The 72089-nt window shown below is 40.0% G+C and overlaps 3 protein-coding genes across 3 annotated transcripts; 1 reads left to right on the top strand and 2 right to left on the bottom strand.

Annotated features, from left to right (window-relative positions):
* Positions 1-23425: 23425 nt before the first annotated feature.
* Positions 23426-23917, bottom strand: LOC108344560 (ribonuclease 3-like protein 2). The gene has a single exon (XM_052867746.1). It carries the CDS (start codon positions 23915-23917, stop codon positions 23426-23428), a length of 492 nt encoding a protein of 163 aa, XP_052723706.1.
* A 6791-nt stretch (positions 23918-30708) lies between these two features.
* Positions 30709-33203, top strand: LOC108344561 (pentatricopeptide repeat-containing protein At3g62890). Its single transcript, XM_017582995.2, has one exon. It carries the CDS (start codon positions 30769-30771, stop codon positions 32977-32979), a length of 2211 nt encoding a protein of 736 aa, XP_017438484.2. The 5' UTR covers positions 30709-30768; the 3' UTR covers positions 32980-33203.
* Positions 33204-36717: 3514 nt separating this feature from the next.
* On the bottom strand, positions 36718-43802 carry LOC108345265 (uncharacterized). The gene is made up of 7 exons (XM_052867506.1): positions 43359-43802; positions 43191-43268; positions 42924-42981; positions 40403-40455; positions 37756-37948; positions 37165-37595; positions 36718-36945 (listed from the first exon to the last, which is right to left on the bottom strand). Exons 1-7 carry the CDS (start codon positions 43689-43691, stop codon positions 36718-36720), a joined length of 1374 nt encoding a protein of 457 aa, XP_052723466.1. The 5' UTR covers positions 43692-43802.
* Positions 43803-72089: the final 28287 nt, after the last annotated feature.

Here is a 72089-nt window from a genome sequence, read left to right as displayed (position 1 = left end):
AGCAAATAATCAATTGTAGTGGGGGGTCGATTGTTTGATTGTAGTCTAACAGGGTTTGTCATCCTGAGGAGGGAGGTTAGGCTCTCTAGAGGGAGGTTATGCTCCCAAACTCAGTCCTTGTAAAGAGATTCGTTTACGGTGAATAATAGCAAAACTCATTCTTTCATTTCTGTTTCTATCTTTTGAGTGTTTTCTTGTTAGGTTCCAAACCCAGGAACCTAACAATTGGTCCGATCTTCCGGATATCCTTAGGAGAGGGGTCAAGAACGGATCAAGAAGTGGTCAAGAAAGGGGGAAGCATGGAAGGAAGAGACAATTCTTGGGAAAGGAGGATCAGCGAACAAAAAAGGGAGCTAGCAGAATGGAGAAGAAATATGCAAGAAATGCGGCAGGAAACCAGAGAACTCTTGCGAGTTCTTGGAGGAAGGGTGTGGAACCAGGAAAAGGGATTAGAAGGCAGTCCAGGGTTTGTAGATGAAGATCAACATACTATTAACGAGAATCAGAGAAGGAGAAGGGAGTGCTCGGGGGAGGAACGAGAGCGAAGACAAAGGGGGGAAAAATTAAACGCACTAAAAGGAAGAATGGAGGAACGAATGGCGACAATGGCGCCGTCAATGGATGGACGAAAGGCGGAGATGGAGTCGTCAAGGGAGGAAATGAAGGTGAAAACGACGGCAGTTCGACAAGACTCGACAGCCACACGCCAGGATCTTCAAGAAGTGAGGCGATTATCGGGGGGACGGCACCGCATTCAAGGGGAACTGTCTGACGACAGTCAGGCGCCTGTGAACGCCAATAGGAGTACGAGACGCAAGGACGAAATTGTGGGGTGGAGAAGGTGAGCGGTTCAATTGGAGAAAGAGGGTGGAGCTGCCCATGTTCGAAGGATTAGATACATTGAACTGGATCAATTGGGCGGAGCGATTCTTCGAATTTCAAGGAGTAGCGGAAGAGGAGAAGGTACGATTAGCGTATGTGAGCATGGATGGGAGCGCTGGCTACTAGTTCAAAGCTTGGAAGGAGAAAGCCAAGAATCGTTCATGGGATGGTTTGAAGGAAGCCTTGGTGATAAGGTTTGGAACCATTGTTGAGCGGTTGACAACATTGAGACATACGGGGACGGTGGACGAGTATGTACAATACTTCAAGATATTGGCGGGTTGAACGAAGAGGGTACCAGACGAGCAGCTGTTGGGATATTTTCTTGTGGGATTGAAAGAGGACATCCGGAATCAAGTCTGACAGCATGAACTGCAGGAATGGATGGTGGCGATGCGGATCGCAAGGGATGTTGAGGAGTTCCAGAGAGTTGCCGAACGGTCTGCGGACAAGTGCTATAGCCCATACCGATCGGGAGTGGTCGAGCAGTCTAAGGCCATAGAAGACCAATTGTCTGGGGGATGAACGTGCGGTGAGGTGACACGGTTCGAGGCCAATTGTTATAAACCAAGCAGATTGAAAGTTGTCGAGCGGTCTGAGGACAAGTGCTACAGCCCATGCCGATCGGGAGTGGCCGAGCGGTCCGAGGCCATAGAAGACAAGTCGTCTTGGAGACGAACGAACGGTGAGGTGACACGGTCCGAGGCCGATCGCTATAACCCAAGCCGATCGAGAGTTACCGAACGATCGGAGGCCAAGCGCTATACCCCAGGTCGATCGAGAGTGGCCGAGCGGTCGGTCGGATCCGAACAAGAGAAGACTGCTGGACCCAACGGGAGAGGCTTGACGAAGCCGAACGGGTTAGCACTACAAGCTGCGAACCCGAGAGGACTGAAGGAACCGAACGGTCGGGAAACGAACGGGAAAGAACTGTCGAATCCGAACGTGAAAGGACAGGAGGAACCGAACGATTTTACATTTACAGTCAAAGGCCGAACGGTTTTACACTCAAAACGATCTCCTAGTCATTGGCCGAACGGTCTTACAGTTACATTCAAAGGTCGAACGGTCTTACAGTCCAAACAATCTCTCAGTAATTGGCCGAACGGGCTTACAATTAGAATGAAGGCTAAGGAGGGAAAGGTGGATGGAAGAATCAATGGTCGGGAGAGAGGGATGGATTTTGTGAAGAGGTGGACCAGCGAACAAAAGAAGGGCCTTGCCGTTCGTGAGGCACCTGCAGAGGGGAGAGAACTTTTTGAAGCTTTGAAAGACATCGAAGACCATTTCTTTAGGGATTATAATTCTGGAAAAGAGGTGACCAGAATGTTGGAAGCTTATAATTCTGGAAAAGAGGTGACCAGAATGTTGGAAGCTAATAAAATCCAAGAAGAATGGAAGTCATTGGAGGAGGAATTGCCACCACCCAAACCTCCAGACCTGAGTTGGAGGGCAGTTGCCAGAGGGTTCCATTCATATGAGTACACGATGATGAAGAGGAGCCATGAGATCAAGCCTCCCGTTTCCAACCTTGAGGACAAGGTTGTTCGGCAGCGTGGTGTAATGTTAGGGATGGAGAGTTTACGAGTGAAGGAATAAAACATTAAATGCCCAACTGCCTTAGCAGTTAGGAAGAGCGGGGTTATTGGTTGTTTAAATAGCAAATAATCAATTGTAGTGGGGGGTCGATTGTTTGATTGTAGTCTAACAGGGTTTGTCATCCTGAGGAGGAAGGTTAGGCTCTCTAGAGGGAGGTTATGCTCCCAAACTCAGTCCTTGTAAAGAGATTCGTTTACGGTGAATAATAGCAAAACTCATTCTTTCATTTCTGTTTCTATCTTTTGAGTGTTTTCTTGTTAGGTTCCAAACCCAGGAACCTAACATTTGGTATGTCCAGCCAATGGGTTCTTGTGTTCTTCTTTCAATTGGATGTGTGTTGCCAAACCTTATATAGGCAAGCAAGCCTTATGCCTCCTGATTTGCCAAAAAAGTCTGCAGAGGTGGTAGATTACACAGCATATTCTGCTTGTGAGTTGATGGACAGGATTGATGAGATAGACTTCGGCTTTTTTCTTGGATTGTTCAACCCTCAGGTTCCCTCCTTGATGTTATGAAATTTATTTCTCACATATATCTTAAACATGGCCTAGATGATTCTTTCCCTTTGATCTATATCTTTCAATATATGGCTCTTCGAAGGCTTGTTAACGTGAATAAACAGATTATATTGTTCAAGTATATGCAAAAGAAGCATTATTTGCAGAAGCCTTATAGATCCCAAATCAACACACTGAAGGAAGAAGCGGCCGGACTTACTAATTTTATTATGGAAAATTTATCATGTGTGTTTCAATCCCCAATCTTTGTTTCTGAATGTGTAACTTATGAAGATGTAGTTTTTGTGGCTACTCAAAGCAACGAATGTGATCTAGGAGTTTGTTTTGCTGACAGAAAGTCATTGCAAACACTCATTTGGTCTAATCTTTGCAAAAGTGTTGATGTGACATCCCAAAAATACAGTATTAAACCATAAAATCAGAAAATCACATTTAATAATAATTCAAACAGTTTTCCACTAAAAACAAAAATGAAGAAAAATAAAATAAAATTTAGAACGAACGAACGCTCAAGGACGAACGTCCTTGAGTACTGTTCAACAATTAAGGACGAGCGCGCAAGCCGCACGTCCACAAGAGTTACAATCTGAAGTCGAACGTACAAGAAACCTGACCGAACGGTTTACACAAGACAAATACCGAACGGTCGAAAACAACTTAAACGAATACAAGGGATGGTCGAACGACCACTTAATTCAACAACTACACTACTGGCCGAGCGGTCTCACTGCTCGGTCTTCACTTCCACATCTACCAGATTCTCTTCTTCCAGCAACTCTTCCAAACGCTCGTCTCCCTCTACTCACATCCACACGGATGATCATTGCAATGACAAGACAGACGTACAAGAACAAAGGACAACACAAGGAAAACGAAAGGGTAAGCTTACGTAATTTAACTCATGCATCAACATATAAATTCCAGCAAACAGTTCATTTCACACAAACATATCAACGTACGCATTCATCATACATCACATAATTTAACGCACGTACAAAATAAAACTCAACACGACTGACTGTCCGGACTGTATGAAATCTGCATAGTTACAGGCGTTCGCGCACCCGGGTGGTGTGGTAACTGGCATCCTCATCAGCTGCCACCCGAGGTTAGTCCGTTCTTACGTCGCCCATGTTAACTTATGGACTAAGGACCTCCTGCCGTTCCCACGCATGACGTGCGTCCTCTACTTGAGAACGAGCACTCACGGAACATCAGGATCGAACAACCAACATTAACTTCCCACAGTCATACTTAACAATTTCCAATAATTTCCAAGAGTCGTTCCTACCGGGAACGCTCGTTCAATATTCATAACTTTCATTTCATCTCAGATACTGTTCACCATTCACTATTCATCAATCCATAATCATTTTCATCTTAATGGGGAAAACATCCAAAAACCGAACGTTCATTCTCAAAGAAACGAGAACGAACGCTGTGAGCGAGACTAAAAGAACGCTCGTTCGTATTAAAGTACGAACGGCAGAGAAACAGTTACGTTCAGGAAATGGCCAAGTATGGTATTGTTCATTGGACGAACGCTATTTGGTGGGAAAAGAGAACGAGCGCTCAAAATGATACCGAGCACTATTCGGACGAACGCTCAGTGTGATACCGAGCACTATTAGGACGAACGCTCAGTTGGAGACCGAGCACTATTTCGGGCGAACGCTCAGCTCAAAACTGAACACTATTAGGACGAACGCTCAGTTGGAGACCGAGCACTATTTGGACGAACGCTCAGCTCAAAACCGAACACTATTAGGACGAACGCTCAGTTGGAGACCGAGCACTATTTGGCCGAACGCTCAGCTCAAAACCGAACACTATTAGGACGAACGCTCAGCTCAAAACCGAGCACTATTAGGACGAACGCTCAGCTCAAAACCGAGCACTATTTGGACGAACGCTCAGCTCAAAACCGAGCACTATTAGGACGAACGCTCAGCTCAAAACCGAGCACTATTTGGACGAACGCTCAGTTCAAAACCGAGCACTATTTGGACGAACGCTCAGTTCAAAACCGAGCACAATTTGGACGAACGCTCAGTTGGAGACTGAGCACTATTTCGGGCGGACGCCCATTATAAGGCCGAGCCTCGTTTATAACGAACGCTCGCTGTGAAACCGAACGACACTTTGAGCGTACGTTCAGTGAAGACCGGACGCCTTCCAGTACGATCGTCCGGTGTAAGACCGAACCCTATTCTGGGCGAACGTCAGGTGTAAGACCGAACATTCAATAACTTAAAGTAACAGTGCTTGGCCGAACGCTCAAGCAAAGAATTTTAGTGTGAGGACGCTCGTCCTCGACCAGGATTCTACCCAGATGACAGAATCCCATTTCCATGATTTTTGCCAACAAAACCGAACGGTCAATGACCGTTCAGTAGCGAACGCATACTATCAGAGGGGAAATTTTTCTTATTTCATACCATATATCTTCCAGTTCATTTTTCATCCAAATCTCATAATTTCATACGTTCATATTAACATCAACTTCCATATTTCATACAGGCTAAACTCATGCAAATTCATATATCCCACTTCACCCAACAATAACGAACGTTCATGTAATCAAAATCACAACAACGTCATGCATTATATTCATACTGTTAACAACGAACGTTCATGAAATCATTCACATCATTCAGCATATCTCAACATCATGCAGGGAATTAACGGACGTTCACACACACATACATCCAAACAGTTAAATTAAATAAGCTTCCCTTACCTGGAAAATGAACGAACGTTCACAGACGCACACAGACGCTCTCCACAAAGACTCAACTCGCCAACGCTCGTTAATTCACTATACGAACGAACGCCAAAAACTAAAATCAGAACTACCCATTTTGAGGAAAAGACGAACGTACAACTTGCATGCATGAAAACGAACTTCAGAGAGGAAGGAAAGGACTTACCGTTTCAGTTTTCACGAACCGATCGTCCTTCTGGAGTCCTACGTCGAGCGTCCTTCAGCTGCGCCGAAGATACAGATCGGGGGAGGTGCAGTGGAGGTTCCTTAGAGAGGGAAGGTGCAAGAGTGTAGAGAGAAGGAGGAGAGAACTTAGGTTTCTCAGAAATGGAGTAAAGAGAGGGACATGCAGGGGAAGTGGGGAATAAGTTCAAAATTCCCACTTGCCAGCGCACGTTCGCACACCACCAGCGCACCCCATCCCGCCAGCGCACGTCTGCACTCTACCTGCGCACTCCACTACGCCTCTGACAGCCCACGCCGGACGGTCGACCACTGCACTGTTGCCACGCGTCTTCCACCACCGCGGACGCACGTTAAGTCTGGCTGACACACTATTCTCCACTTCGCCGGACGCACGTTCCCACTGTGCTCTGACTCAGTTGGGCGTGCGACAGCTGGCGTTCGTCAGTGGGTGTCGGGCACTGTTTGTCGGCCATGTGCACTGCTGAGGTGGCGTGCTCTCCTGCTGCCACGTGGACGCCACGTGGACGCACGTTTTTCGAGGCCTGACAGTTGATGTTTGGAGCAACCATGCTTTAAAGAAGCAAATGAAAAAGTTTTTCTCACATTTACTCCATACTTACCTTCAAAGTGTAACAAGTAGTTTTCAAGAGTCAGGTGTGCAAGAAATTGAAAAATTTAAGCTGCTCAAGAGGGTCACTTTGTCACAAATATCATCAGAACTTTTAAATGATTCACTTTTTTATAAACAAAAAGTAAGATCCTCCTTTTGTTATACACAGTTCTTGTAAGGACCACGGTACTGCAGCACAGCACACAGAAAACTTCACCATCCAATCCAGAGTTCACGCATCCAGCAACTGTGAAGAGTCCTCCCTCCATCAAGCTAGGGAGCCCACGGTTTCAATGAAGAAGAAGGGAGTCATTGGCTGGAAAGAAGGGCAACTCCCATCCATGCAAGCTTTCTAGGAGCATCACAGTCTCCCCATTGCAGCAGCAACAGCTCTCGGTTCCAGCAAGGTGGAAGTCTCACGGCCTTGTTTCGTCTCAGCTGCTACACATCCAGGTGAAACAGAGAAGCTGCACAGTGATGGCTGCCACGAAGGAGAAGGCGCTCCGTCCATACAGTACTCCGTCCAGCAAATCCAGCAGATCTTCACGGTATGCCAGCCAGCAGTCTAGCACACGTCTAGCACTCCTTCACCGTCTAGCTTCACCTTGAAAAAGAGTTTACAACGTCCAAAAAGTGATAAGGAGCAGTAGCGTCCATCAATGGAGTGGAAGCACACACGCGGGAACAACGGAATATCCAGCAGTTTGAAGAGAAGCAGCAACATTCAAGATATAGTTCAGAGTTGGTGTTTACGTGATCAGCGGAGAGGCGTGTGCAGGGGGAAGGATGAAATGGAGAGTCCCTTGCTTAGTTTTGGTACGTTCAGGAGGTGAAAAAGAAATTGGAGAAAAAGTGCTAAGAGACAAAATATGGGAGGAGCATCACTTTCTTTCTTTTAAAAATATTGAAGCAATGGTGAGAGGAAAAGAAGAGGAACAACATGCCCCACACACAGAGCTCACGTTAAGCTTCGGAGAGAAGCTGTAAGGACCTCATTTTCTTAGTGGTGGGGACACCCACTTCTTGCATGATTAGAGTACAATTATTGGGGAAGGGGGGTAACATTTTTGGTGCAGAGGAGGGAGAGTTCACGGGGAGGAACCCATTCTTCCTCACTCTAAGAACTTCATTTCCAAAATTCTCGCCCTTCTCTCTAAGATTCCAGCACCTTGAACCGTAGGAATTCTATTCTGATGCTACCATGGCCTTCGTGGAGTAGAGGGCTTCATTTCAACCGAACATTTACGTCGTTCCAATCGGGGCAGAGTTCTTGGCTGTAGGATGGTTGTGCTTGGAGAAAAACCAGGTAAGGGGAGCTGGATTACCTTCTTCAGATGTATTATGTGTTAGGTGTATGAATTGAATTATGCATGGTTGGTTGTGTTGAAACTGTGTTATGTTGTTGGGAATTGACTTGGGTGAGTTTGAATTGTTATAATTGATCAATGGGAAGTGATTTATGTATGAAACCTTGTATGCTTTGGGTTGTAGGAAATCTGGAAATTTTGGGGTTGAAAAATGGGATTTTCTGGGTTTCTCTGGAATCTGCACGATTCTGCAGAATTCTGCAGAATGCGCGTACGTCCAATTTTGGTGATTCAAAATTGGACGTTCGTTCCAACAGTGCTCGACTAAATAGTGGTCGGCCTATCGTTCGTCCAATTCTGGCGGAACTGGACGTTCGTCCAATTTGTTGAGCGTTCGGCTTTTGAGTGTTAGTGAGCGTTCGACTTTTGAGTGTTAGCGAGCGTTCGACTTTTGAGTATTGTGAGCGTTCGTCCTTAAGTGTTTCGTCGAGCGTTCGTCCTTAAGTGTTTTGTTGAGCGTTCGTCCTTAGTGTTTCGTTGAGCGTTCGTCCTTAGTGTTTCGTTGAGCGTTCGTCCTTAAGTGTTTCGTTGAGCGTTCGTCCTTAGTGTTTCGTTGAGCGTTCGTCCTTAGTGTTTCTTTAAGCGTTCGTCAGAAATTGGGCGTTCGGTTTTGATGAATTAAATAGGGTTCGTATAATATTCAACCAAATAGCATTCGGCCAGTTAGCGTCCGGTCAAATAGCGTTCGTCGAAATAGTGTTCGTTCAAATAGTGTTCGTTCAAATAGTGTTCGTTCAAATAGTGTTCGTTCAAATAATGTTCGTTCAAATAGTGTTCGTTCAAATAGTGTTCGTTCAAATAGCGTTCGTCCAAATAGTGTTCGTCCAAATAGTGTTCGTCCAAATAGTGTTCGTCCAAATAGTGTTCGTCCAAATAGTGTTCGTCCAAATAGTGTTCGGTAAACAGGGTTCGGTTCCACGGTTATTTTTGCTCTTATTTTAAGTGTGCAATGTGTTTTGTATATATATATATATATATATATATATACTCTGAGGTAAATTCATGCTAAACAAAAATATGTGAATGCATGAGATGTGATAAAATTACTGTGATAAATGTATTTTATTATGTTGATATGAAATTGTGCATTTGATCACGAAATGATTATTACGGGGAGAGTTACATAGAGGTGTAATGTGAGTTGAAGAATATGAGTATGGTGTGAATCTCATGGAGAGATTCTATAAAATTATGGTATTAGTGTGTATGTTGATGTTGAGGGTCCCGTAGGTGGAGGTTATCCTGATACTCTAATAATCATCCAGTCTCATGCAGAGAAGGATGAATTATATGGTGAGAGGAGCAGGAGGTCCTGGTCTATGTTCCGGTTTGGACATAGTGAGGGGACTAACCTTGTGAATGGTATGAAGTATTTTGGAAGTGTAATTGTAAGGAAAAGTAGAAGTCATCACAAGTGCATAACCTCCCGTGACCGCTCATCAACGTATCATCCGGATGAGTGTCTAGTAGGAATTGTGGTATGATGGTATATGAGAATGTCCGACATAAATTTTATATGATGTTTTTATCAAAGCATTTATGCATGTTTTACAATTGTGGTGTTGCATGTTAGCTCACCCTTACTTGTTTGTTTGTGCCGGAAAACTATATTTTTGCGATGATCGTATAACGTATTTGTTATACGGGAGCAGAGGAAGGATTGTCGCATGATCTGGTGTAGATGAAGGAAGATTTGGAAGAACAGATTAGAGGGATTCAATGAGATCTTTGCAGTCAACTATGAGCTTAAAACTTATGTATACATTTAAGTTCGAGGTTACATGGCGTTAATGTAATTGTATTATTACAATATTTTAAATTTTGAATTTTAAAGGGAAAATTTTTGGGATGTTACATTAATGGTATCAGAGCAGTTCATCCTTAGGATGACCTTTGTGTTATGGGTTTGCCATGCCTTCTCTGTGAAGAATTGAGTGTAAATGGTATGATTTACCATTTCCTCCGAGTCTATATAGTAAGATGTGTATCTAACTAGAAGTTTTGAGAACAGAAAATGTCTTGATAAGAGTAATGAGGGTGCACACTCATGACTTTTACCATAGATGATTTTCCTTTCTTAATTCGGAAGGTTAGAGTTAAGAAAGAGTTAGAATATCAGTGTTGTTTCCTGTAGTGATTGTTATCTTGTTCTTGTTGTCAGTGGTAGTGTTATGTGCTCTATAGTAGTAGTAGAGGAATGCATATTCAAGGACAACTTGAGTTGTATACCTTTAGTGGAATTGATTTAAGCCGTTGAGACAAGTTCTTGCAAGATAGGAGTTAGAAGACTAAAAGTTAAGCTTCGGAGGGCGAGTGAAGATATTGGAGTTTAGGAGTAATGTTATGAGTGAAGAAAATTTCAAGAAAACAAAGTCAGAAGATCTTATATCGTACGCAAGGAGTTCAGAGGTTAGATTAACGGAAGCTTTGGATAAGCATGGCTGTAACAAGGTTTGAGAAATGAGTTGGGTTTAGTATATCAGTAACGTCAGCAGTCAGAGGAAAGGGAAGTGTTGGTGAGAAACAGAGTAACGCTGTGAGAGTTTGGTAACATGAATCTGGGTATCAGTGATGGCTGGAATCCGAATAAGAAAATGGTGGATGGCCTAAAGTTTAAGTTAAGAAAGGAATAGGAAATTCTATAGTGGACTACGGGGAATAAGTATCAAGAAAGGAAGTAGAATGAGAAGATTTCGAGGGGCAGTCAGATAAGACAGAACATGAGGTCTTTGAAGAAGAATAAAGTATAGTAAGGATTAAGGACAAATTGTCAGATGAGTCAAGGTCGTCTGGGATGGTATAACAGTCACCTCTATCTGGAAATTTTAGGATGGGATGAGAGAAAATTACCTCGACTTGTTATGGTAAACTTAATTTTCGAGGACGAAAATTTTTGTTGTTGGGGAGAATGTAAGGACCACGGTACTGCAGCACAACACACAGAAAACTTCACCATCCAATCCAGAGTTCACGCATCCAGCAGCTGTGAAGAGTCCTCCCTCCATCAAGCTAGGGAGCCCACGGTTTCAATGAAGAAGAAGGGAGTCATTGGCTGGAAAGAAGGGCAACTCCCATCCATGCAAGCTTTCTAGGAGCATCACAGTCTCCCCATTGCAGCAGCAACAGCTCTCGGTTCCAACAAGGTGGAAGTCTCACGACCTTGTTTCGTCTCAGCTGCTACACATCCAGGTGAAACAGAGAAGCTGCACAGTGATGGCTGCCACGAAGGAGAAGGCGCTCCGTCCATACAGTACTCCGTCCAGCAAATCCAGCAGATCTTCACGGTATGCCAGCCAGCAGTCTAGCACACGTCCAGCACTCCTTCACCGTCTAGCTTCACCTTGAAAAAGAGTTTACAACGTCCAAAAAGTGATAAGGAGCAGTAGCATCCATCAATGGAGTGGAAGCACACACGCGGGAACAACGGAATATCCAGCAGTTTGAAGAGAAGCAGCAACATTCAAGATATAGTTCAGAGTTGGTGTTTACGTGATCAGCGGAGAGGCGTGTGCAGGGGGAAGGATGAAATGGAGAGTCCCTTGCTTAGTTTTGGTACGTTCAGGAGGTGAAAAAGAAATTGGAGAAAAAGTGCTAAGAGACAAAATATGGGAGGAGCATCACTTTCTTTCTTTTAAAAATATTGAAGCAATGGTGAGAGGAAAAGAAGAGGAACAACATGCCCCACACACAGAGCTCACGTTCAGCATAGGAGAGAAGCTGTAAGGACCTCATTTTCTTAGTGGTGGGGACACCCACTTCTTGCATGATTAGAGTACAATTATTGGGGAAGAGGGGTAACATTTTTGGTGCAGAGGAGGGAGAGTTCACGGGGAGGAACCCATTCTTCCTCACTCTAAGAACTTCATTTCCAAAATTCTCGCCCTTCTCTCTAAGATTCCAGCACCTTGAACCGTAGGAATTCTATTCTGATGCTACCATGGCCTTCGTGGAGTAGAGGGCTTCATTTCAACCGAACATTTACGTCGTTCCAATCGGGGCAGAGTTCTTGGCTGTAGGATGGTTGTGCTTGGAGAAAAACCAGGTAAGGGGAGCTGGATTACCTTCTTCAGATGTATTATGTGTTAGGTGTATGAATTGAATTATCCATGGTTGGTTGTGTTGAAACTGTGTTATGCTGTTGGGAATTGACTTGGGTGAGTTTGAATTGTTATAATTGATCAATGGGAAGTGATTTATGTATGAAACCTTGTATGCTTTGGGTTGGAAGGAAATCTGGAAATTTTGGGGTTGAAAAATGGGATTTTCTGGGTTTCTCTGGAATCTGCGCGATTCTGCAGAATTCTGCAGAATGCGCGTACGTCCAATTTTGGTGATTCAAAATTGGACGTTCGTTCCAACAGTGCTCGACCAAATAGTGGTCGGCCTATCATTCGTCCAATTCTGGCGGAACTGGACGTTCGTCCAATTTGTTGAGCGTTCGGCTTTTGAGTGTTAGTGAGCGTTCGGCTTTTGAGTGTTAGCGAGCGTTCGGCTTTTGAGTATTTTGAGCGTTCGTCCTTAAGTGTTTCGTCGAGCGTTCGTCCTTAAGTGTTTTGTTGAGCGTTTGTCCTTAGTGTTTCGTTGAGCGTTCGTCCTTAGTGTTTCGTTGAGCGTTCGTCCTTAAGTGTTTCGTTGAGCGTTCGTCCTTAGTGTTTCGTTGAGCGTTCGTCCTTAGTGTTTCGTTAAGCGTTCGTCAGAAATTGGGCGTTCGGTTTTGATGGATTAAATAGGGTTCGTATAATATTCAACCAAATAGCGTTCGGCAAGTTAGCGTCCGGTCAAATAGCGTTCGTCCAAATAGTGTTCGTCCAAATAGTGTTCGTTCAAATAGTGTTCGTTCAAATAGTGTTCGTTCAAATAGTGTTCGTTCAAATAGTGTTCGTTCAAATAGCGTTCGTTCAAATAGCGTTCGTCCAAATAGTGTTCGTCCAAATAGTGTTCGTCCAAATAGTGTTCGTCCAAATAGTGTTCGTCCAAATAGTGTTCGGTAAACAGGGTTCGGTTCCACGGTTATTTTTGCTCTTATTTTAAGTGTGCAATGTGTTTTGTATATATATATATATATATATATATATACTCTGAGGTAAATTCATGTGAAACAAAAATATGTGAATGCATGAGATGTGATAAAATTACTGTGATAAATGTATTTTATTATGTTGATATGAAATTGTGCATTTGATCACGAAATGATTATTACGGGGAGAGTTACATAGAGGTGTAATGTGAGTTGAAGAATATGAGTATGGTGTGAATCTCATGGAGAGATTCTATAAAATTATGGTATTAGTGTGTATGTTGATGTTGAGGGTCCCGTAGGTGGAGGTTATCCTGATACTCTAATAATCATCCAGTCTCATGCAGAGAAGGATGAATTATATGGTGAGAGGAGCAGGAGGTCCTGGTCTATGTTCCGGTTTGGACATAGTGAGGGGACTAACCTTGTGAATGGTATGAAGTATTTTGGAAGTGTAATTGTAAGGAAAAGTAGAAGTCATCACAAGTGCATAACCTCCCGTGACCGCTCATCAACGTATCATCCGGATGAGTGTCTAGTAGGAATTGTGGTATGATGGTATATGAGAATGTCCGACATAAATTTTATATGATGTTTTTATCAAAGCATTTATGCATGTTTTACAATTGTGGTGTTGCATGTTAGCTCACCCTTACTTGTTTGTTTGTGCCGGAAAACTATATTTTTGCGATGATCGTATAACGTATTTGTTATACGGGAGCAGAGGAAGGATTGTCGCATGATCTGGTGTAGATGAAGGAAGATTTGGAAGAACAGATTAGAGGGATTCAATGAGATCTTTGCAGTCAACTATGAGCTTAAAACTTATGTATACATTTAAGTTTGAGGTTACATGGCGTTAATGTAATTGTATTATTACAATATTTTAAATTTTGAATTTTAAAGGGAAAATTTTTGGGATGTTACAGTTCCTTTTACCCTTCACACACAAACACCCATATTTAATCTTTCCAGTATTTGGTTTAGCTTTATAGCCATCTTTAATTTGTTTCTTGTTTAATGCTCTGGTGTGATATTTTGAGAAAGATAAAGTTACACCTATATGTCTTCATTTCATATTTTTGTTTCAGTTTGTCCAGAGGAATCTGGCCTCAATATTCTGTGATGCTTTAGAGAAATTTGCATTTCCATTATTTAGTAATGTTCCGTTTACTGAGTTTCCCAGTATCAGTTTCTCCTTCTTGTTAGGAATAACAGAGTTTCTCAAAGTATCGCAAAATCTAAACGTTGTTGCAGTTAAGACTCGTTCTCCTCTCCCAAATGCTTGGGAGTCATATTGATTAGGATTTGAGTTTGGAATTCAGGTATAGAATTTTTTTTAATTTTTTTCAAAAGATATTCTTTATTATAATAAATATTTTATAACATGTAACTTATAGAATAATTAGTATTCATAATTCTTTTTTAAAGTATGTAATTATCTATATATGATGAATGTAAGACCTCGGAAATTTAACCCAAACCCCACCTGTTAAATCGCATTTAATGCGCCCTGAACCCTGTTCAGATTCATTTAAAACCCACCCAAAAATCTGACCACTGACGCCAAGTGTCACAGTAGAAGATTCGGAAGTCAGTTAGTGGAGTGCAGGTGTCAACAGGAGAGTGCACGACCGTTTGGGCGTGGGGTAAACAAAATTGATTTTCTGAAAACGCTGCCCACTCTCCTGCACGCTCCTTCTTCTTCCCCGAAACTCAGAGCTTCCATTTTCTCCTCCTTCTCTCTAGAAAACCTTTTCTTCTCTCTACTGTAACTCACTACTCCCTTCTCCGATCCCATTTCAGAAACCATAGAAGAAGTCCCGGCGTCGTGAGCTTCATTCTGAACCGAACGACTTCAAAATCTGAATCTGGTAAGTCGCTCGTCCCTAGTTGTTGTTCGTATGAACATGCAAACCAAGCCTGGTTGCATGCATTCGCTTTGTCTGAATCAAATCTTGGTTCTGTAACTTGTTCTAGTTTGAAAGAGTTGAGTGATCTTGAGGGTAGAAGTTGTAGTTGGGCGAACCAAGAACAATACGTTAGGACGTTTTCACTCAGGAATCCAGGTAAGGGAAGCTTATTCAATTTAATTCCATGTGTGTATGGTGCTGTATGAACGTTCGGTGTGTGGTTTGAAGTATGATCTGTATTATTTGATTTTTTGTATAAGATTATGATTATGAGTTTATGTATGAGAAGTATGAAATGTGCTATAATATGAGTATTTGAAAGTATGAAAGTTTATGCTGAGAAATGAGTTTAATGTAAATGAAACTTTGAATATGAATTTCCTATGATAATGAACGTTCGTCATTGAACGGTCCTTGACCGTTCGGTGTTGTTACCAAACTTCTTTGAAATTGAATTCTTTCATTTGGAAAGAATTCTAGTTGAGGACGAACGCCCTCTTGTATGAGTGCTACGTTTGAGCGTTCGGCCGAACGTGGATGCCCCGAGTGTTATGTGAGGAGTTGAGAAGCTTATAACTATACCTTTGGACAATTAGTCATTTCTAAATTCTATCTTCACCATCTCATATTACCTTTAACTCCATTCCTATTATGAGTACAAATCTGCGATGGGTCTCGACCCAAAGCATTCGTTATGAGTGGCGCTCGGTCTTATACCGAACGCTCGTTCTTGTCGTTTCTTACCAAACGGGTGGAAATAGCGTTCGTCCACAATTCTGTAAATCCGTGTACCGCGTTCGGTCATTGACTGGCAGTCGGCTTCTATAACTAAATTGTTCTCGGTATGGTCATCTACTCGTCTTGAGGTGTCTTCATCTATTTGGATTCGGCTTAGAGCCTTCCTATTTAAATTATACTTTGAGTAATGATTTGATCTTCCTAGAGTCAGTTCATTCAACTGATTCGAGTAGAAAATGACGTTCGGTAAATGTGATGTGTCGGTCTTATTCGGTTCTGAAACGAGGAGTTCTCGACCTCGTTTTCACGTTCGTCCTCGTTATGAAGAGGGCTGAACGCTCGTTATTTTGTGTAAATGTAATGAAAGACAAAAATGAGGTTAAAGTGAAGAATAATAATGAACGAACGGTATATGAGGTGAATTAATGATTGTGGATTTTGAATGAGCGTTCCGGGGAGGTTTGACTCCTGTATTGAATATTGGAAAGTGGTAAAGTATGACTGTGGTTATGCTAATGCTGGCAGTTCATCCTGATGTTCCGTGAGTACTCATCCTCACGTAGAGGGGGTAGGTCATGTATGGGAACGGCAGGAGGTCCTAATCCTTAGGGGTACTTTGGATAGGGCTAACCTCGGGTGGCAGCTGTTGAGTGTATCCCAGTTACTACATCACCCGGGTGCAAGAACGCCTGTAGCTACGCTGTTTCATACAGTCCGGACGGTCCGTCTAGTGATAGATTTCGTATGATTATACCTTTAAACTATATGCTTGTGTGTTGTTTGAAATGTTTAATTTAAATGTTGATGTATGAATTAAATTACATAAGCTCACCCTTCGTTTTTCCTTGTGTTGTTTCTCGTCCTTGTACGTCCGTCCTGTCATTGCAATGATGATCCGTGTGGATGTGAGCAGAAGGCGAGGCATTGCTGGAAGACGTTATTGAAGAAGAAATGTGGTAGAAGTGGAGGTCAAAGCCGAGCCCTAGAGTGTTCGTTTATTTTAGATATTAGATGGTAGTTTTTGAACGTTCGGTTATTGTTTTGTAAAACCGTTCGTCCTTGACTCTTATTATTTCTGTAGTATTGTTTTTAGTTCTGTATTTTAAGCCATTCGGTTTGTGAACATTAAATTTAGTGTAAGACTGCATTGTTTTACTGTTAAATGTAATTAATTCTATTATATGGTGATTACTGTATTTTGGGATGTTACATTAGTGGTATCAGAGCAGTTTTGTTCTTTTAAGGACATTGTAGGTGTGAGTACACTATGTTTTTGCTGTGTGCTCAATGTGTGTTTAATGAGTTATTTTTCAACTCTTTGAACATTACTAACGCTCGTTTTCTCTATTTTCAGAGAACAAATGGCACCTAGACTCGCTCCTCCACCACAGCCCAATGAACCTGATGCGCCCAACAACACTAGGTTGTTGGAAATGGTGATAGATAGGTTACAACAGCAGAACACCACATTGATGGCTCAGAACGCTACCCTATGCAGCAGAACGAGAATGTTATGCAGAGTTTGGAGGCCTCTCGCGCCAACTCTGAAGCCACTCAAAGACAATTGATGGAGATTTTAGCGGCAACCAGGAACACACCGAGGGCGTCCTCTTCCAACGCTACCCATCAGGCTGAGTGGAGCTTGGAAAGCTTCCTTCAACATCACCCATCCAAGTTCAGTGGAAAGTGCCTTTCGGATGAGGCAGATCAGTGGCTGCGGGACATGGAACGCATTTACAATGCTAAGAGGTGTCCAGACGACAACAGGTTGGCATTTACTGAATATCTGTTGACTGGCGAGGCCAGCCACTGGTGGGCGAGCGTGAAGACTATACTAACGGACGCTCACATTCCCATCACTTGAGAAGTTTTCAGAAGTATATTTTATGAAGAGTATTTCCCAGACAGCGTTCGCTACACCAAGGAAGTGGAGTTCCTTCAATTGGTACAAGGGGGGAAGTCAGTATCGGAGTATACCAACACGTTCAAGCAATTATTGAGGTTCAACACTATGGCCACTAGTGAAGAGTGGCAGTGTAGGAAATTTGAGAACGGACTGAGGAGTGATCTGAAGGTGTTGATCTCTAGTTTATGTATTCGGTCATTTCCTGCCATGGTGGAGAGAGCCAAAGTACTGGAGAAGAATATGACAGAGGTAGAACGACAAAAGAAGCAACAACAGGTGGTTAGGGGACCGATCGTATCCAGAGGTAATGTTAATTTGAGAAGAGCACCTTACACCCGTCCAAACCAACCATCAAATACAAGTGGATCTCAAGCGCTGGTCACTACTAGACAATTTGGGCAAGGAAACGTGACTTGTTTCCAGTGTGGAGGACCACACTACCATTCATCATGTCCTCAACTGGTGGGAGGAAAACATTGCACTCGTTGTGGAAGGAATGGGCACTTGGAGAATGAGTGCAACATGGGTGGACGTGCTGTGATGAGGCCACCAAATGCTGGAAGGAATCAGTCGAGAGGTGGTGGCAGAGCACAAGCAGTTGGACGCGTGTATGCTATAACAGGCGCGGAGGCAGAGAGCTCAGGTAATCTTATAACTGGTGAATGCTTGCTGTATGGAATACCATGTCGTGTACTGTATGATTCGGGGGCGACTCACTCCTTCATCTCGAAGGCGTGTGTTGAAAAATTGGGAATAACTGAGAGGGAGATGCAATTCGACTTGGTGGTGTCAACCCCAGCGGCTGGAGAGATTAGGACGTCTACCGTATGCACTATATGTCCTATTGAGGTTGAGGGGCGTAGATATAAGGTGAACTTAATCTGTTTACCTCTAAAGGAATTAGAGGTGATTTTGGGAATGAATTGGTTGGCTACCAATCACATTCTTATAGATTGTGGTAAGAAGGAGTTAATTTTTCCTGATGAAGAAGAAGAAGAATTATCAGTGACGCTCGACCAATTGAAAGAAGACATTATGGAGGGCGCCAGCTGTTTCCTGATTATGACGCACGAAGAATAGGAGTTCGGAGGTTTGAGGCAAGAACGATCGTCCAGTGTTAACAGTAAAGAACTGTCGGTTGTAGATGAATTCCCGGACGTCTTTCCGGAAGAAATACCTGGACTTCCCGCTCCTCGCGAAGTTGAATTCACCATTGATTTGGTGACGACCGCAGCACCTATCTCTGTTCAACCATATAGGATGTCACCAGCTGAATTGGTTGAACTCAAAACGCAGATTGAAGAATTGATGGATAAGAGATTTATCAGGCCGAGCGTATCACCCTGGGGAGCGCCTGTTCTTTTGGTGAAGAAGAAAGATGGCAACTCTCGGTTGTGTATAGATTACAGACAATTAAACAAGCTGACCATCAAGAATAAGTACCCATTGCCAAGGATAGATGATTTGTTGGATCAACTGCATGGGGCCACTATATTCTCAAAGATTGATTTGCGGTCTAGATATCATCAAATCAGAGTTAAGGAGGAAGACATCCAGAAGACCGCGTTCAGATCTCGTTATGGACACTACGAGTATGTAGTGATGTCGTTCGGTGTGACGAACGCACCAGCAATCTTCATGGATTACATGAATCGCATATTCAGACCGTACTTGGATTAATTCGTGGTCGTCTTCATAGATGATATTCTCATCTACTCCAAGACCCAGGACGAACATGAGGAGCACTTGAGAATTGTACTTGGCGTACTGAGGGAGAAGGAGTTGTACGCCAAGTTATCAAAATGTGAGTTCTGGATGAAGGAAGTTCAGTTTTTGGGGCACGTGGTATCGGTTGGGGGTATCTCGGTAGATCCAGCTAAGGTACGAGCGATGTTGGAATGGGAGAGTCCCCGTTCGGTCACTGAGGTTCGTAGCTTCGTGGGGCTTACGGGCTACTATAGACGTTTTATTAAAGGGTTTGCTAAGATAGTGGCTCCGCTAACTCAGTTGACCAGGAAAGATCAACCGTTCGCATGGATCGATCGGTGTGAAGCGAGTTTTCAGGAGTTGAAAGGAAAACTGACGAGCGCTCCAGTTCTGATTATTCCAAACACAGCCAAATCGTTCGAGGTGTACTGCGATGCTTCTCACCAAGGTTTGGGCTGTGTGTTAATTCAAGAGAGGAGAGCGGTAGCGTACGCTTCTCGTCAGTTGAAAATTCACGAGAGGAATTATCCAACGCACGACCTGGAATTGGCAGCGGTCATTTTCGCACTGAAGATTTGGAGGCATTACTTGTACGGATCCACATTCCAAGTCTTCAGTGATCACAAGAGCCTCAAGTATTTATTTGATCAGAAGGAGTTGAACATGAGGCAGAGACGTTGGCTTGAATTCTTGAAGGACTACGATTTTGAGTTACTCTACCATCCAGGGAAAGCGAATGTAGTGGCGGACGCTTTGAGCAGGAAGGTAGTGCACGTTTCGTCCATGATGGTCAGAGAACTTCAGTTGGTGGAGAGCTTTAGAGACCTAAGGTTATAGTCGACTTAGAGCCGAACAATATTAAATGCTGTAACCTTAGGATATCCAGTGATGTGTTCGACAGAATCAGGGAGAAACAATCTAAGGATGAAGAACTAGTGAAGATTTTGAACGCGCTTGGTACTGATCAGGCCAAAGAATTTAACATTGGAACGAACGGCTTCTTACGCTATAAGGGTCGGACGTGCATTCCAAATGATGGAGAGCTGAAGCGGATAATTCTTGAGGAAGAGCATCACAGCCGTCTTAGCATGCACCCTGGCATGACTAAGATGTATCAAGATCTCAGGAAGTCATTTTGGTGGCCGGGAATGAAGAATGACATCGCTCGTTTTGTGGCATCTTCTTTGACTTGTCAACGAGCGAAGGCAGAGCACCAGAGGCCGGGCGGCCTACTGCAACCACTGGAGATTCCCGAATGGAAGTGGGACAGCATTTCCATGGATTTCGTGACCCACCTACCACGCACGGTCAGAAATCATGATTCAATTTGGGTAATTGTGGATCGACTAACGAAGAGCGCTCACTTTCTGGCAGTCAACTTGAAGATGTTGATGACCAACCTAGCCAAGCTCTACATTCAGGAGATTGTTCGTCTACATGGAGTGCCTTCGAGTATAATTTCTGACCGAGACACGAGATTCACATCTCGGTTTTGGCAATCTTTGCAAGGCGAATTGGGAAGCAAACTACAGATGAGTTCAGCTTATCACCCTCAAACGGACGGTCAGTCTGAAAGGACAATCCAGACGCTGGAAGATTTACTGAGGACGTGCGTCCTGGATCACATGGGCGTCTGGGATGAAGTCTTGCCTTTAGTGGAGTTCACTTACAACAACAGCTTCCAGTCTAGCATCGGAATGGCGCCGTTTGAAGCTCTTTATGGAAGGCAGTGTCGCACGCCATTGTGTTGGTTTCAAGAAGGAGAGAAAGTGCTGACCGGACCTAAGCTAATTCAACAAACGACCGAGAAGGTGAAGCTGATTCAAGAAAGGTTGAAGACGTCTCGGAGCAGGCAAAAATCCTACGCAGATAAGAGAAGAAGACCATTGGAGTTCGCTACAGGAGATCATGTGTTCCTTAGGTTGAATCCGACCACGGGAGTAGGCAGAGCCATGCGACCCAAGAAGCTATCCCCAAAATTCGTAGGACCTTATCAAATCTTGAGGAAGATCGGATCAGTGGCGTATGAACTAGCACTACCTCCTCAACTGTCCAACCTTCACCCAGTCTTTCACGTCTCCCAACTCCGAAAATACATAGCCGACCCCTCTCACATACTGGAGTTGGAAGACGTTCGTCTTCGCCAAGACCGAACGTTGGAGATGCAGCCGGTACACATTGAAGAAAGTGATACCAAATACTACAAAAGGAAAGCTGTCAGAATGGTGAAAGTGGTGTGGGACGAAAAGACTGGCGACGCTACTTGGGAAGTGGAGAATGCTATGAAGGACTTATACCCCCACTTATTTCCGGGTAAGTCTTAATTTTCGAAGACGAAAATTTTTGTAGTTAGGGGGAATGTATGACCTCGGAAATTTAACCCAAACCCCACCTGTTAAATCGCATTTAATGCGCCCTGAACCCTGTTCAGATTCATTTAAAACCCACCCAAAAATCTGACCACTGACGCCAAGTGTCACAGTAGAAGATTCGGAAGTCAGTTAGTGGAGTGCAGGTGTCAACAGGAGAGTGCACGACCGTTTGGGCGTGGGGTAAACAAAATTGATTTTCTGAAAACGCTGCCCACTCTCCTGCACGCACCTTCTTCTTCCCCAAAACTCAGACCTTCCATTTTCTCCTCCTTCTCTCTAGAAAAACTTTTCTTCTCTCTACTGTAACTCACTACTCCCTTCTCCGATCCCATTTCAGAAACCATAGAAGAAGTCCCGGCGTCGTGAGCTTCATTCTGAACCGAACAGCTTCAAAATCTAAATCTGGTAAGTCGCTCGTCCCTAGCTGTTGTTCGTATGAACATGCAAACCAAGCCTGGTTGCATGCATTCGCTTTGTCTGAATCAAATCTTGGTTCTGTAACTTGTTCTAGTTTGAAAGAGTTGAGTGATCTTGAGGGTAGAAGTTGTAGTTGGGCGAACCAAGAACAATACGTTAGGACGTTTTCACTCACGAATCCAGGTAAGGGAAGCTTATTCAATTTAATTCGCATGTGTGTATGGTGTTGTATGAACGTTCGGTGTGTGGTTTGAAGTATGATCTGTATTATTTGATTTTTTGTATAAGATTATGATTATGAGTTGATGTATGAGGGGGCTTTATCCATTGCAGTCGAATTTATTCTGCTCTTGAACTAAGGTTTCTCCTTCTTTTCTTCACGTTTGTCCTCATTACAAGTAGGACTAAACGTTCGTTATTTTGTGAATTGGGATTGGAAGATTAAAATGAAAATAAAGTGAAATATTATACGTAATGAACAATATATGAGATGAATAATTGATGGTGGATTTTGAACGAGCGTTCTAGGGAGGAACGACTCTATGTATTGAATATGGGAAGTTGTATAGTATGAACGTGGTAAAGCTACTGATGGCAGTTCATCCTGATGTTCCGTGAGTGCTCGTCCTCACGTAGAGGAGGGTAGGTCATGTGTGGGAACGGCAGGAGGTCCTAGTCCTTAGGAGTACTTTGGACTGATAGGGCTAACCTCGGGTGGCAACTGTTGAGTGTTTCCAAGTTACTACATCACCCGGGTGCACGAACGCTTGTAGATACATAGATTCATACAGTCCGGACAGTCTGTCTAATGAGAGTTTTTGGATGGTTATACGTGTTGAGATATTCTTGTATTGTTGGTATATTTAAATTGTATGTTGATGCATGAATTAAATTACGTAAGCTTACCCTGTGTTTTTCCTTGGTTTGTCTTGTCCTTGTACGTCCGTCCTGTCATTGCAATGATCATCCGTGTGGATGTGAGCAGAAGGCGAGGCATTGCTAGAAGATGTTATTGAAGAGGAGAACTTGGTGGACGTCGAAGTTAAGGCCGAGCCTTAGGTCATCCAGCTGATTTTAGAATTTTAGTGTTTTGTAGTGGTCGTTCGGTATTTTAATTTTGTAAACCGTTCGATGATGTCTTCTCTTCTTATTCATTATTGTAATCAACTACATACTTAACGTCGTTTGGCTTTTGAATGATGATGTTAGTGTAAGACTGCACTTTTTGATTATGCAATGTAATTAATTCTAATTTATGGTTGTTACTATATTTTGGGATGTTACAGAAAATAACGCAAAAATTTATGATATAATCACTTACGAAATCCTGGATTGCAATTTCAAAACTCAAAAAAATTGCCATGATTCATTATCAGCTTAGAAAAAAATCAATGCAAAAACACCAGGGCAAAAAGTAAAAGTAAAACCTTTACAAAGAAACTTTAATACGCACCTCCCAGAATTTCTCCAGATCGAATCCCAGATCAAAATATACAGCTGCTGCGACGGACTCTACGATATCCGAAAGGACCTTGGGGGCCCCCACGGATCCACCGTGTATCCCAACGGGGTATTTCTCTAGGGTGACAGCTTTCTCAAATTGTTCGATCTCATCCCTGAGCACAGATGAGAAGCTTTGGCGGATGAAACGGTGGAGGCCGCGATGGATGGCAACTCGTGCCAGCTTCTCTTTGCTGACGTTGGCATCAAGTAGGTCAGATAGTTGGCCAGGATCGAGCTGGGGGTAGGCGAGAAAGAGGTGTTTGCTGATGGCTAGCCCTATAATGTGATATCCCACGAACTCAAGTCGCTCATAAGAAACACCTGTGGAAGATGAATGGGTGAGAGCTTCTTCTAGAAGCTTCCGATCTATGAATCCGTAGCTCAAGATTCTCTCTACCTCAATCACAGATGCTTCCATCTCTCTCTCTGATCTCTTTCAACCCTTTTTCTCTACTAAGGCTAACTCAGAATCTTATTCTTTCTAACTCCTCCAATTCCTCCTTGCAGGCCCACAATATTTGGAATTCCTGTTTTACCCTTGTTATTTTATTTGAAAGTTTCAAAAAAATTTGTTGTGCTGGTGACTGAATCTAGAAGAGAGTTATGGTGGCAAGGTGTGGTGGAACTCGTGTTGGTGTTTCATGGTGGTTTACGTTTCAAAATGGTGAAGTTCAGGTTATTGGAATTCAGAGTCCGAAATATGTGTTTCCGGATTGATGTTTCACGAAGTGTTAGAGGAATATTCCAGATAAAAAAGAAAATCTAGAATAGTGATGTTATCTTGTACATTCTGAAAACAACATCTTGAAGTATATGTTCAATGTTCAATTTCTTCTTCCAAGAACCAATCCAGAATACGGAATACCCATCCCGAAAATTAATAAAAAAAAATTAGAGCCACGTCAGTCATCAAGAAGATTGTCTCTGTTGGTGTCAATGTAAAGATGGAGGAGAAGGAGCAGATGAAGAAAAACGAACAAACGAAAGGAGAAGTGGAGAACTGGAACGGCTGTGCAAGGAAGAGAGAAAAGAAAAAAGTAAAATTATTATATTAAAGTAATTAGATACATTATTCAGATTATTCAAGGGGTGCTGGGCACTGCAAGTTTTGAAGGAAGAGACATATCCATATATATTGGGTTGACACTCATTTGATAAGATGGCCTGATTTCTAGAGTATTTATGAACATCGAGTAAGCACGCTTAGTAAAAGCATTAGAGTGATAACAGTAAAGATTGTGGAGGTGTATTATGATTGATAAACTTCTAACATATTCAAGTATCTTTGGTTTATATAGCGTTCTATACCAACTATACTGTGGGTTAAGTTTCTCGATCTAGGACTGGTTAATATAGTTTGTTACACTAGCTCTGATGCATTATATCTTATAAAACCCAATAAATTTTCTTCTTTTCTCTTTTTCAATCTTTGTTTCTTATCTTTTGCAATATGTGGGATAAAAATTGAATATAATATTGTAAAAATATCTTGTTTCTGAACATTGACATTATTTTTTCTTCCCGAAAGTGTCGTTTCAGTTTTCTTCCGCAAGTGGAGGTTGCTTCTCTTCCTGCAAGGCTCAGGATTGATTTGCTGTTGCGCTCTTCCTTAAGTCACGAGATTTCTCCTTAATCAGTGGGAATTGTGGCTCCCTTTAGCTATATAAGTAGTGCATTTTATTCACTCCAAGGAATACACAAAAAAAAGAACTCTTTCATCTCTCATTCTCTCATTTTCTCTCATTTATCTTTCTTTCTAGTAAAATCTCGAATTTTTCTTATACCCCTTTAGAGTTTCTATGAGATTCTAAAATATTTTTAAGAAGTTTTTGTTGTATCATACAAACTTGTACAACACACTCCATATAAGTTGTTAAGAATAGTAATTTACACATCTCAAAAAATTATATTCGTGATTTTGTTAGTGTCAGACCTCGGAAAACCCACCTGTTTAATCTCATTAAATGCACCCCAAAACCCTGCTCAGATGCATTAAAAACGCACTCAAACTCTGATGCACTAACGCCAGGTGTCAAGAATGGAAGATTCGAAAATCAGTTGTGGAGGACAGGTGTTTACCAGGGAGCGCACGTCCGTTTGGACGTGGGGCAGACAAAAATGATTTTCTGAAAACCCTGCTCACTCTCTTCTGCATGCACCTTCTCCTCTACAAACTCTGACTTTCCATTTCTCCTTCTTCGCTCTAGCAAACTCCCCCTTCTCTCTACTGTAACTCATCCTTCTCTTCTCTGATCCCATTTCAGAAATCGTAGAAGCGTTCCCGGCTTCATAAGCTCCATTTTGAACCAATCATCTCCGAGTTCTGAAACTGGTAAGTTTCTTCCCTTAGTCGTTCGTTCTTTTATTTCATGCAAACCAAGTTCTGGTTGCATGCAGGGGTATAATTTAAGTTATTTTTGGTTCTTTATGTTGTTCGGTTTAGTTTGGAGAAGTGTTGATCGTTGAGGGTAGAAAGTTGTAGTCGGACGAACCAAGAACCCACATTTAGAACTTACAAATCACGTATCCAGGTAAGGGAAGCTTATTCAATTTAATTCGTATTGTTTGTATTGTGTTGTATGGACGTTCTGGGAGTTGTATGAAGCATGACTTTGTGATATTTGATTTTTGGTATATGATAATGATTATGAGTTGATGTATGATAAATATGAAAATGTACTACGATATGAGTATATGAAAATATGAAACTATATGCTGAGAAATGAGTTAAATGTAAATGAATTCTGAATATAAATCTCTCTATGATAATGTACGTTTGTCATTGAACGGTCCTTGATCGTTCGGTGTTGATAGTAAACTTCTTTGCAATTGAATTCTTTCATTTGGGAAGAATTCTAGTTGAGGACGAACGCCCTCTTGTAATAGTGCTACGTTTGAGCGTTCGGCCAAGCGTAGATGCCTTGAGTGTTATGTGAGGAATTGAGAATCTTGTAAACATATATCTGGATATTTAGTCATTCTTAAACCTTATCTTCACCATCTCGTATTATATCTATTTCTATCACGAGTTTAAAATCAGTGATGGGTCTCGACCTAAAGCGTTCATGATGAGTGGCGCTCGGTCTCATACCGAACGCTCGTACTCGTCTTTAATTATCAAACTTGTTGAAATAGCGTTCGTCCAAATTTAGTAAAATTCCTTTTACCGTGTTCGGTCATTGACTGGCATTAGGTTTCTGTAATTGAATTATTCTAAGTATGGTTCTCTAATCGTCTTGAGGTGTCTATATTCATGGGATCCGGCCTAGAGCCTCTGTACTTAAATTTATTCTTTGAGTATTGATCTGAACTTACGATAGTCAGTTCATTCAACTGATTCAAGTGGCAAATGACGTTTGTCATATATGGTGTGTTATGGTAGTCAGTTTTATTCTATTCTGGAACGGAAGATTTCTCGGACTCGTTCCTCACGTTTGTCCTTGTTATGAAGAGGGCTGAACGTTCAGTATTTTATGTCCTGGGAACTGAAGATGAAAACGATAATAAAGTGCAAGATTTTAAAGGATGAATAGTATATGAGATGATTAAACGGTTGTGGATTTTGAACGAGCATTCCGGGGAGGAACGACTCATGTATTGAATATTGAAATTGGTAAAGTATGACTGTGGTTATGCTAAGTTGTCGATTCATCCTGATGTTCTGTGAGCACTCGTCCTCACGTAGAGGATAGTGGGTCATGTGTGGGAACGACAGGAGGTCCTAGTCCTTAGGGTTACTTTGGACAGATAGGGCTAACCTCGGGTGGCAGCTGTTGAGGGTATCCCAGTTACTACATCACCTGGGTGCACGAACGTCGTAGCTACACAGATGTCATACAGTCCGGACGGTCGGTCTAGTAGTAGGCCTCGCTTTAAGTGTATTGATAATTTCATATGTGTGTTGATGTATGAATTGTATGTTTGACAACTGAATTAAATTACATATGCTTACCCTGTGTTTTCTTTGTGTTGTCCTATATCTGTACGTCCGTCTTGTCGTTGCAATGATCATCTGTGTGGATGTGAGCATATGGGAGTGTGCTACTTGAAGAGGCGCTGGAACAGCAATATTTGGAGGACAAGAACCTTGTAGAAGTGGAGGTGAAGGCCGAACAGTAGGACGTTCGGTTGTAGGTGTAGTTTAGTATGAAGTAACCGTTCGGTCACTTCCTTTTTCCTTTTGTAATTTGACTGATCGGTAATAGAACGTTTGTATGCCGTTCGGTCATGTTTTCCCTTTATCTGGTGCATTTTACTTTTGTCGAACCTATGTAAGGCCGTTCGGCCAAAATATTTCGTTGGTTTAGTATAAAACTTAATTGGTTTATCATTAAATGTAATTAATTCTATTATATGGTTTTTACTTTATTTTTGGGATGTTACAGTTAGCTTTTCTAATATAATTATATTCGTGATTTTGTTAGCTTTTCTAATATATGTTTCTAATATATATATAATATGTAACATTATCCATAACACATATAAAGACAAATAAAAATAAAAATTTATCCATTTTTATGACAAACCAAAATAATTTTGATGACAACAAAATATTAAATTTAATTAAATCTCAATGTTAGTTATAAATTATGAATAATTTATAATTTGTTGGCTTAATATACTATGTCAGACCTCGAAAATGAGCACCTAAAACCCCTCATGTCAATCATTAAAAACGCACCCAAAACCCTTTTCGAGGACGCCAGGTGTCACGAAACGAGGATCTGAAATCAGATAGTGGGATGCAGGTGTCAGCAGAAGAGCGGACGCTCGTTTTACGTGGGAAGAAAAATGATTTTTCTGAAACCTTGTTCCCACTCTCTCTGCATGCACCCTTCTTCTTCCAATAATCTGATCTTTCATTTTCTCCTTCTTCTCTCTAGAAAACCCTCCCTTCTCTCTACTGTAACTCATCTTTCTCTTCTCCGATCACATTTCAGAAATCGTAGAAGCGTTCCCGGCGTCTTAAGCTTCATTTTGAACCGATCATCTCCGAGTTCTGAAACTGGTAAGTTTTCTCCTCCTTAACCTTTTGTTCTTGTCAACATGCAAACCAAGTTCTGGTTTCATGAATCCTTAGTTTTAGTTCTGAATCATTGTTGGTTCGTTATTTGATTTTGGTTCGTAGAGCAGTTGAGCGTTAAGGGTAGAAGGAAATCTTAGTTCTTTGGCAAACCAACTTCAGTCAGTAGGACGTCCGTTTACACTAGAGGTAAGGGAAGCTTATTCAATTTAATCCTTATGTTTTTGACTAAACTGCATGAACGTTCGTTGAGTTGTATGAAGCATGACTATGTGATGATTGATCATTTGATATGTGAAAATAACTGAGTTGATGTATGAGTATGTGAAGTGGGCTATAGTAGTAAGTATGAAATTATGAAGTATTATGCTGAGGAGTGAATTTGAATATATGTGAATACTGAATAATAAATTTCCTATGATATTGAACGTTCGTCATGGAACGGTCCTTGACCGTTCGGTGTTCTTATAAACTCTTTTGAGAGTGAATTCTTTCATTTGGAAAGAGTTCTAGTTGAGGACGAGCGCCTTCTTGTAATAGTACTATGTTTGAGCGTTCGGCCAAACATAGATTCACTTGCGCGTTACGTGAGAAAATGAAAATCTTGTAAACAGATATTTTGCATGTTTAGTTATTCTTCAACCATGTTCCAAATGTGTTTATCCTTATGATTATAAATTGTTCCTATTATAAATTCCTGATAAGTCTCAGCTCTCACTCCCAAAATGTGTGGCGTTCGGTCTTACACCGAACGCTCATAAACCTTTTAATTTAGTTATCTTGATGAAACCGCGTTTGTCCAAACTCTGTAGAAATACTGTTACTGTGTTCGGTTATTGACCGACACTTAGTCTTGATATATATATATATATATATATATATATATATATATATATATATATATATATATATATATATATGAATTATTCTACGTCGATTCTTTAGAGGGCGTGGCACGGATACCTTCGTTGTCTCCATCCAAGAGTCTTCCGTACCTACTGTATTCTTCAAGTGTTGATAGTAGTTCACGAGAGTCAGTTCATTTAACTGATTCATGTTATAAGTAACATTCGTTACATATTTTATAGTTGTGCTCAATTTCTTCTAAAACTCTGAAAGTAATCCTTCAGTCTTATTTTATTCTGGAATAAGATATTTCACGGTCTCGTTCATCTCGTTCGTCCTCATTCTGAAGAGGGCTGAACGTTTGTTATTTGACGTTCTTGGAAAGTGTGATAAAAATGATATTAACGTGGGAAATTATGAAAGATGAAAAGTATATAATATGAATATAAGGTTGTGGATTTTGAACGAGCGTTCCGGGGAGGAACGACTCATGATTGAATATTTGAAAGTGGTAAGGTATGACTGTGGTTATGCTAAGTTGTCGATTCATTCTGATGTTCCGTGAGAACTCGTCCTCACGTAGAGGATAGTGGGTCATGTGTGGGAACGACAGGAGGTCCTAGTCCTTAGGGTTACTTTGGACAGATAGGGCTAACCTCGGGTGGCAGCTGTTGAGGGTATCCCAGTTACTACATCACCCGGGTGCACGAACGTCGTAGCTACACAAATGTCATACAGTCCGGACAGTCGGTCTAGTAGTAGGCCTTGTGTTAAGTGTATTGTTAATTTCATATGTGTGTTGATGTATGAATTGTATGCTTGACAACTAAATTAAATTACATAAGCTTACCTTGTGTTTTCCTTGTGTTGTCCTGTCCTGTACGTTCGTCTTGTCGTTGCGATGATCATCCGTGTGGATGTGAGCAGAGGGAGACGCACTTCTTGAAGAGGCGTTGGAAGAAGAATTTTTGGAAGACGCGAACCTCGTAGATGTGGAAGTAAAGGCCGAACAGTAGGACATTCGGTTGTAGTTAGTAGTTTAGCATAAAGTGACCGTTCGATCACTTTCTTTCTGTTTTGTTATTTGACCGATCGGTAATTTGGCTTTTGTAAGCCGTTCGATCATGTTTCCTTTGAATCTTGTACAGTTTACTTTTGGCAAGCTATGTAAGGCCGTTCGGCCATAACCGTACTCTCTTTTAATGATAAGACTGATCTGAGTTATTATTAAATGTTAATATTCTATTATATGGTTATTGCTATATTTTTAGGATGTTACATACTACATTTAAATTTATGAAAAAAATTATTTAATTATTTCTTGTGAAAACAACAGCCTGATGAAGTTATGCAGCAAATGAAGATGCGTGTGAGTTGAAGTATGAAGCAGGAGACGAAGCATGAAGGTGTGGACGTTAGACGCAGCATTGCAGCGGTGCCAATGGCCGAGGCACTTCAGAGAGATTCTCTCACAAACGATCCTCACCGGCCTCATCTCAGACCCCTACACCGCAAGCAAACTCATAAACTTCTTTACTCGCTCCTCTCTCGTTCCCTTCGACTATTCCCTCCGAATCTTTGACCATCTTCACAACCCCAACCCCTTCACATGGAACACCATCATGCGCGCCCACTTCGAACTCCAAAACAACCCTCACCAAGCCATCACACTCTACAAGCTCTTCCTTGCGAAACACGCAAAACCCGATAACTATACCTACCCAATTCTTCTTCAATGTTGCGCTGCCCGGGTGTCCGAGTTCGAGGGAAGGGAGCTGCACGCACATGTCGTGAGGTTTGGTTTTCATCAAGATGTGTACGTCCGGAACACGCTGATCAACTTGTATGCTATATGTGGGAGGATGTCCAGTGCGCGCCAGGTGTTTGAGGAAAGTCCTGTCTGGGATTTGGTATCTTGGAATACTGTTTTGGCAGGGTATGTTCAGGCGGGAAATGTGGAGGAGGCGGAACGTGTGTATAGGGGAATGCCAGAGAGGAACACCATTGCTTCGAATTCCATGATTGTGCTCTTTGGAAAGAAGAGGTGTGTGAAGAAGGCGCGGCGGATTCTTGATAAGGTTCAAGGGAGGGATATGGACATGGTGTCGTGGAATGCGATGGTTTCTTGTTATGAGCAGAATGAGATGTGTGAGGAGGCGTTGGTTTTGTTTGTAGAGATGAAGGCGAGTGGGGTGACAGTGGATGAGATCGTTGTGGTTAGTGTTGTATCCGCGTGTTCGCGAATTTTGAATGCTGAGATGGGGAGGTTGGTGCATGGTTTGGCGGCGAAAGTTGGGGTTGAGGATTATGTTAGTCTTAAGAATGCTTTGATACATTTGTACTCTAGTTGTGGGGAGATAGTGGATGCGCAAAGAATTTTTGATGATGGTGGTGTTTTCTTGGATCAAATATCTTGGAACTCGATGATTTCTGGGTACTTGAGGTGTGGTTCAATTGAAGATGCTGAGAAGTTGTTTTATTCCATGGCGGAGAAGGAGGTTGTGTCTTGGAGTTCCATGATATCTGGTTATGCTCAACATGAATGTTTTTCAGAGGCTTTGGCATTGTTCCAAGAAATGCAGCTTCATGGAGTCAAGCCCGACGAAACTGCTTTAGTTAGTGCCATCTCGGCTTGCACCCATCTGGCTGCTTTGGACATAGGGAAATGGATTCATGCTTATATAAATATAAATAAATTACAGGTTAATACTATTCTGAGCACGACTCTTATAGACATGTATGTGAAATGCGGGTGTGTGGAAAATGCATTGGAGGTTTTCTACGCGATGGAGGAAAATGGGGTTTCTACCTGGAATGCAATCATTCTTGGGTTGGAAATGAATGGTTTGGTAGAACAGTCACTCCGCATGTTTGCAGATATGAAAAAAACGAAGACACTTCCTAATGAGATAACATTTATGGGAGTTCTTGGGGCCTGTCGGCACATGGGCCTAGTCAATGAGGGGCGTCACTACTTTAATTCCATGATCAACGAACACAAAATAGAGCCTAATATTAAGCACTACGGATGCATGGTTGATCTTTTTGGACAGGCAGGTTTGCTTAAAGAAGCGGCGGAGCTGATTGAGAGTATGCCAATGGCACCTGATGTTGCCACTTGGGGTGCCTTGCTTGGGGCTTGTAGAAAACACCATGACAATGAAATGGGAGAGAGGGTGGGAAGAAAACTTATTCAGCTTCAGCCTAACCATGATGGTTTCCATGTATTATTGTCAAATATATATGCTTCAAAAGGAAACTGGAGCAATGTTCTTGAAATTCGGGGAATTATGGCACAACATGGGGTGGTAAAGACACCTGGTTGTAGCATGATTGAAGCAAATGGGATAGTTCATGAATTTTTGGTTGGAGATAAGACCCACCCACAAATAAGTGATATTGAGCACATGTTAGATGAAGTGTCAGCAAAATTAAAGATTGAGGGTTATGTACCAACCACAAGTGAGATTTCACTAGACATAGACGATGAAGAGAAGGAAACTGCACTTTTCAAGCACAGTGAGAAACTTGCAGTCGCCTTTGGACTTATCACTATTGCTCCACCAACTCCAATTAGAGTTATGAAGAACTTGCGAATTTGTAATGATTGACACGCTGTTGTAAAGTTAATCTCCAAAGGATTTGATCGCGAAATTGTGGTAAGGGATCGTCATCGCTTTCACCACTTTAGGCGTGGATCTTGTTCCTGCATGGATTTTTGGTAACAAAACCGTAGTGGCTATTAAGTGAATGAGTATTTTACGTGTAAGGAACATGTACTCAATTTTTTCATTGTTGACTCAAATATCAAAGCATGTGGAATTTAAGATTTTCACGATTTGGTTTGCCTTGCTATGGAATCAAATTTTGTTCATTTTTGTGATCTTGTTGGCAAAGAATGACAGGTAGAGAATACCTTATAATCCAAGATAATATCACTCCAAGATTCTGAAGAGAAATGATACTTCTGCCAATGTTAATTGAGTTTGCATTCAGCGGTTGGCCTTTGGGAAAGTTTGCAAAAATCCAAAAAATCTCGATCAATCTCCATTGCCTTTGGTTCAGTGACTATTCCTGAGCAATTGAGTTTATAGTGGAACTCATCTATTGTACTTGTTTTTTGAAGCAAGCTCTTTCCTTAGGCTTGTAATAGGTTTCTTGGACTAATGGAATAGGTTTTCCGGGTGAGTGATGGAGACCTTCTTGGACCAATGAGGGTGGGTCTGACCCTTTGAACAGGTTCCTTGGTTGATAAACTAGCACACAGATTAGGCATGACTAGGAAAGGAGCAAGGATGGCTTCTCGGATTAGTTCTTGGTTTTCTTTTGGTTCAAGAGGGCCTCGACAAAAGGGTGGTATTCTTGGAGTCTGATGAAGGTTTGAAGGTATTTGAACAAGGTAACTGAGGCTTTCAGGTGGTGGGGTGGTTTCTATAAAGGTTGGTGGTGGTTCTTGGCAGCCAAGGTGGGAAGTTTACCCAAGCCTAGATCAAGATGGAAGGAGGAAACCGAAAGGTGCAAGCTTATGGAGGCAGAACTATTATTTGTGTTGAACTCATTTATTTACGCCAAAAGAAAATATACATGGTTGTACATGTTTGTCTAAAATCTAAAAGAATATGTAGTACGAGAGTATTATTGCGCAAATAAATACTACTTTCTTTTGGTGACATCTAATGATCAATGAAAAATGCAAAATAAATGTTTCACTAGATGAAAATAAACAAAGATTAAACAACAATTTTGTGGACAGGCTGATGAGTCTCGGTTTGATGCATCTCTTTATGTTACCTTTTGTCTTTAATTTCTTAGTTTTAGATCAGATTTAGTTTCGTTCCCTTAATTCTTAGTTTTTCTTAAAATGTGTTAAATATTTGTTTGTAGATAGGAGTTTTAGTTTAGTTTCTAAATTGGTAGACTTCTAGTCTTTGTAAGTAATATAGTGTAGCTTTCAGTTTAGCTTAGCTTCAATTTTAATTGCAATTGTAGAATTCAGTTCTGTGGTTAGTAGAATTTAGTTTTGATAGCCTTTCATCATTTCTCAGCTTGGTGATTTTAGTGTTTGAACTCATTGTTTTTAGATAGTTAGTTTCTGAATTAATAGATTTTTGTAGTCTTATAAATAGTAAAAGTTAGATTTGATTCTTAATCTTTAATGTAGATTTTAGTTTGCGTTTTTTTAGTCAATATAAGTATTTCAAGCCAGCTTTTACTTCTATTTTTTTACGTAGAATTCAATTGTTTAAATTGAGATTTTAGGTGCTGATAATTGAAGGTGCAGTACATTTGAGACGATATGTCCAGCTGGTGGTTTTGATTCTGTGAAAGTATGTACAGTGAGCAGTCTTCCGGTGATATAAGTTGCTGAAGAAAGTGTGCTGAACCTGACCAGCTGTATTTGAATGTGCTCACATGAGAAGCTTGCCATGGGAGCTTTAATCTGCTGGAGTTTGGACTTGTTAGAGAAATGTGCTGGCAGAGGTAATTTTGAAGCAGAGAAGCTGACCAAGACTTGCAACCTGCTGATCCTGAAGTGATGACCTGCTACCAGCTATGAAGAACTCCAATAGACAGATTATGCACTTTGAAGAAACCTGTGCCAGCCAGTAGCTTTTGAGGAGAGCTGCTCTAGTTACTTGCTACTTAGGTGATTTGTATAGTTAGACTAGGCTAGGCTAGGTAGTTTCTACATAAGTTTTACTTGCTATTGGCAGTTCCTATGACCAGTTCTAGGCTGTTTTCCAGTTTTATAGGCTTGGACTTCTAGAAGCATATACAAGGCTTGGATCTTAAACTTGAAAGAGGGACGAATCATATTTTTAGATTTCTCAGTTTTTAGAATAGTTTTCTCTAGAGATTTCTGGTTGCCTAAGACTCCAAAATGAGCTAGACACCAAAGGGCTTCGGTGATTGTACTGTTCGCATCAAGTTTCATTCAATTCAAGTTAATTTTGCTTTTAATTCAGTTTTGCATTGTTTTCTGATATGCAATTCAATCATGTTAATCTCTTAATGCTTTTTACTCAATTGCAATTTTAATTCAATGTCTCGGATATGTTTCCTTACTTTTGAGTCAGAATATAAATTTTCTACTCTTGAACATTTGATTTTCATTCTTGCACCTTACTAGCCTCGGTTATGGATCCATGCTGAGATACTGGTGAATCCAAAGTGATTTCTATACTCCAAGGATTTAAGAAATGAACATTAGCAAGTAAGATTGAGAGTTAAATGAACTTGAATAGGATTTTCACTTTCTGGTTTAGAGCAAACACTTAGCTACGCTGAAGTTCAACCTGTTTTGTGATTTTTGGTTCTTTAATATGTTTTTCATCAAATTTGCATTCCTCTACTTCCTTTCATAATAATAAATTTGTTCCAATCATTAGATTTCAGTTTTAGTTCAGATTAATCAGTTTTTATAGTTAACTCTCGCGCCACTCGGCTCTAGCTTTGGTTTAAATGTTGAATTTTAGTTTCTGCTGCTTATTTATAGTTTCAATCTATTTTTTGTGGTTATTTCTACATTAGATTCTAGGATTAGTACTCAATTTTCCAGTTTTTCAAGTTAGATGATTTTCTGAATTTAGGAAGTCTGCACTTGGTTTTTTCGTAAATTCTGTTTTAAAGTACCATTAGCATTGTTATAAACCTATTTGCATGTTGATATCATGATTCAATCCATAGCATAGCATATAAAGCCATTCTGCATATCAGACCACACGAACACCCTTACTATCAAAGCTGTCACGCTAGAGTTGGACTGGTGTTGTCCAGTTCTAGGTTTTGAGTGCAGATTTGATCATTCTACCGTGGTTTGACAGTTCTTAATTCATCTATGCATATTTTTAGTGATTCAAATATGTCTTATTCATTTGGATTGTAATATCTCAATACCATTACATTTCTTGGGCACTGATCAAAGCCTGTGATATTATTGTAACGATCCAACAAAGAATGATTGGCACTTGTAGCATCTTTGCTAATTATGCAGAAAAATTGATTGAATAGTCAACAATACGGATTCCATGAACACCTTCCATTCAGTTGTATCTACTCCTACAATACCACAATTTTGTGAAAACTCAAGTTAATGATGAATTTCTAACAGGATTGAAACGTTTTCACACTTCCTCTGTTTGCTTTTTTACATCAAGAAATGGCATCTATATTAGTAAGAAGTGACCTATCTGCTCAAATTCCCGTTTAACAGCCAATCATAAAATTGACAGATCTCACTATGAAGAATAGTATAGACACATTACTCTACTTCTCTGAACTGCCAACCCATTCTCAGCAAAAAAGAAAAAGAAAATTTGTTTCCTAAACAAGGTTGCCTTATTCAATTGCTACGTGTCAATGTTAAACCCCTTTGTCCAGACATGGATGCAGTATATTAGTATTCCCAAAGAGAATGAAACACAAACTGTGATAACGGCATAGGCATAGGCTCTCCAAGGATGACTGCTTTCTCTCATTGCATTGAACTCAGCAGCAAAAGTAGAGACAATGCTCAAGCACCCTATTAGGCCAAACTGTATTCCTGCTACAACAGTATCACAATCTCTGGTGTTCACCTGCATCAGGCAAGTAAATAATGTTCATGATTTATGTAAAATATAATAGTCATAAGGGCAAGAATTAATCATAGTATTCTCCAAAGAAATTCAGAAAAAGCCAATTTCCCAACACAGATAAATCTTACTATCATATCTAATTCGGAACCTGTGAGTCTATCAATTCTAGCTTAGAGATTGGACAAGGCAGTTAGAAGGGACTTGAACATGAATGATGACAAAAAAACTTATTGCGTTTTTCACACTGGCAAGTGCAGCCATAATACAAGCTGCTGATACATTGGCAATTAGAGTCCCGAATGGAATCCATTTAAACAACCCTTCCTTTCCCAATCCACGCCCGTTTAACCCTTCTAAGAACCATCTAATCCACACACCCATGGGTCCAACCATGCAAGCAAACCATAACTGTGCAGAATTACCACCGTGCTTGAACTCAGCTTTTACTAATGCACCACTTACACCCCACAATATGCCTAATATAACCATGAACATCACCATAACTATCAACTGACGATGGTAGCTGTCTAGTCTACAGTTTATCTTATTAACATCTTTTCCCGAACTAATACCCAGCCGGTGGAGGAGCCACCTAAAACCCTTGGCAGTTTCAATCCCAAACTGGATGGAATAGGCAATGAGAAATAAACCTGAAAATTTGTAATTGTAAAACAAATTCATCTTATCAATTGAGCAATCATGAGGAAATAAAATCATCAACTCATCCACTAGGGATAAATATAAACAGAAAAATCATTTGCATGAAACAACAAGCTTAGAACAAACAGAACTATCAATACACCCATTTACCTAATATAAAGCCAAGTGAAGCGAAGAGCCAATGCTCGGAAACACTGAGTTCAAGCATTTTTTGATTCCAACCACTGAAGGTTGTAAGGCTTCCTAAGTAACCAGTTGTTATTGCTATAGCTAGATGCTCTGACACTTGAGATATGTTTCCTTTGAATACCACACCAAACCAACCCATAAGAAACGAACCAATCTGGAAACAATGTCAAAATTTGCATTAGATTGTCTGAATCAGCTTCCTCACAAGTGAATACCAAAATTTCTGACAGTACTTCTGTCAGGCCTCGGAAATGATGAGCGTTGGTGGAGTACGCGTGGCAGCCGGAGAGCGAGACACCTCAGCAACGCACGTGGCGACCGTAGAGCCTAACACTCCACTAACGAACGCCAGGTGTCGCACGCCGAGGGGAGTTAGAAACCGGTAGTGGAAACCAGTAGTGGAAAGCACGTGTCTGCTAGAGAGTGGACGTGCGTTCGACGGGAGTGGGAAGCAAAACTGAGAATTTCAGAAATATTCTCCACTCTCTGCGCGCACCCCTGTTTTCACGTTTCGAAGGAATCATTTCTCTCCTTCTCCTCCGATCAGTATTCCGGTACCGTAGAAGGACTCACGGCATCAAGGGCTTCTAGAGAAACCGTTCGGTTTGTGAAGCTGGGTTGGTAAGTCGTTGCCTTCATTCTGTCGTTCGTTTTACAAACATGCAAACCCAGTTCTGGGTTCGTACGTTGATTTTCATTCATAAAATGGGGGAGATCTGATAGTATCGGGTGTCACTGGTTGTAGTTTGAGTTAACCAGCGTTGACAAACAGAATCTGTAGTGAGGAAATAGTATTTTTGCGTCTGTGGACGTTCGGTCACGCTTTAGAGGTAAGGGAAGCTTATTTAATTTAACTGGTATGATGTTGTGTTGTATGAACGTTCGTTATTTGACTGCATGAGTATAATGCATGATGTTTGCTGTGATTAAATTGAATGAAAGTTCGTTGTTTTGCTCTAATACCACTAATGTGACATCCCAAAAATACAACCATAAACTATATAATAGAATAATCACATTTAATAATAATTCAGTACAACTACCTCCCTGGTAAGAACAGCTAGAACTGCTAAGAACAGAGGGAAGCAATTCTGGAGCTGGTCGTCCTCCCTCATCTACCTCTCGTCCAACTACCTCCCTGCTCACGACCGTTCGGTCTGGTCGTCCATCCTCCTCTATCGCTCGTCCAACTACCTCCCTGTTCCCAACCATTCGGTCTAGTCGTCCTCCCTCTACCGTTCGGTCACATAGCTCCCCACCTTCTATCGTTCGGTCTGGTCGTCCTCCCTCGTATACCGCTCGTCCAACTACCTCCCTGCTCACGATCGTTCGGTCTGGTCGTCCACCCTCCTCTATCGCTCGTCCAACTACCTCCCTATTCTCGACCGTTCGGTCTGGTCGTCCTCCCTCTACCGTTCGGTCACATAGCTCCCCACCTTCTACCGTTCGGTCCCCCTCTCTCTCCCTCCTACACCTTCTTCTCTTGTACAGTTTCCAGCCCCTAACATGTGCTCTCTGTCTTCCAACGTTCGACCTTTACGATCGATATCGTTCAGCCTCACTTCCCTCCTACCTTTCTTCTCCTTCTCATTACCTCCCACCTTATACCCTAACATATACAGTATAAGATATAAGACCTGCAAAAATTTCTAGACATAATTGTGCCCACCAAACTATTAAAAAACAGTACTTATGCTTTAGTGATACAGCAATGGAAATACAGTTCCTGGTCATTGTAATATTTAAGACGTCAAAGAAGGAAATTCTAATATATCCAAAACATTGTAATACATCCAAAACCATACATAGTTGGCATCATTGTCATTCATTAAATTACATAGCAGTAAAACCATAAACATTGTTCCTTAGACTATTACATAATAAGATCCTTAAGTTGAGCTTCCTGGTCATTCATACACACTTCAGATAACTGTGATGATGGCATGATTGGTTCTTAGGTTGCTTTGGGGGACCACCACCGAATATTGTAGTTTCTCATCAATAAAGGACCCACACCTGACCTACCGAGACACGAACCCCGCACTCTGCCGCTTCCAACTACTTCTTCTTCACCGACGAACCTTGCTGCTTCAGCTCGAACAAAGATCGCGATTTTTCTTCCCTCACGCGAACCCTAATAATAAAAAACCCCCAATTTTTTCCCTCAACCTCAGTTGCATTCCCCAATTAAAACGTCTTGCCCTTTAATTTTTTCTTTTTTCTACCCAATATTGTTCCTTCTTCTTTATTTAATACAAAAATGCTTTTAAATGCCACGTCTGCTTATTAACTGCATTGACCATGCCACGTAACCAATACTGTAACGGCTGTTTGTCCAATTTAACGGCAGGCCTGTAATTGATTTAATTTTACAAAAACAAGATTCAATTGATACGCCGAAAAGAAAAAGGACCTATTTGAAATTCATGACCAAAATAGGGACCTACGGAGACATTAAACCTTGTTCTTTTAAGCAAGTTACTACCACAATGTCTGAAACTTATGTTCCTGGCCATCAAAACAACTATGGAGTGTTAGTCTTTGTGAACCCATCAAAATTTGTTGGTAACCAAGACACACAATATTGAAGATGGAAAAGGGAACCCACCATATTAGAAGAAAGATCAACATAAAGAATGGTTTGGTCGCTTGTTGTAAGACCTTGGAAATTTAACCCAAAAACCCACCTGTCAAATCTCATTAATTACTCCCAAAACCCTACTTAGGTACCTTAAAAACGCACTCACAAACTCTGACGCACAATTGCCAAGTGTCAAAATGGAACATTCTGAAGTCAGTAGTGGAAGACAGGTGTCCGTATGGGAGTGCACGTCCGTTTTACCTTGGGAAGAAAAATGATTTTCTGAAAACCTTCTTCCCACTCTCTACATGCACCCTTCTTCTTCCTGAAAAACTGACTTTTCATTTCCTCCTCCTTCCCTCTAGAAACCTCTTCCTTCTCTCTACTGAAACTTACCCTTTCTCTTCTCCGTTCATCATTCAGAAACCATAGAAGTAATCCCGACGCCGTAAGCTTCAATTTGGACCGAACAGATCTAGATTCTGAAACTGGTAAGTTCTCGACCTTAGCCGTTCGTTTCTGGGTTACATGCAAAACCAAGATTTGGTTGCATGCAAGGGTATAATCTAAATTCTTCTGTATTTTCTGATGGTTAGACTTAGTTGGAGAAATTAAGAAAATCGTTGAGGGTAGAAAGCTGTAGTTGGACGAATCAAAATCATACTCTTAGGACGTTCACCACTGATCCAGGTAAGGGAAGCTTATTTAATTTAATTGATATTCGTATGTTGTCTTTCTATATGAGCGTCTGTTATTGACTGAATGTATGTGGTACATGCTGGTTGTATTGTATGATGATGGTTGATATGTATGAATGGGAATATGGACAATTATTGTGGAGTATGAATTGTTAATATGAATCCTATAAAGTATGTGAATTGATAATTGATATGAAGTTATAAGATATGAAATATGTGATGAATTTTGAGTTAGAAACAGATGAAAAATGGAATATGAAATTCTCTCTAAGAAAATGTACGTTCGTCATCGAACGGTCCTTTACCGTTCGGTTTCTCTAGTAAATTGTTAAAAATTGTAATTCTTTCATTTGGAAAGAACTCGTGTCGAGAACGAATATCCTCACGTGGAAATACTATGACTGAGCGTTCGGCTCAGCATACTCGTACCCTGATCTTCGAAATAAAGTAATATATAACTTGTACTTTAAGAATAATTAACGCTCGGTCTTACACCTAGCGTTCGTAATAAGTAACGTTCGGTCTTATACCTAGCGTTCGTACTAAATAGCGCTCGGTTCTACACCTAGCGTCCGTCCTAAGTGCTCGTACTATTGTATAATCAACCTTGATAAAATAGCGTTCGTTCAACTGTAATAATATTTCCCTTGTTCCCATGTTCGGTCATCTACTGGCATTGGATTTCCATATGTGGACTATTCCAAAGATAGCCTTAAACATCTTTATTTTCTCCTTACATTGGACCTAGACTAATACCTCCCTATTCGACTTATTTCTTAGAGTATTGGTTTGAACTCAAGAGAGTTAGTTCATTTAACTGACTCACATGGTAATTACCGTTCGTCACAGATTTACCTAGTTTAATCAATCCATTTCTCAAATCTAAAAGTAATTCTCTTAGTCTTATTCTGTTCCGAACGGAAGAGTCATTGGTCTCATCATTGACGTTCGTCCTCATTCTGAAGAGGGCTGAACGTTCGTTATTTTGTGCCGTTGTAATTAATGATGAAAATGAGAATAAAGTAAAGGATTGTAAAGAGTGAACATTATATGGGATGAAAATACGACTATGGATTTTGAACGAGCGTTCCGGGGAGGAACGACTCATGCATTGAATATTGGAATTGGTAAAGTATGACTGTGGTTATGCTAATGTTGGCAGTTCATCCTGATGTTCCGTGAGTACTCGTCCTCACGTAGAGGGGGGTAGGTCATGTGTGGGAACGACAAGAGGTCCTAGTCCTTAGGGGTACTTTGGATAGGGCTAACCTCGGGTGGCAGCTGTTGAGTGTATCCCAGTTACTACATCACCCGGGTGCAAGAACGCTTGTAGCTACACAGATTCATACAGTCCGGACGGTCCGTCTAGTGATAGATTTCGTATGGTTTTATATGTGTTGAAATATTCTTGTGTGTTTGGAATGTTTGATTTAAATGTTGATGTATGAATTAAATTACATAAGCTTACCCTTCGTTTTTCCTTGTGTTGTCTCGTCCTTGTACGTCCGTCCTGTCATTGCAATGATCATCCGTGTGGATGTGAGCAGAAGGCGAGGCATTGCTAGAAGACGTTATCGAAGAATAAAACCTGATAGACGTGGAAGTCAAAGCCGAGCCCTAGAGCGTTCGTTTAATTTAGATGTTAGCTTTTTAGTTTTTGAACGTTCGGTTATTTGATTTTGTAAAACCGTTCGTCCTGAACTTCTATTAGTTCTGAATTAATGTATGGAATTCTGTAATTAAAGCCTTTTGGTTTATGAACTCTAATTTTAGTGTAAGACTGCATTGTTTTACTATTAAATGTAATTAATTCTATTATATAGTGATTACTGTATTTTGGGATGTTACACTTGTCACCTGGGCAACCCTAGGGCCAAATAACTTCTGCAGTAAATATCTCGTTAAGACCTGCATAGTGTTTTTTGCAGTTTGTGTATTAGATTTTTGCGAATAACTGCATGTCATAATATAAACTCATTGTCACAACTGAGATTTGCCATATCCTCTCAATCGGCAATAGAATTCTGAATCGAAACAATGGGAAATGCTAGTAATCCATTCTGCACCAACAAGTTAGCCATATCTAACACATCAAGCAAAAGTTTAGGAGATATTACCCCAAGAATTCCAAAAACTGCTAAATGAACCAAACACGAAGTATAGTCCATCAACTCTGGCAAACCTTTAGGAGGGTCCTAAAAATATAGAACATATGGTTAATTAATAACCAAATTACAGAAACCAAAAATCTCGGGACTACATGACAATCAAGCGTTGAACCTCACATGTTCTATGTCTTCAAAACCTACAATTCCATTAGTGGAAAGTGGGGAAAGGGATGTGAAGACAGGAGGCAAAGGCCCAACAGAGGAATTGGGATGCGATCTGTGTTCATCTGCAATGGAAACAACAACTTCTTTTTTTGACCTGTTGTTAAAGGACAAACGGAAACTGTTGCTCTCACTAAACCTCCTGCTTCCAAGAGCTCTATCTCCAATGTCTCCAGCCTCTGAAACACTCTCATTCTCACCATCATTTTCTATATGATAACTTACGTGACTTGATATGCTTAATGAACGTCTTCTGATTGAAGAACCCCCACTATTCATTCTCTCCATGTGAACAATAACACAACCACAACACTTAGTCTAACCACCTTAAACCGCGTTGAACACCCGACTAAATACCAGGTTGACTCATGCAGCTGCCACCAATACAAACCTTATTTGTTTTAGAAAAAAAAAGGCTGAATTCCAGGTGTTATGTAGTAAGATATTTATTAGATAAAATATCTTAGATATTTTAAGCGGTTAAAGATATTTATGAGTAACTAACCAGATTTTTAGGTAAGGTTATTCGTCTATAAATACAGTAACAGGGCAAAGGTCTAGGTACGTTCTCTCTATGTTCTAGAGACCCTAAATAATATTTCAGAGCAGTATCATAATCACTCTCTTGAGAGCTGAGGCTCCATAACTCACATCTGACTTGAGCGTCGGAGTATCTTTGCAGGTACCTCCCCCTCCTTTGGCGAGTATGAACAACAACAATTGGAGAAGAGCAAGCGTCCCAAACAGCCAGGAGCAACAAAGACACACTGGAAAACATCTACACCGAAACAGAAGCTATCTGATGGACAAATTTATGAACACCAAAATATGATGTCACAAACTTGTTTTTCAATCGGCAAGTATGACCGAATCGTTCAAGTAATAAACTTGGTAAGACCAAGTATCGTTCTTCCCAAAGGACTCACGGCCTAGTTTAGTTATGTGATTTCTTGATTAGCTAAGACTTAAAGACGAAATATTTGGAGTTTAATATGCAAAAGACGAAAATTAAATATGTATGCATGAGTTTTTGATCTATGACAAAAGCAAAGGACAAATACTTTCAATGAAAAATATGAATGAATATGTTGTTGGGGTCAATTTCATCTTATCCACTCTCATATATTTTAGGAATTCAACATTCAAATCATCATTGTTAATGCCACTCTCTAAAGTACCTTTCTAGAAGGCTTCTCCCTAATCACGAGTTCATACAATTCCTAGCATTCCTAATGATCAGTTCATAAGTGCAGGAGCTTAACGACAACCAATATCATATTAGGAGAAATTCCCCGGATCTAGACTTCCCCGTACGTTCCCGTATCGACAAAACCAATAATCATGCATCGAATGAGTTAAACAATGCAAGCATTAAGCAAAGAGGAAAAACCCTAACTAATGATGAAAGAAAGCATAAATCTTAGATTAAGATGTAACAAACAGATTCCATATATGAGAGCTTCATAAGATTACATTGATTCCCCAACAAACATACAAGGTTTAGTTCACCATATTCATGGTGAACCTAGATGAATTACAATGAAAGTATGAAAGAATAAACCCTAAAAAGGTGAAGAGGTAGCCTGAGCATCCAAGATCCTCCTTCAAAGGGGTGGAAGAGAGAGTGTTTGCCTCGTTTCTGCCAAAGATACCTAACCCTAGGAAACCCTAAAGCTTAAATACCATTCGTAAATTACAAAATATTAGGTCCAAGCCCATTAAAGTGCCGCTCAGCGGTAAAGTACCGCTCAGCGGTGAGTGCGCGTCTCTTTTCTTCCCCTCAGCGGCCATTTTGCCCCTCAGCGGACCTCCCGTGACCTTCTGAGTGCCGCTCAGCGGTAAAGTGCCGCTGAGCGGTGCCTTCGGCTTCTCCTTTTGCACTCTTTGATTCCTTTTCTGATTCCATCTCTCTCATTCTTCACTTCTTTCACTAAATTCACCTTAAAACCTGCACAAAAACACTGAAATCAAGCATAAACCTGTCCAGCTCTCTTATTTCTGAAAATATGGATAAAAGTATGATTTCAAGCTAGTTTCTAAGTCTAAAGGTTGCTTTTAGTATCAATTTTAAGCATGAAAATAACAGTTTTTCAACTGTTATCACAACCCCAAACTTAGAACTTTGCTTGTCCTCAAGCAAACAAAATGTAACTCAATCTCCAACCAATTCATATGATGGTTCACTCATTCAAAAATCCTCTTTTTCAAGATAAATAACAACTTCACTCAAACTTATGACCAAGAGTTCATTCAAGATGTGCACATGCTTTAGTGTTCACAAAGTCATTTAAATTCCAACAAATGCTATTTTTCATGAATGATCAATCAATTAAGCATGGATGTTCATGTGCTTATGGACTATTTCCTCACTAGTTAAAGTGTTTCACTCAACACACAAGTGTATAAGAGGTAAAGTGTTTCACTCCTTCACTCTACTATCACAATGTCACATGAATCAACTTTGCCTTTCATTTTACCACAATCAAAAACATTCACAAGCATGCATCATCACAAGGACTTTTCAATGGCTTATAATGTGGCTGGGCTAACAAGAAAATTGGTTTTTCTGGATCACAAAATCCTTGAGTTAAGAGAATCATAACAACACAATCATCTTATTCATTCCCAACTTTCTTTTACCTTTGCATTTGCATTGAGCTTTTCTTCTTTTTCTTTTCTTTTCTTTTTCTTTGCATATTCTTACTTTTTAGCTCTTAGCTCAATGCTTTTCTTTTCATGTTTTCCCAACAACCCCAAACTTGAACATTTAACAATACCATACAAGATCTTCTACTTAACTCAAGGTAAAGATTTTCAATCAAAGGTTTTCAGTGTATGTTCAAGGCTAAGGGTTCAAAGGATAGAACACAACGTGTTCTCTTTTAGTAGGCTAACTTTATGAATTTGGCCAATAAAAAAGGTTCCAACAAATGGCCTTGATCACATGATGCAAAACAAGATATTTATTCAATCATAGAAAACCTGGGCAAAATCATTCATGCTTTCAAAGTAATAGCATTCAATCATACCAAAAACTCTGGAGCTTAAAACCTCACATATAAGCTCATTCACATTTGACATACACATCCTGCTTAATCTCACAATCACAATCATAATATCATGCATTTGTTCACAAAGCTTGTGAATCACCTGTATAAGCATTTTAATGTGCACATCTATCTCAACATCAATCAATCAATAAGCATCATCAAGCAGTACTTATCACACAATCACAGTTAATAGCAAACCATCATAACAAACCAGGTGTTCAATAGAGTACATCAAACCCTAATCTAAAAACAAAAACAAATAAGTTCAGAAAACTTAAACCACAAAAGCATAATCATATGATAGCATTCATCAGTAAATGCTATCTCAGCTCCTCATCAGTCAGAGCTGTCCTTTGTATCTTCCTCTTCCTCCTCATCTTCATCATCATCAAATGCATCCTCCTCCTCAGCTTCATCTTCTTCCATATCTCTAGCTGAAGCTTCAGCTGCTCCAGCTCCTCCTCTATGTACTGGTTCTTCTGGCCAAGCTACTACATTGTGGAATTCATCCATAGTCCACCTGTGGGCTGGAGGTGTATCATACATCCCCACTATCATCTCAGCAGTGGCCACCTGCCCTCTATGAATGGACTGCAACTGAGCACCTATAAGAGACATATACATGTCCCTCATCTGGAATGGTTCTACTTCATGTGTATCAGCAGCTGTCTGGCTTTGTGCTGGCCCTCTCTCTCTACGAGCCCGGCGTGGTGGAACTGGCTGAGCTACATCCTCACCTCCACAGTATTGTCTATAATAAGCCTCATCAATAGCTTTTCTTGGCCTCTCAAATGGTGGAACAGAAGTGTCCACCCCAGCTAGCTTGCAAAGGTGAGTGATCAAAGAAGGATGTCCTAGCGGTGCTTTGTTGTTTGAGGTGTTAGCACATACACTAATTTCATCAGCTATCACCTGCCCAATATTAACATTCAAATTTCTAATAGCACAGTAGATGAATAGTGCCCTGCTGAGAGTAATATCTGACACATGTGAACATGGCTGAATGTTGGCATTAGAAAATGCAATCCAATATTTTGCAAGAGGATTCAAATCTGTCCTCCTAATGTTAACCACTGAGCCAGATCTATTCCTTTGGAAGTGTCCTCCAGGTATACACAACACTCTCTCCACATCCTCAAAATCAACACCTTCCTCCATGCAAAGAGCAAACTGACATTGTTCACCAGCCCACACAGTATCCAGGAAGTTGTTGATAGAATCAGGATCATACCTGATAGCATGGCCTCTGACATAGCCCAAATAATTCTCAGCTGGATAATCACCAATCTTCTTTGCATTGGTGTAAAATTCCTTCACCACAGCTATGTTGGCAGGTGCAGGATAAGTGGCTAGCTTTCCCCAATCATTCCCTAACACTTGCTCTCCAAATTGAGGATCAAAGTTAGGTATCATTCCAACCTTTCTCTCCATCAGAAGTCTCCTGTCCTGAACCACCCTAAAGTGCTTCTCATGTTTCCTAGAGAGGAACCTGCTAGATTTGGGTTGCTCTGGTTCCTTTTCCTTTCTCTTGGTTGCCATGGTTTTCAATCTCTTTCCTGAAGAGGATGCCATTCCTACATATAAATACACAACCATAGAACATGATGTTAATCATTAGTAAAACATAGAACACAACTCCTTTCGATGATAAACCACCGCTGAGGGCCAGAATTTCCCCTCAGCGCCACCAGTGCCACAGTCCAACACACAAAAACTCAGAAAAACCAAATCTGGCAGAGTGCCGCTCAGCGGCAGATTACCCCTCAGCGGTAACTCTGCAAATTTTTGAAAAACCTATTTTAAAGCTGTCCTAACTCCACCCAAATGCAATTTTCAGTTTTCCAGTTCATGATCATGCAGTTTAATCGGTTCAAACATCAAATATATCATCAAATCATGCATAGAAATCAAAACCCCTAAATATTCATGCTTTGACAATCACATTCAAATTCAAGAACCCTAGAATGAACAAAATGCATTTTACTTACTTGGGTGGAGATGCTAGATGCAATGAGAATGCTTCCAAGCTAGAATGCTCTCTTCCAACCCCAAACTTTGATGGCACACTAGTGAAAAAGTGAATGGAAGAGATTTTTTTCTTAAGAGGTAAGAGTGAAAAGATGTGGAAAACCTAAGAGAAGATGTGTGGAAGTGTTTGTGCAGAGAAAAGCCAGAAAGTATAAGACTTTGCGCAGCTTAGGGTTTAAAAATACCCTAATGGGCTCGGGTCCCGCTAAGGGGAACTAAAGCCTAATCTGCGAGAGTACCGCTCAGCGGTAAAATACCGCTCAGCGGCACTTTCGTGATGTGCTCCTCTCCTTCTTTTCTTAACCTACGTGTCTTCCCTCCATGCCCCTCATGGGTTCCCTGCAATTCAATGTTAAAAATGCTTATGCAAATCCTAACTAAAATAAACAAACAGAAACAATCAATCAACTGGGTTGCCTCCCAGGTAGCGCTTGTTTAACGTCACGAGCCTGACCCAAAATCCACCAACACCCATCAGTAGGTGCAAAATTTTCTTACCAACACCCATCAGTAGGTGTTACAGCCATTGTATCCTTCAGTAGATACTCTTCCGCCAAACATCCATCAGTAGATGTAAACCCTGTAACAAACTTATAACAAAAACAAAAATACCCAAAAATTCAAAATTACATCACCAAACCAAAAATTAAAAGTTCTTAAATCACTGGGTTGCCTCCCAGCAAACGCTCTTTTAACGTCACTAGCTTGACCCAGTAAAGTTCAAGTTCCATCTTCTTTTTCTTCTTCTTTCTACTGAACTTCTTTAGAAATTTAATCAAACTAGGAACCTGTTGCAGTGTCTCAATCATAGGAACTTTAATCTCCAATTTCTTGAAGATTTCCATAAAGCACTTAAATTTCTTTTCCTTCCTATGATTCTTCTTTAGATGAGGATGGGATTTTTCATATGATTCCTTCTTCTTTCCTCTCATCTTCTTTTTCTTACGCTTTCTCTCCCAAAATTTTCTCTTTTTCTTTTCTTTTATTTTTTTCTTCCCTTCTCTTTTTCTCTTCAACTTCTTTATTTTCACACAAATTTTCTTTCTCTCTTCTCTCTCAACCACTTCTTTTTCTTTTTCTTCATCTTTATCTTTCTCACTCAACTCTTCTTTCTCTTTTCTCTCTACCTTTTCCTCATCTCTCTCTAATTTTTCCTTATAAAAAATCTTTTCACTTTCAATGACAATGGCTTGCCCTTCTTCCTTAAAGTTAACTTCAGTATTAACCTCCTCATTCAATCTCTGACTAATATAATGAAGGTGCATCTCCATCCTTTTACATGATTCTTCAATGCTTTTCTGAGTAGAGTCGGAATTTTTCAAAAATCGTTGAAGGGTGTCATCCAAACTTTCTGATAGAGAGGGTTTTCGCTGCCATTGTTGTGGTGGCGGCCTATCAAATTCTTCGGCAGCTTGAGTGTTTTTGTGATGACAATCAGGTATCTGTATGTACTGTTGAACTGCCTCCTCCAACGTTCTCCTTTTTCCCGATAGAGAGGGTTTTTGCTGCCATTGTTGTGGTGATCGATTCTTAAATTGTTTGACAGCTTGCCAAAATTGACCATTATCCATGCCTGAGTGAGATCCCATCAGTGGTTGAAATTACCTTAGTAGAATTGAGTGCCTATTAAATTCTTGTTCGAAGTGCATCCTGCAAACATTAGGCACAAAACTCTAGAAAATATTTGTTAGTACAAAAAGATAGAGAAGATAGATAAAAACAAATCAAAGGATATAATTGAAAAGATAAGAAGATAGGAAATAGAAAATAAAATAAAATAAAAACAGAAAAAATAAAATAAAATAAAAACAGAAAAATAAAATAAAATAAAAACAGAAAAATAAAATAAAATAAAATAAAAACAGAAAAAAATAAAAACAGAAATTCAAATTTAAAGTCAAAGATAATCAATAATCACACAAATTAACCAGTTAAACCACGAGTCCCCGGCAACGGCGCCAAAAACTTGATGGACAAATTTATGAACACCAAAATATGATGTCACAAACTTGTTTTTCAATCGGCAAGTATGACCGAATCGTTCAAGTAATAAACTTGGTAAGACCAAGTATCGTTCTTCCCAAAGGACTCACGGCCTAGTTTAGTTATGTGATTTCTTGATTAGCTAAGACTTAAAGACGAAATATTTGGAGTTTAATATGCAAAAGACGAAAATTAAATATGTATGCATGAGTTTTTGATCTATGACAAAAGCAAAGGACAAATACTTTCAATGAAAAATATGAATGAATATGTTGTTGGGGGTCAATTTCATCTTATCCACTCTCATATATTTTAGGAATTCAACATTCAAATCATCATTGTTAATGCCACTCTCTAAAGTACCTTTCTAGAAGGCTTCTCCCTAATCACGAGTTTATACAATTCCTAGCATTCCTAATGATCAGTTCATAAGTGCAGGAGCTTAACGACAACCAATATCATATTGGGAGAAATTCCCCGGATCTAGACTTCCCCGTACGTTCCCGTATCGACAAAACCAATAATCATGCATCGAATGAGTTAAACAATGCAAGCATTAAGCAAAGAGGAAAAACCCTAACTAATGATGAAAGAAAGCATAAATCTTAGATTAAGATGTAACAAACAGATTCCATATATGAGAGCTTCATAAGATTACATTGATTCCCCAACAAACATACAAGGTTTAGTTCACCATATTCATGGTGAACCTAGATGAATTACAATGAAAGTATGAAAGAATAAACCCTAAAAAGGTGAAGAGGTAGCCTGAGCATCCAAGATCCTCCTTCAAAGGGGTGGAAGAGAGAGTGTTTGCCTCGTTTCTGCCAAAGATACCTAACCCTAGGAAACCCTAAAGCTTAAATACCATTCGTAAATTACAAAATATTAGGTCCAAGCCCATTAAAGTGCCGCTCAGCGGTAAAGTACCGCTCAGCGGTGAGTGCGCGTCTCTTTTCTTCTCCTCAGCGGCCATTTTGCCCCTCAGCGGACCTCCCGTGACCTTCTGAGTGCCGCTCAGCGGTAAAGTGCCGCTGAGCGGTGCCTTCGGCTTCTCCTTTTGCACTCTTTGATTCCTTTTCTGATTCCATCTCTCTCATTCTTCACTTCTTTCACTAAATTCACCTTAAAACCTGCACAAAAACACTGAAATCAAGCATAAACCTGTCCAGCTCTCTTATTTCTGAAAATATGGATAAAAGTATGATTTCAAGCTAGTTTCTAAGTCTAAAGGTTGCTTTTAGTATCAATTTTAAGCATGAAAATAACAGTTTTTCAACTGTTATCACTATCAACGTGCACTACTACTCCTTCTAGTCATGTCTTCCCAAAGAAATAAAGAAGTGCATCATTTGGTCGTGGGCCACTTCTTCCACATGTTGTTTGGTCTCTTCCTCTTCATTCACGTAAAGCCTCCCCACTTGAAAGATGTTTTAAAATGAAAATGCAACTTTTGAAAGCTTTTGTTAGTTATCAAACTAAGAAACCAAATTCGGTACTACACCTCTACTTCACGGTTTTCTTCATGCTTAAAAGGTAAACAAGGTAGAAATTGGTAAAAGAAAGATGCTGCTGGACCTACATATGCATTACCTAAAATAAAAGCAAACAAGACAAAGTATATGGATTGCAAAATGGAAACAAGCATCCAAACTAGTAGGACCGTCCACTCTCTTTGTACAAATTGAAAATATGATTGCTGGAATGAAAGTCATATGCAGACATACTAAATGAATTAAAAGCATCACACACTTCTACTACATGGACAAATCTCTTCCGTGAAATTCAAGAGCTCTTGCACAACTTTGCTCTTCTCCAAGCTACAAGAAAGACTCACACAACTCTTGCTATTGTGGCCGAGAATCCCACCTCCATGTTCATGCACTTCTTCACTTATTTTCTCCAAGCTAATTGACTAATTTACTTACCTTTTCTACTGCAACAAATCAACGTCCAAATTCAAGATGCTAGCTGATGGACAAATTTGTAAGCACCAAAATATGATGTCACAAACTTGTTTCACAATCGGCAAGTATGACCGAATCGTTCAAGTAATAAACTTGGTAAGACCAAGTATCGTTCTTCCCAAAGGACTCACGGCCTAGTTTAGTTATGTGATTTGTTGATTAGCTAGGACTTACAAACGAAATATTTGGATTTTTATATGCAAGACGAAAAAAATAAACATGTATGCATGAAGTTTGATCAATGGCAAAGACAAAAGATAAACACTTTCAATGGAATATATGAATGAATATGTTGTTGGGGGTCAATTTCATCTCATCCACTCTCATACATTTTAGGAATTCAACATTCAAATCATCATTGTTAATGCCACTCTCTAAAGTACCATTCTAGATGGCTTCTCCCTAATCACGAGTTCATACAATTCCTAGCATTCCTAATGATTAGTTCATAAGTGCAGGAGCTTAACGACAACCAATATAATATTGGAGAAATTCCCCGGATCTAGACTTCCCCGTACGTTCCCGTATCGACAAAACCAATAATCATGCAATAGAATGAGTTAAACAATGCAAGCATTAAGCAAAGAGGAAAAACCCTAACTAATGATGAAAGAATGCATAAATCTTAGATTAAGATGCAAGCATAAATTCCATATATGAGAGCTTCAAGAGATTACATTGATTCCCCAACAAACATACAAAGTTTAGTTCACCATATTCATGGTGAACCTAGATGAACAATGAAAGAATGAAAGAATAAACCCTAAAAAGGTGAAGAGGTAGCCTGAGCATCCAAGATCCTCCTTCAAAGGGGTGGAAGAGAGAGTGTTTGCCTCGTTTCTGCCAAAGATGTCTAACCCTAGGAACCCCTAAAGCTTATATATCATTCGTAAATTACAAAAAGTCAAGCCCAAGCCCATTAAAGTGCCGCTTAGCAGTAAAATACCGCTCAGCGGTGATTGCGCGTCTCGTTTTCTCCCCTCAGCGGCCATTTTGCTCCTCAGCGGACCTCCCGCAACCTCTTGAGTGCCGCTCAGCGGTAAAATGCCGCTGAGCGGTGACTTCGACTTCTTCTTTTTGCACTCTTTGATTCCTTTTCTGATTCTATCTCTCTCCTTCTTCACTTCTTTCACTAAATTCACCTTAAAACCTGCACAAAAACACTGAAATCAAGCATAAACCTGTCCAGCTCTCTTATTTCTGAAAATATAGATAAAAGGCATGATTTCAAGCTAGTTTCTAAGTCTAAAGGTTGCTTTTAGTATCAATTTTAAGCATGAAAATAACAGTTTTTCAACTGTTATCACAACCCCAAACTTAGAACTTTGCTTGTCCTCAAGCAAACAAAATGTAACTCCATCTCCAACCAATTCATATGATGGTTCACTCATTCAGAATCCTTTTCTCAAGATAAGTAACAACTTCACTCAAACTTATGACTAAGAGTTCAATCATGATGTGCACATGCTTTAGTATTCACAAAGTTATTTAAATTCCAACAAATGCTATTTTTCATGAATGATCAATCAATTAAGCATGGATGTTCATGTGTTTATGGAATATTTCCTCACTAGGTAAAGTGTTTCACTCAACACACAAGTGTATAAGAGGTAAAGTGTTTCACTCATTCACTCCACTATCACAATGTCACATGAATCAACTTTGCCTTTCATTTTACCACAATCAAAAACATTCACAAGCATGCATCATCACAAGGACTTTTCAATGGCTTATAATGTGGCTGGGCTAACAAGAAAATTGGTTTTTCTGGATCACAAAATCCTTGAGTTAAGAGAATCATAACAACACAATCATCTTATTTATTCCCAACTTTCTTTTACCTTTGTATTTGCATTGAGCTTTACTTCTTTTTCTTTTCTTCTCTTTTTCTTTTTCTTTGCATATTCTTACTTTTTAGCTCTTAGCTCAATGCTTTTCTTTTCATGTTTTCCCAACAACCCCAAACTTGAACATTTAACAATACCATACAAGCTCTTCTACTTAACTCAAGGTAAAGATTTTCAATCAAAGGTCTTCAGTGTATGTTCAAGGCTAAGGGTTCAAAGGATAGAACACAATGTGTTCTCTTTTAGTAGGCTAACTTTATGAATTTGGCCAATAAAAAGGGTTCCAACAAATGGCCTTGATCACATGATGCAAAACAAGCAATTGATTCAATCATAGAAAACCTGGGCAAAATCATTCATGCTTTCAAAGTAATAGCATTCAATCATACCACAACTCTGGAGCTCAAAACCTCACATATAAGCTCATTCACATTTGACATACACATCCTGCTTAATCTCACAATCACAATCATAATATCATGCATTTGTTCACAAAGCTTGTGAATCACCTGTATAAGCATTTTAATGTGCACATCTATCTCAACATCAATCAATCAATAAGCATCATCAAGAAGTACTTATCACACAATCACAGTTAATAGCAAACCATCATAACAAACCAGGTGTTCAATAGAGTACATCAAACCCTAATCTAAAAACAAAAACAAATAAGTTCAGAAAACTTAAACCACAAAAGCATAATCATATGATAGCATTCATCAGTAAATGCTATCTCAGCTCCTCATCAGTCTGAGCTGTCCTCTGTATCTTCCTCTTCCTCCTCATCTTCATCATCATCAAATGCATCCTCCTCCTCAGCTTCATCTTCTTCCATATCTCTAGCTGAAGCTTCAGCTGCTCCAGCTCCTCCTCCATGTACTGGTTCTTCTGGCCAAGCTACTACATTGTGGAATTCATCCATAGTCCACCTGTGGGCTGGAGGTGTATCATACATCCCCACTATCATCTCAGCAGTGGCCACCTGCCCTCTGTGAATGGACTGCAACTGAGCACCTATAAGAGACATATACATGTCCCTCATCTGGAATGGTTCTGCTTCATGTGTATCAGCAGATGTCTGGCTCTGTGCTGGCCCTCTCTCTCTACGAGCACGGCGTGGTGGAACTGGCTGAGCTACATCCTCACCTCCACAGTACTGTCTATAATAAGCCTCATCAATAGCTTTTCTTGGCCTCTCAAATGGTGGAACAGAAGTGTCCACCCCAGCTAGCTTGCAAAGGTGAGTGATCAACGAAGGATGTCCTAGTGGTGCTTTGTTGTTTGAGGTGTTAGCACATACACTAATTTCATCAGCTATCACCTGCCCAATATTAACATTCAAATTTCTGATAGCACAGTAGATGAATAGTGCCCTGCTGAGAGTAATATCTGACACATGTGAACATGGCTGAATGTTGGCATGAGAAAATGCCATCCAATATTTTGCAAGAGGATTCAAATCTATCCTCCTAATGTTAACCACTGAGCCAGCTCTATTCCTTTGGAAGTGTCCTCCAGATATACACAACACTCTTTCCACATCCTCAAAATCAGCACCTTCCTCCATGCAAAGAGCGAACTGACATTGCTCACCAGCCCACACAGTATCCAGGAAGTTGTTGATAGAATCAGGATCATACCTGATAGCATGGCCTCTAACATAGCCCAAATAATTCTCAGCTGGATAATCACCAATCTTCTTTGCATTGGTGTAAAATTCCTTCACCACAGCTATGTTGGCAGGTGCAGGATAAGTGGCTAGCTTTCCCCAATCATTCCCTAACACTTGCTCTCCAAATTGAGGAGCAAAGTTAGGTATCATTCCAACCTTTCTCTCCATCAGAAGTCTCTTGTCCTGAACCACCCTAAAGTGCTTCTCATGTTTCCTAGAGAGGAACCTGCCAGAATGGGGTTGCTCTGGTTCCTTTTCCTTTCTCTTGGTTGCCATGGTTTTCAATCTTTTTCCTGATGAAGATGCCATTCCTACATTCAGAACACAAACAAAACCACAGAACATGATGTTAATCATTAGTAAAACACAGAACACAACTCCTTTCGAAGCTAAACCACCGCTGAGGGCCAGAATTTCCCCTCAGCGCCACCAGTGCCACAGTCCAACACACAAAAACTCAGAAAAACCAAATCTGGCAGAGTGCCGCTCAGCGGCAGATTACCCCTCAGCGGTAACTCTGCAGATTTTTGAAAAACCTATTTTAAAGCTGTCCTAACTCCACCCAAATGCAATTTTCAGTTTTCCAGTTCATAATCATGCAGTTTAATCGGTTCAAACATCAAATATATCATCAAATCATGCATAGAAATCAAAACCCCTAAATATTCATGCTTTGACAATCACATTCAAATTCAAGAACCCTAGAATGAACAAAATGCATTTTACTTACTTGGGTGGAGATACTAGATGCAATGAGAATGCTTCCAAGCTAGAATGCTCTCTTCCAACCCCAAACTTTGATGGCACACTAGTGAAAAAGTGAGTGGAAGAGATTTTTTTCTTAAGAGGTAAGAGTGAAAAAATGTGGAAAACCTAGGAGAAGATGTGTGGAAGTGTTTATGCAGAGAAAAGCCAGAAAGTATAAGACTTTGCGCAGCTTAGGGTTTAAAAACACCCTAATGGGCTCGGGTCCCGCTAAGGGGAACTAAAGCCCAATCTGCGAGAGTACCGCTCAGCGGTAAAATACCGCTCAGCGGCACTTTCGTGATGTGCTCCTCTCCTTCTTTTCTTAACCTACGTGTCTTCCCTACATGCCCCTCATGGGTTCCCTGCAATTCAATGTTAAAAATGCTTATGCAAATCCTAACTAAAATAAACAAACAGAAACAATCAATCAACTGGGTTGCCTCCCAGGTAGCGCTTGTTTAACGTCACGAGCCTGACCCAAAATCCACCAACACCCATCAGTAGGTGTAAAATTTTCTTACCAACACCCATCAGTAGGTGTTACAAACTGAGTATCCATCAGTAGATACTTAACCACCTAGCATCCTTCAGTAGATGCTATATCCAACAAAATATTTACAAAAATAATGTCCACAAAGTAAAAGTTACAAAACCAAAATCAAAATCACAAGTTTTTAAATCACTGGGTTGCCTCCCAGCAAGCGCTCTTTTAACGTCATTAGCTTGACCCAATGAAGCTCATGTTCCATCTTCTTTATAGTTGATGTAATCATTCCACCAACTTCTCAACTGCTTCCTTTGGACTGTCTTGGATCTTCTCGAATATGGAGACTCTATCTCTATCATCTCCTTCTCTTTAAAGCCCTTCACAACCCACAACTTGTTCTTGATTCTTACTGGTGTGCCAAGTTGGAGTCTTCTTTTCTTCCAGTCTCTAGGAATTTCTTCTCCTCTTCCAATCTCTTCTTCCTTGGGTACCTGAAACAACAAACAATGGTTACCTGAAACCTCAAGATCTTCATCTTTATGTCTAGTCATGGGTGCATCTCGAAATGCAGCTTTATAACTAGCCTCTTCCTCCTTTGCTTGCGTCTCATCTTTGAAGACATCCACCACCACTCTCTCCTCTCTGTCCTGAAGCACTACTATACCTTCATGTACATCTATGATGGCCCTGGCCGTTTTCATAAACGGTCTTCCAAGTATGATAGGTATCTTCTCGGTCTCCATTTTCATCACCACAAAGTCTGCTAAAAACTGAAGTTTGCCAACACAAACTATAATGTCCTCTGCAATCCCACATGGCTCCTTTGAAGATCCATCGGCCATTACTAGATTAACCTTTACAGGTTTCACTTTAACATTGCCAATTTGCTCCAGTAACGAATAAGGTATCAAGTTAACACTTGAACCTAAATCAAGGAGAGCTTTCTTTACCTTTTTCTTCCCTATAGTACAAGGGATAGAAAAACTACCTGGATCTGGTGCTTTAGGAGGGAATGACTCTTCCTTAACAGTTATACACTTTTCTTCCTCAACATCTCTACGTCTCTTCTTTGTAGAGGTTCCTTCATCTGATTTTGTGTAAACTGCAATTTTCTGTAGAATTTGTTCCCAAGGTGCGTCATTATCCACCATTCTGAATAACTCTGTGAAGTCCATTTGTTTCTCTTGATTTGTTGGAAAAGGAAAAGTGTTCTTTCTTTCTACTTCTCTTCTTTCTTCTGTTTCTCCTTCTTCTAACTCAATTATCTCTTCATTCACACTCTTTACCACTTTGCACTCTTCTCTGGGGTTAACCTCAGTATTAGCCCCAAAATTTCTATTTGGCCTCTCTTCCAATTGCTTGGTAATCTGACCCATCTGAATCTCCCAATTCTTTATAGCAGCTTCAGTGCTCTTTTGAGAAGATTCTGTTTTCTGTATGAATTGCTGAAGAGTTTCTTCCAACCTTGTTTGTCTTTCATTAAGCATAGATAACTGTTGCCACAAGGTTGGTTGCTGCTGCTGCTTATTATATTGATTAGCTTGCCCAGTTTGTCCTTGGCCAATGCTCGGATGTGGTTTCCACCCTTGATTATAATTCCCTTGACGGTATGGAAATTGATTAGCCATGAAATTAACATCCTCCACGGCTTCCACTGGACAAGCACACTGACCATTGACATGATCACCTCCACATAATTCGCATAGCTGGGTTTGTACATGTGCAGCAGATTTCAACTCTTTAGGTAATTGAGCCAAAGTTTTAGTCAGAGTCTCCAGCTGTTGAGTTAGAATTTTATTCTGAGCTAGCAAGGCATCATGTGTTTGTAATTGAAGAACCCCTTTTTGTTGCATAGGAGCTCCTCTCTCACTGTGCAGCTCATTATCACTAGTAGCCATGTTTTCTATAATTTCAGTTGCTTCCTCTGGAGTCTTCCATTTAATATTGCCTCCTGCTGAGGCATCCAGCATCATCTTGGTTTGTGAACCAAGCCCTCCAAGGAAAGTTAAGACTACTTCTTGATCTTCAAAACCATGCGTGGGAGTTTTACGTAACAAGCTTTTATACCTGTCCCAAGCATGTCCCAGTGATTCTTTCATGCCCTGCTTGAATGACGAAATCTCTTGCTTGCCTTTGGTCACCTTAGATTGTGGGAAGTATTTGTTTAAAAATTTTGTGACCACTGCTTCCCACTCTGTGAAACTTTCTTCTGGAAAAGAATTCAACCAAAGCTTAGCATTGCCCCCCAATGAGAAGGGAAACAAGCTAAGTTTGATAGCTTCGTCTGGCACCCCATTAATCTTGACCGTGTTGCAGATCTCATTAAAGGTAGTAAGGTGCTCATATGGGCTTTCATGAGATAACCCATTAAATTGATTACTCTTCACCAGTTGAATTAATGCTGGCTTGACCTCCATGTTGGCTGCATTGACTCTAGGTCTAGCTATGCTGTTAAAGTGTTGAGGTCCAGCAATATTAGTGTAATCTGCAAGAGTTCTTCTAGCATTATTGTTCTCCATACTTCCTGTGCTATGAACAGAACCTTGTGGTGATGATTGTAAGAGAGTTTCTGGAGAAGGGAAAAGTTCTCTAGACGTTCTGATTCTTCTCCTCCTTCTACTCTCTTCTAGACCTTCAAGAAGTGGTTCTGTTGTTTTCTTACTCCTAGTTCGAATTGCTTCCTGCATACACAAGAAAACAAAACCCTAGAAAAGATTTGTTAGCACAAAAAGATATAGAAGAAGATATATATTCAGAAGATAAAAAGATTTAGAAGATAGAATCAAATAAGATAGAATAAAATAAAACCTAATCTAAAAAATAAAATCTAATCTAATCTAAAAAGATAAATAAGATAAAATAAAATAAAAACAAATCAAATAAAAACCGAAAAAAATAAAAACAGAAAATAAAAAAAGAAATTCAAAATTAAAGTCAAAGATAATCAATAATCACACAAATTAACCAGTTAAACCAGAGTCCCCGGCAGCGGCGCCAAAAACTTGATGGACAAATTTGTAAGCACCAAAATATGATGTCACAAACTTGTTTCACAATCGGCAAGTATGACCGAATCGTTCAAGTAATAAACTTGGTAAGACCAAGTATCGTTCTTCCCAAAGGACTCACGACCTAGTTTAGTTATGTGATTTGTTGATTAGCTAGGACTTACAAACGAAATATTTGGATTTTTATATGCAAGACGAAAAAAATAAACATGTATGCATGAAGTTTGATCAATGGCAAAGACAAAAGATAAACACTTTCAATGGAATATATGAATGAATATGTTGTTGGGGGTCAATTTCATCTCATCCACTCTCATACATTTTAGGAATTCAACATTCAAATCATCATTGTTAATGCCACTCTCTAAAGTACCATTCTAGATGGCTTCTCCCTAATCACGAGTTCATACAATTCCTAGCATTCCTAATGATTAGTTCATAAGTGCAGGAGCTTAACGACAACCAATATAATATTGGGAGAAATTCCCCGGATCTAGACTTCCCCGTACGTTCCCGTATCGACAAAACCAATAATCATGCAATAGAATGAGTTAAACAATGCAAGCATTAAGCAAAGAGGAAAAACCCTAACTAATGATGAAAGAATGCATAAATCTTAGATTAAGATGCAAGCATAAATTCCATATATGAGAGCTTCAAGAGATTACATTGATTCCCCAACAAACATACAAAGTTTAGTTCACCATATTCATGGTGAACCTAGATGAACAATGAAAGAATGAAAGAATAAACCCTAAAAAGGTGAAGAGGTAGCCTGAGCATCCAAGATCCTCCTTCAAAGGGGTGGAAGAGAGAGTGTTTGCCTCGTTTCTGCCAAAGATGTCTAACCCTAGGAACCCCTAAAGCTTATATATCATTCGTAAATTACAAAAAGTCAAGCCCAAGCCCATTAAAGTGCCGCTCAGCGGTAAAATACCGCTCAGCGGTGATTGCGCGTCTCGTTTTCTCCCCTCAGCGGCCATTTTGTCCCTCTCAGCAGACCTCCCGCAACCTCTTGAGTGCCGCTCGGCGGTAAAATGCCGCTGAGCGGTGACTTCGACTTCTTCTTTTTGCACTCTTTGATTCCTTTTCTGATTCTATCTCTCTCCTTCTTCACTTCTTTCACTAAATTCACCTTAAAACCTGCACAAAAACACTGAAATCAAGCATAAACCTGTCCAGCTCTCTTATTTCTGAAAATATAGATAAAAGGCATGATTTCAAGCTAGTTTCTAAGTCTAAAGGTTGCTTTTAGTATCAATTTTAAGCATGAAAATAACAGTTTTTCAACTGTTATCACTAGCCGTCCACTTATGCTTTGCTTCCTACCATACTCCTTTCTTCATGTTCCATCATCGTTCTCTTCTCACCCAAAAATCACTTCTCCTCTTTGTAACAAATCCTTCTCTTCCTCTCTACTCTTTAGCAAGCAATTAAGCGTGTTTGGTTTACTCTTTCATCGAGCAGAAATAAATCAACATCTACAAGGTTGCACATGATTCTCTTCTTCTCTAAACCGTGAGCTCCTTCTTCCAAGTTAACAATTTTATTTTTATGATTTTCTTTAGATGGCAGTTTCACAAATGAAAGGTGAATCAACTCTACACATGCTACTCTACTATGAAAGCAAAACAAATGAACTTGCTATTTGGTTCTACACAAAGCCATGAATCATCTTCCCAAAGGTTACAAGATGCTAGAAGAGATTGTATAAAAATGCAGAAAACCAAATGGTAGATGCAATCACAATTCAGGAAAGGGAATAAACATCACCCATTCATTCATCATGACAAATGTTTTCCAGTTCTCTCAAAGAAAAGACATTCAAAGAAAAATGAAACAAGCCTTGGTCGTGTGTCTCTTCCAGCAATGTTTCAAGAATCAAATATATTTTTGCTTTCCTCCTCTATCTCTCTGGACGTGTCATCTCACACCAGCACCCTTTTTCTCCCTTCATCAAGCCATGATCCTTGTAATACTCTCGCTATCCTCCTCCGAAAAGAAGAAAAGAAAGATCCCCTCAAAACTGCCGAGAAGAAGGAGTTAAGAGACCTCCAAAATCAGCATGTGTGTTGTCTCTTTGTGCCCATAGAGTAGCGACTGGTCTCCCCCTAGCAGCTAGCTTCTTCATTTTCTTCAAATCAATCCCCGCTTTTCTGCCTCTTGCTCCCTTCTCCTGTTGTATGCTTGGACGTTTTCAGCCAGCTGGACGAATGGATTGTACTGCTGCCACATATGTTGTGCATTTCATCTTAGGTTGACGTGTTTGTTGTTGCTATTTGCACCCAAAATTCAATTCATTCATCTTCCTTACACATTTTCAATTGGAAATTAATATTTGTCAGCTTCTTCCCCTGTGCAAAATAAAATTCATTTTTGTTTCTCATTTTAGTTTAAAATGAAATTACTGAGAAATTTGTCTTTCAGTCCTAAAATTATCCAATAATTTCCTTGCACTCAATAATGTAAATAATTAGTCTCAGACAATTCAAATTAATTAAAATAAGAATTTCTGATCGAATTAAGCACAATTCAGAAAAATGGGAAAATACTGGATATTTGAGCACACTTTCCTTATTAACTCTAGTACAATAAACTAAGTGCAGTGCAGAAAATAATGACTCATCAGTCGTCAACAAAGGCCAACGGGACTAAACATTGTACCTATCATCTAAATATAGGACATACCACTGAAGACTGCACGATGTTGAGAGATAAGGTGGAAGAACTAATTCGGGCAGGCCATCTGAGAAAGTTTGTGAAGGAGGAACGGAGGACGAGAAGTCCACCGAGGAGGACTAGGATGGAACGAAATGATCGAAGAGATGATAGACGCCCGGATCACAGGCGAAGTAGAAGTCGTAACCACGACGGATCACTGCGCGACGCAATAAACACTATTTCTGGAGGTTTTGCTGGAGGGCCATCAGCATCAACAAGGAAGAGAAACCTGAGGGAGTTAAAGAGTGTTCATCGAGTAGATATGAGGAAGCACTCAATGTCGCCAATCACATTCACCGATGAAGATTTTCATGCTCCTGATCCTGATCAAGATGATCCGATGGTAATAACAGCTATTATCACTTGGTACAGCATGGGGAAGGTTTTGATAGATCAGGGAAGCTCTGTTAATATTTTTTATTGGAAGACATTCCAACAGATGGATTAATCAGAGGATCTGATAGCTCCGTATAACGAGCAGATAATAGGATTTTCTAGAGAAAGGGTGGATACAAGAGGATGTGTGGATCTAAGAACCTGCCTAGGGACCGAGCGGAATGATAAAGAGTTAAAGACCAGGTTTCTGCTGGTAGAAGCAAACACAACCTACAATGTGTTGTTCGGCAGACCTTGCCTAAATGCATTTGAGGCGATTGTTTCCACGCCCCACCTCACACTTAAGTTTCTGTCGGATAGGGGAATTATTTGTACTGTCCGGACAGATCAGAGGATCGCTAGAGAATGTTATGTAGCAGGGTTGAAGGTTCAACCATCCTCTTCTAGACAGAGGATAAGACGATCAGAGGTGGCCATGGCAGACTTGGATCCAAGAACTAATATCGATGACTGGATGGAACCAATGGGAGAAACAAGGCCTTTCAGCCTGGGGCGTAAGGAGGAACAAGTCACTACCATTGGAAGTGAGTTGAAGGAGGAACAAGCCAAGTCAATAGGAATCGAGTTGAAAAAAAACAAGGATTTGTTTGCGTGGACTACCGTCGATATGTTAGGAATCCACCCAAGAATCATGTCTCACGCTGGCATTATTTAAAGAAGCTCGCCTGGTAGCTTAGAAGAAGAGGAGATTGGGGGAAGAGAAGAGACTCGCAGTGGAAAACGAAGTAAAGAAACTGTTGGAAGCAAACTTCATCCGAGAAAACAACTTGGCTGACAAATGTTGTGATGGTGAAGAAATCGAGCAGGCAATGGAGAATGTGCATAGACTTCATGGACTTAAACAAAGCTTGTCCAAAGGACTCCTATCCACTACCGAGTATTAATGCATTAGTGGATGAGGCGTCGGGGTTCCAAATGTTAAGCTTCTTGGATGTATATTTAGGATATAATCAAATTCCCATGTACCCACGGACAGTGATAAAAGAGCCTTCATAACCGAACGGTCAAACTATTGTTACGAGGTTATGCCGTTCGGACTGAAGAATGTAAGGGATACTTACCAACGACTAATGGACAAAGTCTTTTGCCACCAGATTGGTAGATATATGGATACGTGGACGACATGGTGGTGTGATAACAGTTGAAAAACTGTTATTTTCATGCTTAAAATTGACACAAAAAGAAACCTTTACACTTAGAAACTAGCTTGAAATCATGCTTTTATCCATATTTTCAGAAATAAGAGAGCTGGACAGGTTTATGCTTGATTTCAGTGTTTTTGTGCAGGTTTTAAGGTGAATTTAGTGAAAGAAGTGAAGAAGGAGAGAGATGGAATCAGAAAAGTCAACCAAAAACCAGAAAAGTCAACCAGTCAACCAGAAAAGTCAACCAGTCAACCAAAAAGTCAACCAGTCAACCAGAATACGGAAAAAGTCAACCATACGAGTTTTGGGCCAGTTTTCTGCGATTTTATGATCTGTTTGGGCTTGGACCCGTTTTCTATTATTTTTATGTCCTATTTAAAGACCTAGATGTCTTAGGGTTTGGGATCTTTGGCAGAAACAAAGCAAACACTCTCTCTTCCACCCCTTTGAAGGAGGATCTTGGATGCTCAGGCTACCTCTTCACCTTTCTAGGGTTTTATCTTTCATTCTTTCATTATTGTTCATCTAGGTTCACCATGAATATGGTGAACTAAACCTTGTATGTTTGTTGGGGAATCAATGTAATCTTTTGAAGCTCTCATATATGGAATTTGTGCTTGCATCTTAATCTAAGATTTATGCTTTCCTTCATCATTAGTTAGGGTTTTTCCTCTTTGCCTAATGCTTGCTTTGTTTAACTCATTCAATGCATGATTATTGATTTTGTCGATACGGGAACGTACGGGGAAGTCTAGATCCGGCGAATTTCTCCCAATATTATATTGGTTGTCGTTAAGCTCCTGCACTTGATGAACTAATTATTAGGAATGCTAGGAATTGTATGAACTCGTAATTAGGGAGAAGCCTTCTTTGAAAGGTACTTTAGAGAGTGGCATTAACAATGATGATTTGAATGTTGAATTCCTAAAATATATGAGAGTGGATAAGATGAAATTGAACCCCAACAACATATTCATATATATATTTCACTGAAAGTGCTTGTCTTTTGCTTTTGCCGTTGATCAACCTCATGCATACATGTTTATTTTCGTCTTTTGCATATCAAAATCCAATTATTTCGTTCTTAAGTCTTAGCTAATCAACAAATCACATAACTAAACTAGGTCGTGAGTCCTTTGGGAGAACGATACTTGGTCTTACCGAGTTTATTACTTGAAACGATTCGGTCATACTTGCCGATTGTTCAACAAGTTTGTGACATCATATTTTGGTGATCATAAATTTGTCCATCAAGTTTTTGGCGCCGTTGCCGGGGACTCTGGTTTAACTGGTTAATTTGTGTGATTATTGATTATCTTTGACTTTAATTTTGAATTTCTGTTTTTATTTTCTGTTTTTATTTTTTCGGTTTTTATTTGATTTGGTTTTATTTTATTTGATTTTATTTGATTTTATTTGATTTGATTTGATTTTATTTTATTTTATTTGATTTGATTTTATTTTATCTTATTTGATTTTATTTTATTTTATTTTATTTTATTTGATTAGATTAGATTTTATTTGATTTGATTAGATTAGATTTTATTTTATTTGATTTGATTTGATTAGATTAGATTTTATTTTATTTTATTTTATTTTATATTATTTTATCTTATCCTCTGAATCTTTTATCTTCTGAATCTATATCTTCTCCTATATCTTTTTGTGCTAACAAATCTTTTTTAGGATTTTATTTTCTTGTGCATGCAGGAAGCAATTAGAACAAGGAGCAAGAAAACAACAGAACCTCTGCTTGAAGGTATAGACGAGAGTAGACGGAGGAGAAGAATCTGAACATCTAAAGAACTTTTCCCTTCTGCAGAAACTCTCTTACAATCATCACCACAAGGTTCTGTTCATAGCACAAAAAATATGGAGAACAACAATGTTAGAAGAACTCTTGCTGACTACACCAATATAGCTGGACCTCAGCACTTTAACAGTATAGCTAGACCTAGAGTCAATGCAGCTAATATGGAGGTCAAACCAGCACTGATTCAACTGGTGAAAAGCAACCAATTTAATGGGTTATCTCATGAAAGCCCATATGAGCACCTCACTACCTTCAATGAGATTTGCAACACAGTCAAAATTAATGGGGTGCCAGACGAAGCTATAAAACTTAGCTTGTTTCCTTTCTCATTGGGAGGCAATGCTAAGCTTTGGTTGAATTCTTTCCCAGAAGAAAGTTTCACAGAGTGGGAAGCAGTGGTCACAAAATTTTTAAACAAGTACTTCCCACAATCTAAGGTGACAAAAGGCAAGCAAGAGATTTCTTCATTTAAGCAGGGTATGGAAGAATCACTGGGGCATGCATGGGACAGATACAAAAGCTTGCTAAGAAAAACACCCACGCATGGCTTTGAAGATCAGGAAGTAGTCTTAACTTTCCTTGGAGGGCTTGGTTCACAAACCAAGATGATGCTGGACGCCTCAGCAGGAGGCAATATTAAATGGAAAACTCCAGAGGAAGCAACAGAGATTATAGAAAACATGGCTACTAGTGATAATGAGCTACACAATGAGAGAGGAGCTCCTACGCAAAAAGGAGTCCTCCAATTACAGACACATGATGCCCTGCTAGCTCAAAACAAAATTCTAACTCAACAGCTGGAGACTCTGACTAAAACTCTTGCACAATTACCCAAAGAGTTGAAAACTGCTGCACAGGTACAAACCCAGTTGTGCGAATTGTGTGGAGGCGACCATATCAATGGTCAATGTGCCTTTCCAGTTGAAGCCGTGGAGGATGTAAACTACATGACCAATCAGTACCGTCAAGGAAGCTACAATCAGGGGTGGAAACCACACCCAAGTATTGGTCAAGGGCAAACTGGGCAAGCTGGTCAATATAATAAGCAGCAGCAGCAACCCACCTTATGGCAACAATTATCTATGCTTAATGAAAGGTCCATGAGGATGGAGGAAACTCTCAGCAATTTCATATAGAAAACTGAGTCTACCCAAAAGAGCACTGAAGCTGCTATCAAAAATTTGGAGATTCAGATGGGGCAGATCACCAAACAGGTGGAAGAAAGGCCAAATAGAAATTTTGGGGCTAATACTGAGGTTAACCCCAGAGAAGAGTGCAAGGTGGTAGAGAGTGTTGATGATGAGAAAGTTGAGTTAGATACAGAAGAGAGAAGAGAAATAGAGAGCAAAAGCACTTTTCCTTTTCCAATCCATCAAGGGAAACAACTGGACTTCACAGAATTATTCAAAATGGTGGATAATGATGCACCTTGGCAACAGATTCTACAACAGATTACGGTTTACACTAAATCTAATGAAGAAATCTCTACAAAGAAAAGACGTAGAGATGATGAGGCAAAGGAGTGTATAACTGTTAAAAAAGAGTCATTCCCTCCTAAAGCAACAGATCCAGGCAGTTTTTCTATCCCTTGTACCATAGGGAAGAAAAGGGTGAAGAAAGCTCTTCTTGATCTAGGTTCAAGTGTTAACTTGATACCTTACTCTTTATTGGAGCAAATAGGCAATGTTAATGTGAAACCTGTAAAGGTTAATCTAGTAATGGCCGATGGATCTTCAAAGGAGCCATGTGGGATTGCAGAGGACATTATAGTTTGTGTTGGCAAACTTCAGTTCTTGGCAGACTTTGTGGTGATGAAGATGGAGACAGAGAAGATACCTATCATACTTGGAAGACCATTTATGAAAACGGTCAGAGCTATCATTGATGTAAATGAAGGTATAGTGGTGCTCCAGGACAGGGAGGAGAGAGTGGTTATAGACGTCTTTAAAGATGAGACGCAAACACAGGAGGAAGAAGCTAGTTATAAAGCTGCATTTCAAGATGTACCCATGACTAGCCGTAAAGATGAAAATCTCAAGGTTGTAGGTAACCATTTTTTGTTGTTTCAGGTACACAAGGAAGAAAAGATTGGAAGAGGAGGAGAAATTCCTGGTGACTGGGAGAAAAGAAGACTCCAACTTGGCACACCTGTAAGAATCAAGAACAAGTTGTGGGTTGTGAAGGGCTTTAAAGAGAAGGAGATGATAGAGATAGAGTCTCCACATTCTAGAAGGACCAAAACAGTTCACAGGAAACAGCTGAGGAGTTGGTGGAATGACAACATCAACTATAAAGAAGGAACTTGAGCTTTACTGGGTCAAGCTAATGACGTTAAAAGAGCGCTTGCTGGGAGGCAACCCAGTGATTTTAGAATTTTTAAATTTTACTTTGGTTTGTAATCTTTAAATCTGTTGAACATTATATTGCTGAACATAGCATCTACTGAAGGATGCTAGTTGGATATAGCATCTACTGAAGGATGCTAAGTGTGTAACACCTACTGATGGGTGTTGGTAAGTTTTTAACACCTACTGATGGGTGTTGGTGAGATTTTAAACACCTACTGATGGGTGTTGGTGGATTTTGGGTCAGGCTCGTGACGTTAAACAAGCGCTACTTGGGAGGCAACCCAGTTGATTGATTGTTTTTGTTTGTTTTATTTTAGTTAGGGTTTGCATAAGTATTTTAAGCATTGAATTGCAGGGAACCAGTGAGGGGCATGTCTAGGAGGCACGTAGGATAAGAAAAGAAGGAGAAGAGCACATCACGAAAGTGTCGCTGAGCGGTACTCTCGCAGATGGGCTTTGGTTACCCTTTAGCGGAACCCGAGCCCATTAGGGTATTTTTATACCCTAAACTGCGCTTTTATTTTCAGGCTCTTCTCTGCACACACACTCCTACATACCTTTTCAAAGGTTCTCTACAACTTTTCCCTCATCCCTCTTTAGAAAATCTCCCTTCCACTCACTTGCTCACTAGTTTTCCATCTAAGTTTGGGGTTGGGAGAGAGCATCATTGAAGGGGCTGATTTCTTCATTGTGGTTTACTAATGCTTAACAATGTATCTTTTGGTTTTGTGAATTATGTTTGATGCAGGGATGGCCTCCTCATCGGGCAAAAAGAATCAAGACTAGAAGATCCAAGAAGAGGAAGATACAGAGGACAGCTCAGATTGATGAGGAGCTGAGATAGCATTTACGGATGAATGCTATCATATGCTTATGATTTTGGGGTTTAAGTTTTCTAAACTTATTTATTTTTTGTTTTAGATTAGGGTTTGATGTACTCTATTGGAAACATGGTTTGTTATGATGGTTTGCTATTAACTGTGATTGTGTGATAAGTAATGCTTGATGATGATTAGTGATTGATTGATGTTGAGATAGATGTGCACATAAAATGCTTATACAGGTGATTCACAAGCTTTGTGAAAAAATACAGGATATCATGATTGTGAAATTAAGCAGGATGTGTATGTGAAATGTGAATGAGCTTATATGTGAGGTTTTGAGCTCCAGAGTTTTTGGTATGATTGAATGCTATTACTTTGAAAGCATGAATGACTTTGCCCAGGTTTTCTATGATTGAATCAATTGCTTGTTTTGCATCATGTGATCAAGGCCGTTTGTTGGAACCCTTTTTATTGGCCAAATTCATAAAGTTAGCCCACTAAAAGAGAACACTTTGTGTTCTATCCTTTGAACCCTTAGCCTTGAACATACACTGAAAACCCTTTATTGAAAATCTTTACCTTGAGTTAAGTAGAAGATCTTGTGTGGTATTGTTAAATGTTCAAGTTTGGGGTTGTTGGGAAAACATGAAAAAGGAAAAGCATTGAGCTAAGAGCTAAAAAAGTAAGAATATGCAAAGAAAAAGAAAAAGAAAAGAAAAAAAAAAGAAGCAAAGCTCAATGCAAATGCAAAGGCAAGTTGGGAAGAATAAGAATAATTGTGTTGTTATGACTCTCTTAACTCAAGGATTTTGTGATCCAGAAAAACCAATTTTCTTGTTAGCCAAGCCACATTATAAGCCATTGAAAAGTCCTTGTGATGATGCATGCTTGTGAATGTTTTTGATTGTGGTAAAATGAAAGGCAAAGTTGATTCATGTAACATTGTGATAGTGGAGTGAATGAGTGAAACACTTTACCTCTTATACACTTGTGTGTTGAGTGAAACACTTTACCTAGTGAGGAAATATTCCATAAGCACATGAACATCCATGCTTAATTGATTGATCATTCATGAAAAATAGCATTTGTTGGAATTTAAATGACTTTGTGAACACTAAAGCATGTGCACATCTTGATTGAACTCTTGGTCATAAGTTTGAGTGAAGTTGTTACTTATCTTGAAAAAGAGGATTTTTGAATTAGTGAACCATCATATGAATTGGTTGAAGATTGAGTTACATCTTGTTTGCTTGAGGACAAACAAAGTTCTAAGTTTGGGGTTGTGATAACAGTTGAAAAACTGTTATTTTCATGCTTAAAATTGACACAAAAAGAAACCTTTACACTTAGAAACTAGCTTGAAATCATGCTTTTATCCATATTTTCAGAAATAAGAGAGCTGGACAGGTTTATGCTTGATTTCAGTGTTTTTGTGCAGGTTTTAAGGTGAATTTAGTGAAAGAAGTGAAGAAGGAGAGAGATGGAATCAGAAAAGTCAACCAAAAACCAGAAAAGTCAACCAGTCAACCAGAAAAGTCAACCAGTCAACCAAAAAGTCAACCAGTCAACCAGAATACGGAAAAAGTCAACCATACGAGTTTTGGGCCAGTTTTCTGCGATTTTATGATCTGTTTGGGCTTGGACCCGTTTTCTATTATTTTTATGTCCTATTTAAAGACCTAGATGTCTTAGGGTTTGGGATCTTTGGTAGAAACAAAGCAAACACTCTCTCTTCCACCCCTTTGAAGGAGGATCTTGGATGCTCAGGCTACCTCTTCACCTTTCTAGGGTTTTATCTTTCATTCTTTCATTATTGTTCATCTAGGTTCACCATGAATATGGTGAACTAAACCTTGTATGTTTGTTGGGGAATCAATGTAATCTTTTGAAGCTCTCATATATGGAATTTGTGCTTGCATCTTAATATAAGATTTATGCTTTCCTTCATCATTAGTTAGGGTTTTTCCTCTTTGCCTAATGCTTGCTTTGTTTAACTCATTCAATGCATGATTATTGATTTTGTCGATACGGGAACGTACGGGGAAGTCTAGATCCGGGGAATTTCTCCCAATATTATATTGGTTGTCGTTAAGCTCCTGCACTTGATGAACTAATTATTAGGAATGCTAGGAATTGTATGAACTCGTAATTAGGGAGAAGCCTTCTTTGAAAGGTACTTTAGAGAGTGGCATTAACAATGATGATTTGAATGTTGAATTCCTAAAATATATGAGAGTGGATAAGATGAAATTGAACCCCAACAACATATTCATATATATATTTCACTGAAAGTGCTTGTCTTTTGCTTTTGCCATTGATCAACCTCATGCATACATGTTTATTTTCGTCTTTTGCATATCAAAATCCAATTATTTCGTTCTTAAGTCTTAGCTAATCAACAAATCACATAACTAAACTAGGCCGTGAGTCCTTTGGGAGAACGATACTTGGTCTTACCGAGTTTATTACTTGAAACGATTCGGTCATACTTGCCGATTGTTCAACAAGTTTGTGACATCATATTTTGGTGATCATAAATTTGTCCATCATGGTGCGAAGCCGTTCGGTGGAGGACCATGTAAAAGATCTTGTGGAAGTTTTCCATAAAGTACTGCCAAAGCTCATATTCAGGGTTGTTTGACACAAAGTC

Source organism: Vigna angularis, chromosome 8 (genome assembly GCF_016808095.1).
Source record: "Vigna angularis cultivar LongXiaoDou No.4 chromosome 8, ASM1680809v1, whole genome shotgun sequence".
Taxonomy (NCBI): domain Eukaryota; kingdom Viridiplantae; phylum Streptophyta; class Magnoliopsida; order Fabales; family Fabaceae; genus Vigna; species Vigna angularis.
The sequence above is the reverse complement of the archived record's forward strand: the minus strand, read 5'-3'. Positions and strand labels throughout refer to the sequence as shown.

Excerpts from the sequence above, each read along its gene's own strand:
- LOC108344561 (XM_017582995.2), top strand. The coding sequence starts at position 30,769 with ATGAAGGTGTGGACGTTAGACGCAGCATTGCAGCGGTGCCAATGGCCG.
- LOC108345265 (XM_052867506.1), bottom strand. The coding sequence starts at position 43,691 with ATGGAGAGAATGAATAGTGGGGGTTCTTCAATCAGAAGACGTTCATTA. Across the intron at positions 42,982-43,190 it reads CAGTTTTTGGAATTCTTGGG|GTCTTAACGAGATATTTACT; the intron begins GTAATATCTCCT and ends AACACTATGCAG. Across the intron at positions 37,949-40,402 it reads TTGATCTTTCTTCTAATATG|ATTGGTTCGTTTCTTATGGG; the intron begins GTGGGTTCCCTT and ends CATTGTTTCCAG.
- LOC108344560 (XM_052867746.1), bottom strand. The coding sequence starts at position 23,917 with ATGGAAGCATCTGTGATTGAGGTAGAGAGAATCTTGAGCTACGGATTC.